Raw genomic sequence first — 72,089 nt, forward strand, 5'->3', positions numbered from 1 at the left:
GAGAAAGACACCATTAACACTGAAACAGAGTATTAACATAGTGCAAGAATATAAAAGAAAATAAACAATAAGAGTGAAATACCTGCGGATTAATATGAATAAAGTTCAAATCTCTCTCACGGGCATTCCAAAGACATTCCTGTATGATATAATATGTGTTAACTAATTAATGACTCAAAAGCATATCATACGGCCCACACGATATAACTTCATATTCTTAATCCACTCACGCATAAAATTCATAACACAACACTGCATACAGTCACAGAAGCACATATAATAGAATATTTAGTCAGTTTATACACTTTGTAAACTTAATTCATCCATAAAATGAAGAGCTCTGACAAACGCTTACCTCTCATCAGCATATACAATGCGAACTGAAGAGAAGCGCGAACTGAAGAGAAGCGCGCACTCACTTGAAAATGGCGCCAGTAGAGCGCCAACAGGAACTTTCATAATAAAAGTCTCTAAACAATGAACAACAGTATCGACATATACTGCTTAAAGAAAAACAGAAATAAATCAATAATACAATAAAAAGGATTTTAGTGAAAAAGAACAATGTGTTACATTCAAACTGTATTCACTATAACTCGTTACACATGCTTTCATGTTCTTTATGCCAAATCCTGACCCTACCATCTGAATGTCACAGCAGATATCGAGACTCATCAAGATCAGGCAACATTCTTCCAATCTTCTATTGTCCAAATTTGGTAAACCTGTGTGAATTGTAGCCTCCATTTCCTGTTCTTAGGTGACAGGAGCGGGACCCGGCGTGGTCTTCTGCTGCTGGAGCCCATCTGGTTCAGGGTTTGACGTGTTGTGTGTTCAGAGATTGTGTACTGCATACCTTGGTTGAAACGGTTATTTGAGTGAACTTTAATTTTACTTTGTAATAAAAAGTCTGTGAGGATAGATCTGTATGTTTTTCAGAGTTTGGATAACAGATCCTCCATTTAAATTGTGCTTTAGAGTGGCTTCCTGAAGTCAAAGTCAAAGTCACCTTTATTTATATAGCGCTTTAAACAAAATACATTGCGTCAAAGCAACTGAACAACATTCATTAGGAAAACAGTGTCAATAATGCAAAAATGATAGTTAAAGGCAGTATGATAGTTAAAGGCAGTAACAAAAAAAAGAACTTCTAATAAAGAAGTTAGTGCATTATTTGTCTAATACATAAACACCACGGAATGCAATAGTAGAGAAATTGTTTAAACAGCAATACCACACATTAAGTAATTTGTTACCAGACAATATATTTTCATTGTTTCAAATAATACATATGAGCGGGGAGAAGGATGATGTTTAAAATCAATCTTCCAGGACAGTTAGAGGACAAGAAAAACCAAAGGTACTCAAAACCAGGGTAACTCATTAGATAAACAGGTTACACTTTATTTCGATAGTCCACTTTAGACATTCTACTGACTATAAGTAACTTTGTAACTACATGTCAACTACATATCAACTAAATCGCAGAAATTTGCAACTACATTTCTACTATCTCTCAGAGTAGACTGTTAGGGTATGTTTAGGGTTAGTGTTAGGGGTAGGTTTAGGCTTAGTATAAGTTGACAAGAAGTTGACAAAGAAAGTGTTAGAAGATATTAAGCAGACAGACTACTAATACTCTACTAACTGCTAGTTGACATGTAGTTGCAAAGTTACTTACTGCTAGTAGAATGTCTAAAGTGGACTATCAAAATAAAGTGTAACCGATAAACAATTCTTAATCTAGTTAATTTTGAAAGTCTGGTTAATGATTTTAAAATCTAAAGTATTGGGACCACCCTCCTTATAATTTCTTATCATAGATGTCCTTTGGACACATTCGGTCTTATTTTTCCAAATAAAGCGGAAAAGCAGATTTTTTTTTTATCAACACAAAGGGAAAAAGCAGTATAAACTATGCATGATACGCCCTCAGCTTTAGTCAGCAGGACTCGATAAATTTCAAGTCTCTCTGCAGCCAGCAACATAAAATCTTAATTTTGTCTAACCTTGGCTAAAAGTTGAGACTGAGATAGTCTAAATCAGATCTGCAGATATCAACCCCTAGATATGTTACATGAGTTTAACTTTAATACCATCAACCAATTTTTTTTTATATGTACATATAAAAATTCACCTTTGTTGGGATTTACAACTACTCCTGAAGATTAATACATTATTATTTTATGTATATTGTGTAGCTATGGACACAGAAAACATCCAAAATAAAACAGAAATCATTGTTTTTTTTTTTAAATGTATATTTAGGTATAAAAACATGAATCAATACATTTATAAAATTAAGACTTTCTGAACAATTTCATGTTTTATATGTAAATGGATTAAAAAAAACATACAATCACAGTGAGCTATTCATCAAACTTATACTATAGTGCATTGATTGGCATATTAAAAAACATGGTTTAAAATAGAATGTTTTAACTATAACAAATTTACAGAAAATCTGTTGTGACTGTCATTAGCTTACAGCAAGAACACACTGCGTCATGTACAGTTTCTTCTGGTGGAGGCAAGTGCATCTCACATCCTAATCACTGGTCCAAATTCACAGGACCAGACAATTATAACCAGACACTCTGTCAAGTGTATCAACTACCAGCTCCACTGCATACACAGTGGCTGTTCCACTCAGGTTTCATCCTTTTAATGTGGCAACTGCCATAACAGACGAGAGAAATCAGAACTTTAGTGTCAGGCAAGTTCAGGCACCACCGACCCCAAAGAGTTCAAGCAGTTCTTTGCTATCTGGGTCAATAAGGTCAGCAGGCTTCTCCCCACAATCATTTTCAGCCTCAGTGTCTGCACCCAAAGAAAGCAAGTACCTGAAAAACAAAAGATAAGAAAAACTACCTTTAAATCTTTCTACCTTTAAAAGTTGCTTGAGAATATAGCTGGTAATGTAATTGTTTCTTTCCTTTTTTATGAGTAGTAGTAATATATTAAATATCCAGTTCTAATTTGTGTTTACCAGAGTCCAATAATACATTACATTAAGAAATTTGCTTACTTAGCTATTTCTGGAAAGCCATCACTACAGGCCATATGGAGGGGAGTCCATCCATCTTCATCCCTCTGGGTGATGTCAGCCCCAAATTTTACCAGAAGCTTCACACACTCCAGGTTTCCAGATAGGACTGCTTCATGAATGGCTGCCATGCCTGGACAATCAGAAAGGAGTTAATGTTAAAGGACAGGCTCAGACAGTTTATTTGTCAGTAGGTTAAAAGTTTGAGCCACTTTGGATTATATAATCAAAAAGCTAACTAGACAAAAATGGCATTGCTGATTATTAGGATAATTAGCCTAACTAATGCATAACTCCTAATTACTTGCATGCAGAGTATATAGTTGAGACTGAGCATAGATTTGCTTTCCATAGCAGACTCGGTTAAGTACACAAGTAGTTGATTTTCCTACCTGAATGGTAGATGGTGTCTAGATTCACTCTTCTGGTTCTAATGAAGCGTCCAATTCTTTCCAGCTCTCCTTGACGGACATAATCTTGAAAGACTATGTCATTGGGAAAGTGAACATTGCGAACAGGTTTGAAAGAAGACTGTGAATGAAAGCATGACACTGGTCTAGTGGCATTTGGATTGCACCCCTCATAGCATATGGTCTGGGTGACTGGACACTGGTAGTATTTCATTCTTTAATGTTCTCGTTCCAAAGATTCTGCTCTAATTCTTAATTTGGCTAAAAAGATTCCGCACAATCAGAGGTTTTCAGAATTTCTTCTTGTCCAATGTGCCGGTCTTGATGACTGCAGCTTCTCAGTCTGTCTGGTTGATGGTTTGTCTCTTAATGTAGAGCACCTTCCTAGATAGTCGTTCAGAAGTTAGTCTGAAGTCAGGGCTCTGTGTGTACCCTATATATACCCCCCACTAGACTATATTAAGAGAAAGTCGCCTCATAGCTCAGATGACTGAATTTGAAGCAGAGTGGGTGTGATCTGGAGTCACACCCCTACAATTCTCAGCCAACTTAGCAATGAGATCTGTAACCTCAGCTTGTTTTCACACATCACATTTGAACCAAGCCTCCCCAGATAAATTCCCCCACCCCAGCTCCTGTTGCCACACAGCAGGGAAGCCAACAGTAATTTCTAGTACACACTGAATAGGGTATAAAAATGGCACGGCCTGGCAAACGTGAAGGCAAGGACATGTTTACAGTCACAATTAGAATTTAAAAATAACACAAACAGCCTGGCTCTTTATCTTTAAGTTGGCTGCCAGCAAAAAGATGCTCTTGCTCTATTTGCAGATGACTGTTTAATCAGATTAATATGTCATGATTCCTGGCAGCAGGCCTTACAGTGATTTCTACTTTAAGTCTACATTACTTTCTATTTTGTGGGCTATTATCAATCAGCCCCTACTAACAGTTTCAGAAGTTTCTCCCTGTTCTGGGTATAACGTAGCATACAAGTTATTTAAAATGGTAAAAACCCAGTGAGACATGGAATACTCCCCTCAAAAAAAAAAAAAAAAATTAATCATCACATACTCAACCTCTTTTTGTCAACATGTTAATGCAGCTCTTAGGACAGCTTTCAATGGCAATTGTCGTCAAGCTCAAGCTATAAAACTATGGTACAAGCAGTTCAAAGAATTTATCAGTTTTAAAGTCACATAATGGCTTTGTGGGATGACAAGGCAGTAATTTCAGTCATTTTTTAATTCTATATTCCTTCTGGCAAAACTGCCAAAAAAATAAAAAATAATTCATTAGGTGCATATCTTTTGTTGTTTATTTTAGCTTGAGAATCATGAGGTCTTTGTTGTACTAATGAATTACTGAACCCTACTGAATTGTCTTAACTGACTGAATCTGTAATTTTAAAATGGAAATTAATTGAATAAAACACACCAAACACATTACCATTTTGTTGTTTATTTGGCCACCAGTTTATATTATCTATTTTAATGCAATGGAATGCTTTGTCTCAAACATGTTGACAAATTTCAAAACCCAAATCCTCTCAACTGAATTCCTGAACCCTCCCTTTCTTTAAACATCACCCCTGAAATTAACCGCTCCTAGAAAAATAAAGACGACAACATTAGGGTTAGCCAAATCACACATGCGCACAACCCTGAACCCTGGCATAAGAAGGGGAAAAGACTGATTAAGTTGGTTACAAGAACACTTTCTCCTCCCCATCACTCTGATGTCATCAACTGGCATTATACCTGCAGGAAGGAATCTTCCACTAAAGTGATGGAAAGCAGGGTATAGGGGAGTTATTGTCCTTACAAGATGATAAATCTTAATTCCAGTAACTGATATGGAATCTGAAGTGCAAAACATCGTTCCAAATCATCCTCCCAGATGACCAGAAAGCTGAGAGGGCCAACTCTGCCCCAGGCAATTCAACAGAAGTGCTGTTTCTGGGCCCTTCAGTATGGAAGATTATAATAAAGAAAATAATTGAAATATGTAATAGCAGCCCATCATTATTTTATTTCCACCCAAATGGAATGACCTACAGTCCTACAGTCCCTCTGCCCTGAAATGTCCACTCATTCATATCAAAGAATTAAAGCAGAATAATTGGCTATCCCCCTCCTTCATCAGGAGAGTATTTCCAGAATTATACTGCAAAATCTTAATACTGATCCTCCAGATCACAAAAGGAGGTAGTGGGTAAGTATGAAGAGCAGTTCAACAGATTACCATTGGAATTAAACCTTAAAAAACCTAATACATTTTAATTCAAAAAACAAACTGTACAGTAAAAATTCAGAGATAAAAGTTTTTGTGGGCAAAGAGGCATTCTCTGGGCTGCAGATGGTTGGGCTGGATTGGTAATGACAGCTGGCTAAAAGACCCTGTAATGCCCAGTGGCTGTTCAGTTAGGATTAGTTCAGAAAAGCTTTAGTGTTCGTAGACAGGGAGGTTTAAATTGGAGGTGGTGGTGAAGGGGTTTGTCTCGCCTTTTCTTCATGACTCTTATAACTCATCGTGTCCCTCATCCACATCTGAATCATCCTCTTCTGCATCATCAAGATCCAGATCCTGTTGAAAAAGCACGTTTTTTTTTTATTTTTTAGAATACATAGACATTTTCGTGCAGTGGCAACAATTGGGATATTTGCCCACCGAAACAAATGTTTTCAAATCACAAATCATGGTTTACCCTACTAGAAGGCCATGTGTACGAGAATGACTTCAATTCATCAAAACAAATCTGTCCTGCAACAAACATGCCAGTAATCCCTGCAGCAAAAAGAGTGCAACCGGCACGAGTTCACAGGAGACGTGCTATTACCAGCAGTGTTCGGTTGCAGAGTCCTTTCCTCATAGCTGGGACGTGCGGACTAGCTAGTGTTGACTGACTTAGTACTGTCAGTGGTGATGGTAAGTGGTGGGGAGGGGGGAAAATGGAAGGTTAACAACAACCTTGTTGGGCATTAGTGGCAATAATAATGATCTAAATTTAAAATTCCTAGAAGCATTCCTCTGGGTGGATTTCTGTGGTCCTGGATTGTGCCTAATCAATGTGATAAACTCCAGAATCTGTGAGCCAAATTGTTTAGAACAAACAAAAATGGGCCACTGGTCTAATATGATCTGGAGATCAGTGAAGCCAGCTTAGCAATGGAGAGGAAAAAAAATAATAATAATTTAATCAACCCATTCTCTTGAAATACTGGTAGATGTCTGTGCTGCCTGGCCAAATTATATCACATGTCTCTATCATGTGACGCGATCAGAACAGTTCAATGAAAGCTAGAAGTAGGGCTGTGCAATTAATCACATTTTTGTTTGTTTCAAATTTGACTTGTTTTTCCGCATGCTCACTCCATTTAAGCACACCTGAAACTCAAAGTGTACTTTGCTTGTCTATGCTTTGCTCACAGTCAGATATACACAAAATCTGAATTTTGGCAAGTATTTACATGAAGACAGTCAGTTATGACAAACAAAAAGCAGGGAAAATAATCAGATATGTATCAGTATTAGATCCATGTATTTAGATACGTAGATATGTATTGTCCGGCAGCCATATCACCCTGGAGCCCAAGACCGGTTTCCCACTGAAGCCAAGCAGGGCTGAGGTGAAGAGGTGCTAGTGAGGCCAGCAGGGGGTGCTCACCCTGTGGTCTGTGTGGGTCCTAGCACCCCAGTGTAGTGATGGGGACACTATACTGTCAACAAGCACCGTCCTTCGGGTGAGATGTTAAACCGAGGTCCTGACTCTCTGTGGTCATTAAAAATCCCAGGATGTCTTGGAGGTGTGACCTCGGCATCCTGGCTAAATTCGCCTCTGACCATCATGGCCTCCTAACAATCCCCATATCTGCTGATTTGCTTTATCACTCTGTCTCCTCCCCACCAGTAAGCTGGTGTGTGGTGGGTGTTCTGGCGCAATATGGCTGCCGTCGCATCATCCAGGTGGATGCTGCACACTGGTGGTGGATGAGGAGATACCCCGTCTATGTAAAGCTCTTTGAGTGCCTAGAAAAGCGCTATATAATGTAATGAATTATTATTATTTAGTCAGTCTTTAATACTGTCTGTGCCATTAATGTTACTCAACTGAATTTTAGTAGCTTTAATAGCATCAATGTATATTTAATTTATACAGTGTAGACTATGCAGTGCTTTAAAAATTTTCAACATTGACAACTGATTTTTTTTTATAATATTTGAAAAGCAGACCTCACAAAAAAAAGTCCACGTCAAGCTTTTAAGGACAGATTCAAGAAAACACCTGCATACTTCATGGTTTAATATTAATTGGTGCAAATGAAACAATGATAATCATGCAGTAAAAAACTTATGTCCTTATTTTAAAAATGTCAAAAAACTTTACATCTTCTGAATCTTCAGAAGCAATGGGTCATCCAGTAGACAATTGATGACACCCAAATGAAGTGTCCAAAAAATAACTAAGAAAATAAGCATAAATAAAAATGGGAAAAGCTGAAAATCTAATTATTGTAAATGTTTGCAAACATCTCCTTGAATTAATTAAAAACTTAAAGGTTGATGGAGAAACTGGGCTACTTTAATGGACTCTTGACAAGTGCCTGTCCGACAAATTTGCAGCAGGGTCTTTTACCCCCGGCAGGGGAGGACCAGAGCCAGGAATGCCCATGAGACAGACAGCAAACAACTGCAGCTCCATAAGCAAACTCTTCAAGCTTACAACCAGTTTTATGCCAACTACTGGGGAAGTATTAGCTTTAGGTATTTAAAAAAAAAAATATTAATTTGTGCGCACATGCATAACACTTCCAAAAGTTTCATTACTGAAGTAACAAACTAAGCAGAAAACAATCTCTGTGACCAAAGCTGCCAGTTATTCAATTGAAATTATGGTATGGTATACTTATGGTATGAACAGTTGTACCAGTTCAATGAAGTTAAACCAAACAATTGAAGAAAAACTGAACTGCAACCAAAATCATACATACATCAGAATCTTCATCCTCCTCCTCATCTGCTGGTGCCCCACCTTCTTTTCCTCCACTCTCCAAAAACTTTGTGAATCCATCTAGCGTTCTATCACCATTGTAGTCAATTACCTAAAGAAAGGGGGGGGGGGGGCGATGAGAAAAAAAAAATGTTAAAGTAATTTAAAAACAACAACAACTGAGTATTATATAGACATCTTAGTAATTCATTTATGGTGATGATCGCAGCTGGGTGACCTTGCAAAACTGGGCTCTGGCCAAGATTTAGGTTTAGAAGTAACTTATGAAAATCCATTACACTCATTTACCAACAACTAAATGGTGGTCTTTTGCAGGCACATCTTTTATTCAGTGCTCCACTTCATCAAAAGATACTCTGGACTGAGGAAGAGGTTTTAATTCTAGAAATAGATCAATGCAGAACCTCTAGAGCTCTCAGGGTCTAGACAAGGGGTGAATTCACTGGGTCGGGAGTGTCTTCTTTCCCATGCATGTGTTTTGAGGCAAGCTATATCGAAGCATTTCTAAATCTGTTGACTAATTATCAGCAAACTGCTTTGCCAGGGCAGCATCCAGGTGAAAAAATAAAAATAATTCAGAAAAAAGGGGGGTAGATTTAAATAGGTTATTTTGCGTAACCCCGGTTAAGTGAGGTATCTCACTATGGGATACACTCCTTCTGCCCATTCCTCAGAAGCCATATTGCATTGCATTAAAAGAGATTACATTACGCCAGCCCCAAATTACCTATCAGTAAGCACCTCCCCTCACATGCAGATGAGCTAATGGCAGTCTAGTATCAGTTACTTGGCGAGTAGAACTCTGACATCTTTAGGTTTCAGTGCCATAAAGAAATATAGGAAGATCCTAAGCTTGCATCGGTTTAATGGTGTATATGCTACAAAAATGGAAAAACTATGTGCCTACGGTACTTGTTACACTAATTCCAGTTATCCTGAGTGGACAGGAAATGTAACTTTACTCCAATTCCAAATCCAACCAAAACAAAGCAAAATGTCCACTTAGCCTTTAACAACAATTAAGTCGCAATTAATTCACAATTAAGACAAAAACACATTTTCTGGTTGTCATACTAACTTTAAAGGGGCTGTAAGTAGGAATTACTCCCATCTAGTGGTGAAATTGTATTTTGCATTCAAACTAATTTTGCTCTCAAGCGCCTCGCTTTTTCAAATGCGCGTTGCATCTACGGTAGGCGATATGTACCAAAAAGCTTTGACAGGATGTCTTCTAATAGCACTTCGTTTTGGCGACGATGTTTTCCTCTCCTGTGGCGCGGCATATGTATGGTCCATAATAAGAATGCAATCCAGACTTTTAAACTTGCCGGTGCAGTTTCAAGCGCCTCTCACTGCTCTGCACCTGCGTTTCTGGCTCTGACCGAAAACGCGTTGTGGAAACGCGTTGGCTTAGTACTTTTTGATTAGTTTAAACATTGGCATAGGTATTTGTACACCATTGAGGGCATATTTATGAATAAAAATATTGATTTTAGATAATAAAATACCTAAAAAGTTACTTATTGTCCCTTTAACACTAATGTTAGCTAGTTTTACCAAGAGATAGCTTGCCCATGTAACTTAAGAGTGAGCCCATGCTAATGTACAAACCTAAATGGCGAACGGTTCTCATGTCATGTACCGTGCAGTTCAAGTCAAAAACACAAAAAGGTATATATACACACACACGAGTGCCCCACCATATTAATCTGGTCAAATGTAAATTTAATCTTACTCTGCAGTATATAAACTGTGTTGATCTGGGATGTTATCATTGTGACGACTGTAACCATTGTCCCGTTTGCATTGTGATCTGAATTTTTACATGTTTGTTTTAAATCTCTTTTATATATCCCTCCATGGCATATTTAAGTCCCACTTGAAGGTCCATCTGTGTCCCAAATTGATCAGAAACACATCGGAAGAAGGTTTTCCACTGACAGCCGTCATAAGACAGTAAGCATCTCCGTATGCTTGTCAGAGTGAGCAACAGTAACCAAAGGGGGGGGGGGGGGAGGTCGGGGGGAAGATAGGTCAAATGGCCTCCCCCACCTCTGAGTATAAAGTGAGAGAAACCGCACACCAAAAAAAAAAAACAAAAAAAAAAAAAAAAAAAAATAAAATAAAATTCAAACCAAGCACACCTCTTCCTTGCTTCGCACAGCAAGGAGGGTGAGCTGGTGAGACACCTCTAGGACTGGCTCGGCCCAAAAAAGGTTGAGAACCACTGACGTAAACCAATTGCCCTGACACACTTTTTATTTTGACAGCTCCCATTCTCCCTCATTCACGGTCATAGTTAACAGTTCGGACTAATAATCAGATAAAACTTTTAAACAAAAGGAATTAATATGTATACAAAAGTATTATAACGATTGCTTTTATATTATTAGAAATAGAAAGGCCAACATTATAATACTTTTGTTTGCCATCAGCATTAAGCAAATAAGCATTTATATAATTTAAACAAATCTTTGAATGGCTAATGAACATTTCACATACCTTGCAAACTTAAGTCAAGTTTATATACACATGCTGGTACATAATATACGTGTTCTGATTAGTCAGATCAACTGTCAATCAAGCTCTTTGCAAACAGTCAATTCCTTAAAATATATTTTAAATATTCACATTACATTATGCTAAAAATAAACCCAAACAGAAGAAAATTTTCTCGAGGCCATACCTTACGGTCATCACCAGCAGGGAAGAACTTGAGCGTGGGGAAGCTATGCACTTTGACACTTTCAATCTCATTGGCTGTGGAGTCCATCTTGGCCACAACAATGTTTGCGTTGTCTTTGAATTTCTCACCCAATTGATCCCAGATGGGGGCCAGCTGTTTACAGTGGCCACACCATGGGGCATCTGTATAAAGGAAAAGCAACGGGAACATAAAAAAAAAAAATTCTTAATAAAATGTGAATTTACACACTTTAAAAGTTTGATTTCAGTCAGATATAAACCACAATCATCCCTTTAAAAAAAAACACTAGTCTGACTAAAAATGTCCTAGTCCAATTTTAGTCCAAGACAAACTAACCTCCAGTGATTTAATTCAAGTCTTATGAGCTTTATGATCACTTGGTATGATAGATCTATTATATTAGATAATTTATAGAGAGTAAATTAAAGTTGGATAAAACTACTAGAATTGCATATGGGTTACAACTACAAATATAAATTTGTGTTCCACAGAAAAAAAAATCATGTTTGAGTAAATGACAGAACTGTGAACGATCACTTTAATTAGACTACATTTGTTCTAGCAGCTGTAGCACTTGCTTTGCAAGTTTTTGGAGGAACAGGGTATGGAATATGATGCAATCTAACCATTGTCAAAACATTTTGGAAATACATAACTCATTTCACATAAACAAATTTTAACAACCATTCTACTGCCCTCGGTGACATGAAATATAACCCCCTTTAACCCTTCAAGGCCTATGTCATTTATTGGAAAGTCAGTCATAGCCATGTTTAACTGACACATATACGTACGTGTACATATACATATGTACATTACACACATATACACACACACAGACATGTGTGTATATATATATATATATATATATATATATACACACACCTAAAGGATTATTAGGAACACCTGTTCAATTTCTCGTTACTGCAATTATCTATTCACATGGCAGTTGCTTCAATGCATTTAGGGGTGTGGTCCTGGTCAAGACAATCTCCTGAAGCTGATAGAAGAGCAACTTTGAAATAACCACTCGTCACAACCGAGGTATGCAGCAAAGCATTTGTGAAGCCACAACATGCACAACCTTGAGGCGGATGGGCTACAACAGCAGGAAACCCCACTGGGTACCACTCATCTCCACTACAAATAGGAAAAAGAGGCTACAATTTGCACGAGCTCCCCAAAATTGGACAGTTGAAGACTGTAAAAAATGTTTCCTGGTCTGAGTCTCGATTTCTGTTGAGACATTCAGGTGGTAGAGTCAGAATTTAGCGTAAACTTAATGAGAACATGGATCCATCATGCCTTCTTACCATTGTGCAGGCTGGTGGTGTAATGGTGTGGGGAATGTTTTCTTGGCACACTTTAGGCCCCTTAGTGCCAATTGGGCATCGTTTAAATGCCACGGCCTACCTGAGCATTGTTTCCAACCATGTCCATCCCTTTGACCACCATGTACCCATCTCTAATGGCTACTTCCAGCAGGATAATGCACCATGTCACAAAGCTCGAATCATTTCAAATTGGTTTCTTGAACATAATGAGTTCACTGTACTAAAATGGCCCCCACAGTCACCAGATCTCAACCCAATAGAGCATCTTTGGGATGTGGTGGAACAAGAGCTTCGTGCCCCAAATGTGCATCCCAGAAATCGCCATCAACTGTAAGATGCTATCCTATCAATATGGGCCAACATTTCTAAAGAATGCTTTCAGCACCTGGTTGAATCAATGCCATGTAGAATTAAGGCAGTTCTGAAGGTGTAAGGGGGTCAAACACAGTATTAGTATGGGGTTCCTAATAATCCTTTAGGTGAATGTGTGTATATGTATGTATGTATGTATGCAAGTCGCATCAGTCCAAAAATACGTCATGACGAGAAAAAAAAAAAAAAACACATAAGTCGCACTGGACTATAAGTCACATTTATTTAGAACCAAGAGAAAACATTAACATCTACAGCACGCTCTGTTTATTAGGGGTAGACTACAGGAGCACTGAGCAGAATAAAGCGCCCTCTCGCGGCTGTAGACGGTAATGTTTTCTCTTGGTTCATTTCTTGGTCAAATTAATTTTGATAAGTCGCACCTGACTATAAGTCGCAAGACCAGCCAAACTATGAAAAAAGTGCGACTTACTGTATTTTCCGGACATGTATGTATATATATATATATATATATATATATATATATATATATATATATATCACATACACACAATTAGCCACTTTCCTCAGACATGCTAGTTTGGGAAGCAGTTTGCTTTAAATATCTCTAGAGCCAAAATGATCACAGCATTTCTTGCTCTATTATAGCATGTTAAAGAGTATACAGGAAAGAGAGCTCTCAAAGTAAGTATCCTGTGTTGGTGCCCATGCCAGGATTAGCAGTATGCATTTGGACAGATACAGGAATCTTGTGTTTACCATGTCAGGCTATTAGGAGGGGCACATAAAAGATCTCGCTTTCAAAATAAAATCAGGCAATATGCCATGCAAAGTGATCTCTCAAACCAAGGCAGACATGGAATGACAAGACTACAGAACTTGCATTTAAGCAAAAACATTTTTATATATACAAAATACGTACAAAACTCTACAAACACATTCTTAGCAGGGTCGAAGGCAACCTCTTCAAAGTTTTTGCCCACCAGGACCTTGACCGGGTTCTTATCCCAGTCATCAGGAATGTCCTGACTCATCAAATGAGGCTGAAAGACATTACAATCATTCAAAACAAGCACACAGACACACAAAACAATCATTCCAAAAAGACAGAACACATCAGACATTTAAAAGCTGCAGTCTGTAACTTTTTTTGGTTAAAATTGATCTAAAAATCAATATTTGAGCAAGTACATAACCAGCCAGGGTTCAAAACAGATAGGTTACAACAACGTTTTCTAATTTGAGTGGTACTGGTAGGTTTTCACTGGAAATTTAAGCATGCTACTGTGCCAGGGCTGTTAAAAAAATTAATAAATTGTTTTCCCAGCTACTAGGTCACCACATGCGTACAGTAAGAATAAGTTACCAATCAAATGAAATAAGTATTAAAAAATTTTTTTACTACCGAGGTGGCACAGAAGAACATAAGTGGCTTGCAGATGTATTTTCAGATGTTTAATGAGGCTCAGGTGGCAATTAAATTCATAAGTTCATGTTGAGGTTAATGTTTTATATAACATTTTATTTATAGAAATAATTAAATAAAAGATCCTTTAAAAATTAAAGTAAAACTGCCAGTAGGTGGCGGCGAATCATTGAGTTTATCACGGAGTCATTCATTCAATTGATTTGTTCGAAAGACGAATTCATTCAGGAATTTAGAAAGCTACTGGCTTTAAGAATGGGTAATTGAACCAGATGCGTTTAAAAATGCAGGTTCATAAACGAAACAACCCTTTGTTTGGAGATGTTTAGCGGCTCAGCTTTGACTTTGTAGCTCGATTTTGCTCCATTTTTTCAACAAAAATGGTTTTAAACTATTTTTACACTGAACAAAGAATCTCTTATTTACACCTGTTTAACACTGTTATAATGAAAGGATTTGTGAGATTTCAGAACTCAGCTCAAACAAAACTCTGGTGTTTGAGCAGTGAGTGGTTTTCGATTAATGTGTTCAAGAAATCAACAGATGTCTGCGATACATTACTTAAAGCAGCAAAAACACGTCAATAAAGCTGGGCATACACCGTGCGATTTCGGCAAGGTACCAAACTCACACTGTACGAGTAGATCGCATGAGATGTAAAGCCAAAGCTCACGATTAAAGTGCGCTCACTGTATGGTCCGATCGTCGAGAGGCGATTTGACTGCTCACACTATTCGTGGGGAATCAACACGTAGGATCCCTCAGAACCTGGATATTTGTGGCCGTTTCAGAAAAAACATGCTTTCCCGGGATAAACGCACTTTGGTGACATGCACAATTATGTGCGCTGATTTTTTTTTATTGCACCATTCTGCTATTTGTTTAAGTACTTTCCAGGCCTTGAATTCATATGTCTGAAATTCAAGTACTTTCAAGAAGCGTGGGAACCCTGATTAGATTCATCTGCACTGGAGCCGTGCCGTTGCACAACCCACGCAAGGAAGAGAATTCCACAAACAGCTGCAGGTTTTCAAACAGAGATGGCAACAAAGAGGCACAACTTACAGACAGCAGCTTTAAACCTACACCCAAACTAACTTCTTAGTGACCTTAAGTTTTCCCTCTGTGAAGGCGGTGCAAAAGGTGATTATGTTCTCTGCTGTGATTTCTGAGGTTTCTGGTTTATATTTGGTCATCTCTTCCTCTAGGGTAATGAGGCGGATTGCTGGGCATGCTTCCTTCTTAAGACCAAAGAATTCCAGAATTCGCTGATTATCATCCACATCACTGTCAATAAAGATGAAGAGAATCTGTGGAGAAAGAGAACAAGGTTAAACTTCCATGTATTTAGCAAAACATACACTGACACGGTTGAGAAAAAAAAAAAAAAACCCACTTTGCCTTTGAAACCCTCAGCTGCCTTCTTAAATTGGTCCATCTTATCCTGGAAGTCTTTGGCTGTTTTGGGAACAAACATTAGGATGTGGGACTTGATGACACCTCCAAATATTTTTGGAGCAGTCTGTAGACAATAAATAAGATCAGAATCAATTGTTCAATCAGTTTTATAATGAAATTATAAATAGGCCAACTGAGTCTGTATGCAACAGGTCAAACACACATCTGTAATGTCAGTATATACACAACAAGAGCCAAGTGTGGATAGAGAGTACCTGCTCTGTAAACTCAATGACCAGGGGAAGTTGGTTGGATCTGATAAAGGTCAGTAGCTTTTCTTTGCTGACCTCTCCATCAAATGCATTGCGACCCTCATCAAACTGAAAAATAAACGAGCAATTCAGTGAGTGAGAGAAAAACTTTTTCTATGTCCATAGAAACAAAATGCACTGTAATTGAGTGTTAACAAGGGAACTATGCACCACTCAAGCATAGAAACGTGACTGCAACAGTTGTTTGCCACAGGGCAGCGGATATTCTAGATTTAATACATATACTGGGCATTAATAGCACACAAAGAGAGCAGCTGCGTTCTGTAACGAAATGTATTGCCCCTACTGCCTTGGAGTAGGTGTCTGGGTGCCAAGACACAATCCCAAAGCCTCTCTCTAGTGACAGAAGCAGGGCCGCTGCTAGCCAAATGGGTGTCCTAAGAAGAATTTTATTGTTGTGCCCACTCCCCAAACTATGGAAGTCGAAAAAAAAAAACAAAAAAAAAAACACCTACAATAGGGGTCAAAATAGAACTTTAATAAAATAAAAATAACTAAATCGTAATTTTATTATTTACAAAATACAATTCTAACTAGACTGTTGCCTATGGCTATGATTTTACTAATACAGTTGGCTGATTGACTTTATAGTCAAGTGGTGATGTCCGATTCATAGGGCTGTAGTACTCGAGTCTGGTCTTGGACTCGAGTCTGGACTAGAGACATTTTTCTACCGTCTCGGACTCGTTGCGTTTGCACTCGGACTTGGCCACTGGACTTGCCAAATGTTCTCGATTGTCTCGACCGAGTCCAGCAAAGCAAAAAAAAAAAAAAAGACACACCATCAAAACAAAACCACATTTGCAAGATGTTGCGACTGAAAACGTGTGGAAAACGCTAGGTGCGTTCTCCTTTTTTCCAAAGCACTCTGTATCCTGCACTATACGCTCGCGCTCCAGTGGCGTCTGCTGTTGCTAGGCAACCATGACCCGCTCTCCATGAAGACACAGAAGTTTCAGCAAAGGATAAATGGATTTCCAGCACTAAAAATCCCTTGCAGAATTGCAGTAGCTCTGCTGATAAATTCATTTAAAAAATGGCAATCCTTGGTCTACACCTAAATGGCCTTAAACTTACCCTTTACAACAATGGAATACTAATTACTGCTGTAGAGTATAGGGCAGGGTTCCTCAAATCTTGCCCTGGAGGGCCAATGCGCTTCAGAGTTTAGCTCCAACCCTGATCAAACTCACCTGCCTGTGATTTTCTAATGATCCTGAAGATACTGATTAGCATGCTCAGGTGTGTTTGACTAGGGTTAGAGCTAAACTCTGCAGGAAAATGGATCTCGTGGGCCAGATTTGAGGATCCCTGGTATAGGGGTTGCAAGACTACTGGTTTCTACTAGTTGATTTTTTTTTATTTAAAAAAATGCTTGAATTACTCGACTACTCGTGGTTCATGCTATTGTAAATGAAAACACATTAAATAGTTTTTTTTTTTTTAATCAATAAACGCTTATTAATGTATAGCCTTATGCAACAATTTACATGTGTAAATTTTAAAAACTTTATAATTATGACATTACATATTTAAAGTTTCATGTAACAGCCAGTATTTGTATCTGTAACAATCACAACATTTTTCGTATCATTCGGATACAACGTCATACAGTTACTTGATAAGACCGTTATGACTTTTTATATATTTTTTTCTTAGTTATCACTGAACAAGTATGTCATGTTAAACTAAAATAATATTTATAATGCAAGCAGCGAGATGTCATGACAAACGTTTAGTGATCATTTGAACACGACTGAATCCATTCAATGCGCACATTTTCATTATGCAGGACACTTTAAGCGAGTCTATAATGTTTGGTGAACTTCACTAAACCGATGAGTGTGTGTGCCGCGCAAACCAGCAAAAGGTAAAGATGCAAACATGTAGGACGAGTAGAAAATTATGTATCTAAGCTGATTATTAGCCTGCTCTCTGATTTGGTTTTTGAGAGACTGAGACGCACAGCGCGGGTGTTTGATTGGTGAGCGCGCTGTGCTTATTCCATTCATTCTTATCATATCGTAGCCAAAGGTTTAAATCATTGCCTTTTAAATATATACAGTCGTGGCCAAAAGTTTTGAGAATTACATAAATATTGGAAATTGGAAAAGTTGCTGCTTAAGTTTTTATAATAGCAATTTGCATATACTCCAGAATGTTATGAAGAGTGATCAGATGAATTGCATAGTCCTTCTTTGTCATGAAAATTAACTTAATCCCCAAAAAAAACCTTTCCACTGCATTTCATTGCTGTCATTAAAGGACCTGCTGAGATCATTTCGGTAATCGTCTTGTTAACTCAGGTGAGAATGTTGACGAGCACAAGGCTGGAGATCATCATGTCAAGTCTGCCATTTTAACCCAATCAGCCTGACATGTTAAAAGGAGGGTGATGCTGGAAATCATTGATCTTCCATTGTTAACCATGGTGACCTGCAAAGAAACCCATGCAGCCATCATTGCGTTGCATAAAAATGGCTTCACAGGCAAGGATATTGTGGCTACTAAGATTGCACCTAAATCAACAATTTATAGGATCATCAAGGACTTCAAGGAAAGAGGTTCAATTCTTGTAAAGAAGGCTTCAGGGCGTTCAAGAAAGTCCAGCAAGCGCCAGGATCGTCTCCTAAAGAGGATTCAGCTGCGGGATCGGAGTGCCACCAGTGCAGAGCTTGCTCAGGAATGGCAGCAGGCAGGTGTGAGCGCATCTGCACGCACAGTGAGGCGAAGACTTTTGGAAGATGGACTGGTGTCAAGAAGGGCAGCAAAGAAGCCACTTCTCTCAAAAAAAAACATCAGGGACAGATTGAGCTTCTGCAGAAAGTATAGTGAATGGACTGCTGAGGACTGGGGCAAAGTCATATTCCTTGATGAAGCCCCTTTCCGATTGTTTGGGGCATCTGGAAAAAGGCTTGTCCGGAGAAGAAAAGGTGAGCACTACCATCAGTCCTGTGTCATGCCAACAGTAAAGCATCCTGACACCATTCATGTGTGGGGTTGCTTCTCATCCAAGGGAGTGGGCTCACTCACAATTCTGCCCAAAAACACAGCCATGAATAAAGAATGGTACCAAAACACCCTCCAACAGCAACTTCTTCCAACAATCCAACAACAGTTTGGTGAAGAACAATGCATTTTCCAGCACGATGGAGCACCGTGCCATAAGGCAAAAGTGATAACTAAGTGGCTCGGGGACCAGAATGTTGAAATTTTGGGTCCATGTCCTGGAAACTCCCCAGATCTTAATCCCATTGAGAACTTGTGGTCAATCCTCAAGAGGCGGGTGGACAAACAAAAACCCACTAATTCTGACAAACTCCAAGAAGTGATTATGAAAGAATTGGTTGCTATCAGTCAGGATTTGGCCCAGAAGTTGATTGAGAGCATGCCCAGTCGAATTGCAGAGGTCCTGAAAAAGAAGGGCCAACGCTGCAAATACTGACTCTTTGCATAAATGTCATGTAATTGTCGATAAAGGCCTTTGAATAGTATGAAGTGCTTGTAATTATATTTCAGTACATCACAGAAACAACAAAGATCTAAAAGCAGTTTAAAGTCAAACTTTTTGAAAACTAATATTTAATTCTCAAAACTTTTGGCCACGACTGTACAAATAATAGAACGTGTATGATGCATTATTATAGGTAAAATTACCCTTGCAAAGCTCTTATTTCTGAGAGATGCACGGAGAGACAACAGAAATGCGGTGTCTGATTTGCTTTGCTGCAGTAGTTTACATTCATTCACTTCATTCTCTATTGTGTGACTTTAGAGGTTCGTTTATAATATTGCGCTGATCCCCTGGCTCTACTGTTATCTAGCAAACACCGGACTGTGTCAGCTTCAGCTGAGTATTCAGGCAGAATTATTTCTTGTCTGTTATTCGTTTTTGAAGCCATTATCCGTGCCATTCTAAATAAGGTATTCGGCTTCAGACACAACCCTAATTACTACATTACATAATATTTTATTTTTGCATGTAACATAGATAAGGTAATAGAAAGTAACCGCTCCACGCAATATTATAATCCTAAAATTCATGTCGTACTTGCAAACACTTTGTATGCATTATGGTTAATGTATGCTGGTGTAGTCGATAGTTTCCAACAGCACTCGACTAGTCTATGCAAGCCCTATACAGTATGACAAAATTTTTTGCTGCATTTATGCGTGCATGCCCAGTAGAGCCAAACGTATCCCTTCTAGCCTTTAGACAGCAACAGCAGCATTATAAAGTAATTAAAATGTAAATAAAACATTTTATCTACATAAAATGTACATAAAAATAATTTTACCTTACATAATGGACTGCCTATGCATAGGGCCCAAGATCTTTTGCAACGCCCCTGTTAGCTCCAACCCTAATTATACACACTTGAACCAGCTAATCAAGCTCTTACACTAGAATCTTCCAGATGTGTTAAGGCCAGTTGGAGCTAAACTTTTCAGGACATTGGCCCTTCAGGATCTAGTTTGGAGACCCCTGTCCTACAGAGTTTTGCACATGCTTTTTGATCATTACAAATAATAATGTAAAATTATTTATTTAGAATAGGAGATATACTGTCTCTCGCATCACATACATTATCAGTTAAGTTTGTCCTTTCTCTCAATTGGACTTGGACTCGACTAGTCCTGGACTTGGACTTGACAAAGCTGGACTTGACTACAGCTCTACCGATTCGCGAACGATTTGTTCAATTTAACCAGTTCTTCTTAGTGAACCGGTTGAACCAGTTCACCAAATTGAACTGAATCGTTTGAAACCGTTCGCATCTCCAATAAGCATTAATCCACAAATTACTTAAACTGTTAACTTTTAATATGACCAACACTCCCTCCAAGTCAGAATAAACAAATATCCCGGAGTAATTCATTTACTTGACTTAACTGCTGTGAAGACCGAACTAAAGATGAACACCGAGAAGAGACAGATGACGAACGAACACGCCCACTGCTGGAGCAGTTCTCGAGTCAAGAACCGGTTGCATCATCGCAATGGATTATGTATAGTAAGTGGATCATGGTTTCTGCACTGATGACACCTAATTTACTTTATATCTTCAAGACTTAAATCCTCATATGCACATTATTGCTGTTACTGTATTTGGGTGCTTTGTTGCAAAACTTAATTGTAAACTTTTCATGATTGAGGTTTTTTTCAACTGACTGAAGTTATGATTACTGACTTTATATATTTGAATGTTTGACAGACGTAACGCTATTACGTTATCGCCAATGACATCATTACGTCGAGCATCAAAGAACCGGTGAACCATGTTTTTCAACAGGTTTATTGAATCGAACTGTCCGAAAGAACCGGTTCGCAGAAAAGAATCAAACTTCCCATCACTATTCTCAAGCATTCAGAAGTGACAAGAACATTTTACAATAATAAAACCAAGGATTAGTTTTTGTAAGGGTTGTGATATCCACACATATTTTTTTATTTTTTATTATAGAGACTTGCATTTCTATCACAAAAAGGTGGCCAAAAAATAAAGATTAAGTGGATATTTGAATTAAATGTTTGGTCAATATTAAACAAGGATTTGATCATCCTTGTGTTACAACAGCAATTATCAGGCCTTTGGCGCCCTTTGTAATAATAGCCCATGTAATGTACATAAATGGTTTATTTTGTATTCAATTATTATTATTTTAACAGTTATTGAATAAAACCATACAATTAACCAATCATTATTGCCTCATTTTTAATATAATGCATTTTATGGCATTTTAAAAGGTTGTTTGCTTAGGTCTCTTTTTATTACCACAAAAAATATTATCGGAATACTACGCAAATTATTTGAAGCGATTTGAAATAAAGCCATGGTTAATTTGTAGTTACCACTGCTACAAAAACCATGTTTTTTTATTTATTTATTTGTTTCCATAGTAAAATTATGGTTCATTTTTCGGAAAGGAACATGGAAACTCTAAGAGAATATTAAGGCAGATGCGGAGGTGATATTATCACAGACATTAAAACACATTAACTTAATCCCAAAAAGTTTCTCAGGATTATAAACATAGGCTACTTAAAAGTGATGCACAGGCCTCATCTTGGGCTTTTTTTCCCCTTTTTCTCATCTCGGCACAGGACTACTGTAGTCTTTTCCTGGTCATAGGGGTCCATCAGTTATGATCATTTGCAGTCAGCGGACAGCAGCAAAGTGAGCAAACATGAGGTGAGAGCATCACTTCTACCACAAAAGACTGCTTTGCAAGTAATCTTCCTGATGCATCCCAATTCCTTAGCATATCCAAAACCTCTTGATGTAACAAACTATGGACTCTTTTCTAGCATTTTAAATATAGTTGCTCCTTCACGCTTAAGGGAGATTAAGGAAAACAGTCTGACACTGTTGTATAATGAGCACATGCCCCCTAAAGAGAGCAGCCTGGAAAATGGAGCACAGCTGGATTAAAACAAAACTAGAGGCATTTCATATTGCTTGGCCGGAAAGTAACCTATCCTACAGAAAAGCATTACAAATTACTAGATCTGATTACTTTTTATCTCTTTTAGAAGAAAACAAACATAAGGCCATCCTTAAAAATATTTTGGTTTGCAGTAACAGTTTTTTTTTTAAAGCGTCGGCAGGTAGGACTATATATATTCTTTTCAAGTTTCAATGTAAAAAAATAAATAAATAAAAATCTATTTTGGTGATGGTGATTACGTAGGTATGCATTTAAACAAATTAGCATATCGTAACTTCACTGACTGGGTTTTCAACCAGTGCCTTCAGGCGCATCATTGCAAACCTCATTTTGAAGCAGGCTATATAGACCACAAACTAATAGAAATCTGTGTCAAAAACATGTTTATTGCATGAATTTCAGGTGAGAAGAATAAAAAAAAAAAGAGGTACTGTTATACCATTTTACTTGCATCCTCCGCTAGTTGTCAATGCAACCTACAAATGAGAGACCGTTTACTTTGCTTTCTTGGGTTGACACTTTGAAAAAAAATCCTGCTTGATTTGAGTGATGAGTTCAAGGAATCTATTGTAAAATCGATTTTGCATGTCTAGATGCATTTTATACACCAAATATAGGTAAATCCATGGACAACAGGCAGGACAAATGTAAAGATTCAATAAATTGGTAAAGACCAATATTTCTGATGATTTATTGGCGTGAAGTTACGTGCACCATGACAAACAGGAATGCAACATTCTCGAAAAACAATAAGCAGAATGGACTGCCATAATGCAAAAAATTTACTGCAGGCTTCAACATGGCTGTGTTTACGATTAGAAATTAAAAAAAAAAAAAAAAAAAAAAAAAACGCATTCGTAGGTGATTCTAGCCTGAATCTCTCTCTATGCATATACTGAATACCAGCAGAATTCACATTTCTGTTGTAAAAAGAAATTTTTTAAAGCAGCACCAGGCAGAAATTCCATTTTGGTCAAACAACGACCCCTAGAGTCGCCGTGGAGCACTTGTATTTAACGTCACTGTCGTAAATACCTCTCACACAGAGCACTCTTCACTCACGGCTAGACGTGTTGTGTTTATTCTTTGTGTTTATTAGTTTTTTTCTATATGCTCCTAAAAAAAGTGAATTATAGCTCCATCATTGCTCAAAGTAAAAAAAAAATCATGCATTATGATGTATGTTTTAATAAAAAAATAATTAAAATTAAATCAAAAGAAATTTCTCTGGCATTTCTTTCTTTTTGCTGTAGCCTATTGAAAACGTACCGAACCGAACTGAACCGTGATACAAGTATATCGTATCAAACCGAACCGTGAATTTTGTGAACTGTTACACTCCTACTAAATACAAATACTTTGTTTATAACAGTGCATATTTAACATACTTTTAAAAGTAACTTTCCCCAACACTGGTTAAATATGTTAAATATGCACTGTTATAAACCGTGTTGGGGAAAGTTACTTTTAAAAGTAATGCATTACAATATTGTGTTACTCCCTTAAAAAGTAACTAATTGCATTACGTTAGTTTTATAGAAAAGTAATGTGATACTTTACTTTTGCGTTAATTTTTTCCCCACCTGGGCTGGGCTTGTTTTTTTTATAACACAAAATTATTTTTTTTGGCAAATCTAACTTTCACACCAACAGTGAAATAATAAGCCTCAGGCTGAAGGAAATGCAAATTCACACATGTACAGTAGAGGAAAGCAAACCTTTATATCTATCTATAGTCATTTTTGCTTATTTAACTGAATCAGGTCAGAAGAAAGTACATTGGTCAATAAAGTGAGATTAAATGCATAACAATCAATTTTTTATTTAACAAATTTAGTTATTGGAGGTTTGGTAACTAGTATACTAATTCTGCATTTAACTGATTTTATTCATTTTGAAGACATATTTACTCTCAAAATCATTTTTTGCATCTAGTAAAAGCCTGCTTTGCAAAAAATATATAAATGAATTATCACTATTATCACGCCTAATTAGAACAGGGCAGGGGGCTATTGTGATACAGACGTGCTTGTAAAATGAAATTAAATCATTGTAAAAGGAGTAATTTATAGCTTGCAATGTGGAATTTTATTTCTTAAAAAAACTTTTCCATGTGAAGTTTACCTTAGTTAAATACGTTAAAATAATAAAAAGACAATCTTTTTCCCCGCCAGTACAAACATTCTCTCGCGCACCCCTGGTGGTCAGTCTGCGCACCACTAGGGGTGCACACACCCCAGTTTGGGAACCACTGCGCTAGAGTAAAACTCTGCCTTCTGTTCAATACTACCTTTCACTGGGAAATACGTCACAGCACTGAAATAAACTTCAGGTTCACCCAGACTTTTAAGTAAGAGATGCAAAAAGTTAAGACCATTTTGCTTTCTCTGGGGAATAAGAGTACGTTTACATCCATCTTCTTAATGTCATCATTCTTAATAAACCAACAATGCATGTTGTCACATAAATGCTTAAGTCGGACAGAGCAAGCTTTTCGCAAGTGCAAACTCAATATTTCTTTAAATGTGTTTTCATCTGGTGCAAATGTACTGTCAAAATCTAGAACCTTGTAGAGGGCATGCTGTAGGTGTGCACTGGATCTGCTTGTTTATATATTTGGATACTGCCAATATACATATACCAGTCATTACTTGAAATTAATTAATAGAATCTTGAAAGAAAAGAAAGAAAATTTTACTTTATCATGATTTTCTTGTGCTTGCACTGCCCTAATCTTTGATCTTTTTCTATCCCGAAACAGGATGCCTGCTGAAAGAGCAATAGAGGACTGAACCAACACACAAACACACACACACACACACACACTTTAGAGTTTTTTTTATTTTTTTAGGCATAATTCTGATTTGATTTTGCTTTGTTTTAAACATTCAATTTGTATTTTTTTTTTTAAATGAAATAAGTTCAATTTGAATTATTTGTCTTAAATTTGGAAATCATGCTTTCTATGGTATATTGCTTAATGATTTTTACGTGGATTTCACATGAAGTTACATGTTTATGTGGGGTGTAGGTTTAACAAAGATATTGGATGGGTTTCAAATCTTATCCCATGGATTTCACATGGGACTTTTAAGTTTTACATTTAATCTCATTGGTTTCACATGTGATTTTAGGGTTCACATGGGACTTTTACGTTTCACATGTGATCTCATGGGTTAAACATGTGATTTTAGGGTTCACATGGGACTTTTACGTTTCACATGTGATCTCATGGGTTTCACATGGGAATTTCAGGTTTCAAATGCAATTACTGGTTTCACATGGGAATTTAGGTTTCACTTGTGATCACATGGGAATTTCAGGTTTCACATGTGATTACAGGTTTCACATGGAAATTTTACGTTTCACATGTGATCAGATGGGAATTTCAGGTTTCACATGTGTTTACAGGTTTCACATGGGAATTTAACTTTTTACATGTGATTGCATGGGTTCCACATGTGATTATAAGTTTAACATGGGAATTTTACGTTTCACATGTGATCTCATGGGTTTCACGTGGGAATTTCAGGTTTCAAATGCAATTACAGGTTTCACATGGGAATTTAATGTTTGACATGTGATTGCATAGGTTCCTCATGTGATCACATGGGTTCCACATGTGATCACATGGGTTTCACATGTGATTATGGGAATTTCAAGTTTCACATGTGATAGGTTTCACATGGGAATTTTACGTTTCACATGTGATCTCATGGGTTTCACATGTGATTATAGGTTTCACATGGGAATTTTACATGTGTTTCACATGTGATCACATGCATTTCACATGTGAATTTTGTTTCACATGTGATCTCATGGGTTTCACATGTGATTATAGATTTCACATGGGAATTTTACATGTTTCACAAGGGTATTTTGTTTCACATGTGAAACACATGGGATTCACATGTGAAACACATGTGCTCACATGTGTAAATGTTCCAAAAGCACACATTTTCATGTGCAAAACGTGTGTTTCACATGTGATCCACATATTTCACATGTGCTTTTAACATATTTTCACATGTTAAATTTCACATGTGCAAAATCACATGTGTATGTGGTCACATGAGTTTTTGCACATGTGAAATTCATGTGTTTTTTCTGTAAGGGTACCAATTCGAAAAACTTGTGGAATGCATAGTCGATATAAAAAAAAAACTGGATGACAATTTCTTCCTGCTAAATTCAGAAAAAAACCGAGGTGTTAATTATAGGACCTAAAAACTCTGCATGAAATAACCTAGAACACGGTCTAAGACTTGATGGCTGCTTTGTCGATTCTTCATCATCACCTAGGTGTGCTATTTGATAGCAATCCTTCCTTAGAAAGACACATTTTTAAAACTGCATTTATCCATCGGAAAAAATATATCTAAATTATGACCCATGTACTCAATGTCAAATACAAAAATGTTAAACCTGGTGTTTATGAACTCAAGGTGAGATTATTGTAATGCTTTTTTGAGTGGTTGTTCTGAACGCTTACTAAAACTCCAGCTGGTTCAAAATGCAGCTACTAGAAGTTCTTAATAGAACCAGGAAGTATGACCATATTACCCCAGTTCTGTCAACACTGCACTGGCTACTAGGGATTTAAAATAGATTAATTCCATAATTGTCATTTAAATTAACGATCAATTAATCATTAACCATAATGCTGCAAAATGCATCTATTGCAGGCAGCAGTACTGACTACGTTTACATGCTGTTAAAATTCGGGTTATGGTCGGGTTAAGGTCACTATTCGGGTTTCTGAAACATTCGGGATAACCCGTTTACATGTGTGAGCAGAGAGAGTTACTCCTGTATGCATGGAATGTGTAATCAGTTGCCAATCCCGATGTAAACGGCGACGCACGGTTAGCGTCTGGACATCCGGACAACAAGACGCAATATGCGTCATTTCCGATTCTTCTTCCTGTATCCAAAGACAACAACAACAGCAGCAGCAGGCGGATAATGAATAGTTTGGGGCAGATAGCGATAGTCTTTGTTTGCGCTTTGGCGCTGGTACTGATCCACCAGCAGCACTTGACACTACTGTGCCTCTATACTGCACGCGGGGTTTTTTTTATGCGCCGTCACTACTCAAAAGACCAAGATTCCTTGCGAATAGAACATGCGCAGAACACACATTTTGATGGGGATATGCCGAAACGCATTTACAAGACCAAATATTCGGGTTAGAAAAGGGGTACCCCAGGTATAATATCCCGGTTTTTAAAAACCGGGATATGAGCATATCCGGGTTTTTGCCGGTGTTTACATGGCCATGGCTGCATGTAAACGTAGTCACTGCCATGAAAGGATGTGCAAAAGCCACACACACACACAACGCTTCCTCACTTGAATTAATGGGGTTTTAGTCTGAATAAAATGCTAGTAGCAGGATTATAAAAGAGATGCGATTATGATCATTTCATAAAATGAAGAGAGCGCACCATACGTTTGAGATCAATTTACTTTGACGTACCTATCCCACACGGAGACTGCTGAACGTGCCTCTTTAAATTGTTTTGTGGTGCTCGTAGTTGTATTTTAAAACACCATTGCAATATTTTCAACTGACATTATGGCATTTAAAATAAAAGGATCCCAAAAGTAACTGTGGCGCGCGTAACTTCTCTGCGCATTAAGTGAACCGTATCCATCGGCGCTGCTGCAGCAAAACACACTGGTGCTCACATTAATTTGATCCTGCTGGATTCTGTTTCTAGAAAATGTCAGATTTAGAATTTTTGCATTCCGGTAGGCCTAGCCTATTTGTTTTTTAAAATCTGACATAAGTGCTTTAGATCGTGACAGTGCGTGCGTGCAGACGAGGATGGGCGAGCACGGCTTTGACTAGATTTATTTGGAGATTACTGCTCATGTCTCATTCAGCACAAATCCAAATGTTTCCATATTCGCAATGTATTTAAATAGTTTACATTATAAATAATAGTTTTACACTTGCACATTCGCACATAGACAGAAAAGATGACCCACTTCATTTGAGCAAAAACATCTTTGGAAGAGCAGAGTGGACCGGTATACTGGTCTATTTAAACTGACCAGCGTAAACTTTTAAATGTTAAGTTGACTATTTTATTTTGATAATGAACAGACTGCGATGCAAGTTTGAATCACTAGAATATATGTGCGCTCCAGCGCGATCGAAACAGCCGAGACAGAATTTTTTTTCGCAGGGTTAGGAAAATGTTAGATCGTGACCATGTCTCTGGATGTCATTCGAGATATAGCCTTCATTAATGTGGCTTTGTTCTGGTTTGCCGGTTTCTTTTCTTAAATCTACTAATTTTCCAGGTTTATTTTATTATCTTTCACTTTTAAATCACATCTCTTACTGTGTGTGGTAAACATATGGGAAGGGAAATGAAATATTTCATGAATTAAGAATTTGTTTATTTATTACTTTGTTCCCTTATTTCAGTTAAATCATGGGTTATTTAGGGAACAAAATTAAAGAAACATTGACAATTGCCACAAATTAATAAGTCGTAGGAACGAATTAAGTTGTAGGAATGAATAGACTACCTGTCCTGTCACTGTGTCCCGCAGCCCTGCAAAGCGCAGTTATCTGATGAAATGACTTAGCTACTACATTTCTATTGCTTTTCATGTTGAAGAACTTGTAAACTTTAAAAGTACATTAAAATAAAAACAACACATCACATTAAAAGCTTAATTAGTACACTGAATTAATAATGATTAATTTATATACGGTCACCATCACTCACAGCGACTCACACGTGTTCTGCGCACGAGCCGCATGCAACCCAACCTTGAATCAGTTAACCGACCATCGACAACCTTAATCGATCAATCTCTTATCGACAATTAACCGATAATCGATTAATCATTTGCATCCCTACTGGCTACCTATTAAACATCGTATAGATTTAAAAATCTTGCTCATTACTTTTAATGCCCTGAATAGTATAGCACCTCAGTATTTGAACAAGCTCTTGTTACATTATAGTTCTCCACGTCCGCTGCGTTCTCAAAACTCTTTTTTTGAGAATTTGAGAAATACCTAGAATAACTAAATCAACTGCGGGCGGCAGATCGTTTTCCTATTTGGTGCCAAAACTCTAGAATAACAGACCTAACATTGTTCGGGAGGCAGACACACTCTTGGAGTTTAAATCTTGATTAAAGACCCATCTCTTTAATCTGGGTTAAACAGAACGCACTAATACGCTTCTAATATCCAAATCAGTTCAAGGATTTTTAGGCTGCATTAATTAGGTAAACCAGAACCGAGAACACTTCCCATAACACCCGATGTAATGGCTACATCTTTAGAAAAACGGGATACACACTAATAATAGTCTGTTTCTCTTATTCCGAGGTCCCCACAGCCAACAGATCCAGTCTGTATCTAGATCAGATGGTGGAAAGGGACCTAGAAAGGACCTCTATAGCCCTGACAGCAGAGACCATTACAACTAGATGAGCCCCAGATACAGATCCCCTGTAAAGTCCATGCCTCAGACGACTGCAGGTACCAGTTGAGTCCTCTGCACAATGTGACTTTGCTACAGCCTGGAATTGAATTGCCGATTTTATCTGGCCAGAGGAGAACTGGTGGTGGAATTGGTGCCCTATGCAAACTGTGTACAGGGAGCGGCGGTACAGGACAGGAGTCAATGAGAAGTTTAGTCTATTGTTGTTTATACATTTAAAAATCACATCCTTCCACCTTGCTCAAAGAATTAATAATTTTAGACCGATTTCTATAAATCAGCAAATTATTTTTTTCACAGCAGAACTCCTATCACTAACCATGATAAACGAGAGCATCATTTCCTAATGCATTCAAACGTCAAGGGAAAGCTCTGAGGTCTGCTTTAATCAGTAAGAACCAGAAAATCAAAATCATTGCATGGCCGAGCAAAGACCCAAAATAGCAACAGCAGTGTTGCCAGAGGAGACTACAATAGGTGCAGCAGGATCATGTTACCGTGGCTGAACTGAGAACTTAAATTATGGACTCTTATGGATTTCATAATCTAAATTGTCTCTCGAGAGCCTGGCGTTTAAGCGGAGAACACACTACACGACTGTCAGGCTGATTATGAATGTAATTTGGTATTGACAACTGATCGTTCCAAGTCTGACCAGGTCTCTTTCAGTTGGGCTCAGTGGCTTTTTGCAGTCAGCAGAAAGAGTTGTATAGCATGTGGTGTCAAGAACCAGTTGTTGCAAGTGGTTTTCTCAAAGATTTTTTAAAAACAGTTTAATATTTGCGACTAACGCCAGCATTAATTGTACATGCAGCTTTGCAGTGGAGATGTGCTCAATGTCAATCCATCATTGTTAATTTTCACATTGTAATGATCACTCATTCATTTATTGATGTACTTATCAGCCATCAGACTATGAGACGACACTGTCATAACATCCTATGGGTGCGTCCCAATTCAGATTATCTTGCAATTATTCTGCTTACTGAACATTTCAAATAAGGAGTTTATATTAGTAGTCCCATATTCATAACGGACCCCAAAGCCTGTTTACAAATGTCTACCATTGTAATATACATCTGCCAATGTCTGTATAGAGGGTGTATAAACAAAAAGAGCGTGCGTGTATCTTTTAACATGTATACATTTATTTTACTCTCTGCACAACTCTTTATACATTGGATTGATTTTACTAAACGAAGTGTGCACCAAATAGACATTCCTCCAGGAAAACTCGGTATTGGAAGAAACTTAAAATTCAATGACTAGGATCAGGTGGGTGGCAAAAACAAAATACTGATCAAGACATCCCTAATAGTTACATTTTAATTTTGCTAAATCTTATGCTACCAGATCTCATCACACCCCTAGTTTGCTATCCATTAATATAAAAAGTTATAAATCAATATTTATCAGTTCTGAAATTTTGTCAGCAGAGTTATAAAGTAGAGAACCTTCTTTACCTTCTTAAAAAGAACAACACCATCTTTGGCCACTTCAAACTTTGAAAAGCCTGCATCATCAGAGATGATGCCAAAGGGAATGTCATCCACAGCCTCTGCGGTTTTAATGAAGGCCTTGGCATTTTCTGATTCAACATCCTGCAAAGAGGCCGAAAAATGTATTTGTAAAAAGCACCAAAAACTAAACTAGCTTTTGAAAACAATGACATTTACCTTAAAGAACCCAATGACTGCAACCTCATTATCAGCAATAAGAGACTCTGCCTGGGTCACATCAGTTAAAGTAGTAGCTGCAGGGCCAGTTCGCTTTTTCAGCCAGTTGACGATGTCATCAGCCTGTCGGCCAGCTGTAAACAGAGCATGAGCATCTCATAGTGAGACAAAGGAACCTGGTGGTATCAAGCAAACACTTGTACATGTACAGAAAAAAAAGCGCCATATCAACTATAGGAGATGTGCCACATTTCGATTTGGCACATTATTAATATATTTTTTTTTTCCCAAAGCACCTTGCACTGCGTTTCATAACATGTGACCTTGGTGTGCTAAACTCCAGTTCTACTCTAAGCTACAGAAATAATGCACTGATAATAAATATACATGCGCTATTAAATGCAGTAAACATAACTAAAGTGTTCATTTCATGCATCCTCAGCAATTTATGTCCATTTATGACCACAGGGCAGGACCGACATGCTGTCAATGTGATTGACATGACACAGTCTCAAAGGTAGTCTTAATTATGCTGTTTTTAAATGAGTGAGGAGCAAGCACCACAGCTAACAGCAAGAACTACTGATGTGACACATCAACAATCACACTGTGGTTCAGCTTTTGATCAACACTGAGTTCTTATGACATGACCTGATACAGATGCCTGATAGAGCCCTTCCATCAAGGACTCCAGATAAGACAAAGATTAAATATTCTTTAATTTAGTTTTCTGTGATCGCTCAAGGAATCTGAAAAGCGTTACTTTTTTTAAGACCTTGAGACATCTGAAAGTCAAGGAACTTGCATTTACTTAGACATGTCTGCTCTGTAGGAGTAAGACAGCCATGGAGAGCAGACTACAGCAACCATACCAAAGGCAACGTGAGAAACTGCATGTTGAAGGAAAAGGGGGAGGGGCCCTTCTACAAATAGGCTGGAACTCCGGGCTTCCACGTACAGAATGACATGCACGTCTTCAGCAGTTAGCACTTACATTAATGGTATGCAGACCACTGACCTGTCTAAACTGAATAATGGTTTACGGTATAAGATGGCATCAATACAGCTCAGTCACACTTCACAGCAGTTCAAACCAAAACAAACCTGTTAGAACTTTGTGCACTTACTGATTTCCTTCTATCTGGTTTTAAGCCAGGCTTATTTATTGATTTTGAAAATTTTGAAACCTTTTTTTTTTTCACACAAAAGTAGAAGTCAAAAGCTGAACACAGTCTAGTAGTCCACAGAAAAAGATGGACCATAAATATTATACAGGAAAATTGTGGCTGATATCTCTAACCAGAATACTCCTTGGGGTTCTCCTTCTCTCCTCTCTTGAAGAACTTGATGGTGGGATATCCACGAACACCAAACTCCTGAGCGAGCTCAGATTCCTCCGTTGCATCCACCTTTGCTAGTTTGATGTCTGAGCCTTCAGCTTTCAGCATACCAGCTGCTTTGGCATATTCGGGGGCCAGGGCTTTGCAGTGCCCACACCATGGTGCATCTGCAGTTAGCAAAAAATGGTTAAATGCAATAAACCTGACATGTACTGTCACTGCATGTTAGCGATTTTACATTCATTACACAAGCCACATTAGCAGTAATTTGAATGTGTGTGTGTGTATATATATATATATATATATATATATATATATATATATATATATATATATATATATATATATATATATATACACACACACACTCTAGTGTTCAAACCCAGTAAAACGGAATAAACTAAATAAGTACGGCAAACTTATTACTCTAATCTTTTTCAACACGTCATATCTCAAAACCTGACATGCTATTAAAGTCAAGACCAAAGCTCAGTGGTTATAAAAATTCACATGCATCAAATATTCACTCACTCTTTTATCAGATAAAACACTAATGAAAGACTGTATAGTTTACGTTTTAATTAGCCTACATTGTTCACATGAAAAGTGTTTTAAAATACCAAATTCAATTTAAAAGTTATTTTTCTGATGTACACGTCAACCTAACGCGGGGTTGCTGCAAAGTCCGGCCCATATTACTCGCAGTCACACCTCCGAGTATGACGAAACACTCGTGGAGGCTAGTGATTGGCTAATTCGAGAGTCTATCACGTCCCTCCATCAGGATATACTCATATAGAGTGCCCAATAAATTTAGCCCGATAATGCGTACATAAACTAACCTAGCAGCTCGGTTACACACAGTTTGTGAAGTCTGTTCAGGTTTAAAACTCATTCATGCTTAACCATAACATAACGCATCCCATTATTAAGTGGCGAAACCGAAAAACAAGTGAAAGCGCATATCAATGAATTCATTATCTTCAACACGACAGGAACTCAGAGCTACTGCTCCAAGTCTGCTATTGCCCTGAATACATACAAATCTACTAACTTGAATCGAATGTATTATTCTTAAATTGATTCGACGTACTGTACTTTAGCGTTTTTAAAATAGTTTTGGGGCGAGTGGCAAAGACCTCTTCAAATCATTAACCTTACATTAGAACCACTTATCTGAACGCTTTCAAATTCACGTTCTTACGTTGTGGTTTAATATTATCATTAAGATTTGGTTAGCTCACGTCTATTAATTGGGTTATGATTGCAAGAGATTAAGCACTGCTGCAGCAAATCAAATCTAAGAATAAAAAAACAATTCACTTCACTAAGAGTTGGTTTCGTTTTGCGTTCTCCTCATGCACAAGCTATCGACATGAACACAGCAACAATTCAAACAAAGTTGGCGACTAACGTTACTTACAAAACTCAACAAGGATATTTGGGTAAGTTTTGAGCGCCTCCTCGAAGTTACTTTTCTTGAGTACGAGCACGTCCTCCTCCTCGGCGATATCAGCCGTGCTCATAGCAGCCAGTGCGCACACAATCAACAACTTCAGCATCTCGGATCACTTCCAAACGTGCCAATTATTAATAATAACGTGATGGAAGCCTGGGAGACTGTTAGCGCGGCGGATCTTCTTTCACCTTTAACTGTCTGAAGTGTTGCTTGAATTTTGTGTCTGCCGCTAATTACGTGGCATTGAGCGCAGGAAACAGAGAGGACAGCGCTGCTGCGCATGCGCATTTATCAGGCCGAACGCAGTTCGTGTTGAATTGTGAGTGGACCGCGCGTCTCCTAGCACCTGGGAGTGTATGGAAGCATATGGGTAGCAATATTCAATTTGGAATGTAATATGCAAAATGACAATGCAATATGTAAAATGGCAATGCATTTCTGCATTTACATTTACATTTTCCAATACATTTGTGTCATGTTTGGTGCAAAATGAAAATGAAAATTAAATTACATAATTTAATTTGCCATTTAATACACTAGTTTTAATATGTAAAATGAATACTAATTTTAACGCTTTATAAGTTGCAAAATTAAAAATGTATTACAGAAATGATTAGATATTTATAACATGTTCAAGCAAAAACTGTGGCAAAATTATCATTCAAATGCTATTTTTCTTAATTGCATTAACACTCACAGTCAAGGCACTTACAATTGCATTTTCATTCAATGTACCGCAATGAATGTAGCAAAATTCAATGTGCACATTGAAAATGCATTCCGAGCCGATCACGTCTCTGCCACCTCGCGCCATGTCAATCACTGCGTGAACAAGGCGGGGCTTGCAGAAGGTCAAGAGACCCAAGACTCAAGAAGAGGATTCATGTGAGAGAACATGGACAAGACAGTTGGTCCGTGTAAGTTTTGATCATTTCGGTTTATGGCTTCAATATTTCATTCGCACTTGTGGGCCGAGCTGAAACGCTGCTTTCATCTGATTGGTCGAATCGCTCCACCTTCAGCTCAGTCTTTTCATTCTTTCAGGCAGAATAAGATTCAGTACGAGTGAAGCACTGTAATGTCTGAAACCACCACTCACTGTTAATAAGCATAATATTTAAATCAGAGCTGGGCACATAATTCGTGCTGCTGCGACCTGCAAATTATTTCTAGGTTGTAGTATTGTGTGAATATTGTCCCACTGATAAATACAGTGCAAATAGTTCTGTCTCTTTGGATAAAAGTGAAGTGGAAATAAATATAGTTAAATTATGAAATAAAATTTAAATAGGATTTTTTTGGGAAGGTAAGTCTGGCCAGTTATACAGCAAGGCGAGTCAGACGAGTCTGAAGATCTGAGGTGAATTTGGTGAAACATTAAAGTTCTAGTCTGTGTCAATTACTCTCATAATCAATAATAATAATAATGTTACCTGTATTTTTCAGACTATAAGTCGCACCTAAGTATAAGTTGCATCAGTCCAAAAATATGTCATGACGAGGAAAAAAACATATATAAGTCGCACTGGACTAAGTCACATTTATTCAGAACCAAGAGAAAACATTACCATCTACAGCCGCGAGAGGGCGCTCTGGGGTAGGCTACAGGAACACTGAGCAGCATAGAGCGCCCTCTCGCGGCTGTAGACTAATGTTTTCTCTTGGTTCATTTCTCTTGGTTCATTTCTCTTGGTTCATGTCAAATTAATTTTGATAAATAAGTCACACCTGACTGTAAGTCGCAGGACCAGCCAAACTATGAAAAGAAGTGCGACTTATATTCCGGAAAATACGATAAATATATGTGGGGTTTCTCAAGCCCAACAAAGAAGACTAAAAAGAGAAACATCATTCAATTTAGTATGTAATAAAACTAATATTACTAATTTATTTCAGAAATGTAACTATATTAATTTTCACAATTATTTATTATTGTCAAAAACACATACCTTGTGCCTTATGACTTAAAATTTGAGAGTGGTAAATGTTACAGACATGGAACTGTTCAGTCTATTATTGATTTTTATTTCCACTTCACTTTTATCCAAAGAGACAGAACTATTTGCACTGTATTTATCAGTGGGACAATACTCATACAATACTACAACCTAGAAATAATTTGCAGGTCGCAGCAGCACGAATTATGTGCCCAGCTCTGATTCAAATATTATGCTTATTAACAGTGAGTGGTGGTTTCAGACATTACAGTGCTTCACTCCTACTGACTCTTATTATGCCTGAAAGAATGAAAAGACCGAGCTGAAGGCGGAGCGATTCGACCAATCAGATGAAAGCAGCGTTTCAGCTCTGCCCACAAGTGCGAATGAAATATTGAAGCCATAAACCGAAATGATCAAAACGTACACGGACCAACTGTCTTGTCCATGTTCTCTCACATGAATCCTCTTCTTGTGTCTTGGGTCTCTTGACCTTCTGCAAGCCCTGCCTTGTTCACGCAGTGATTGATGTGGCGTGAGGGGGCGGAGATGTGATCGGCTCGGAATGCATTTTCAATGTGCACATTGAATTTTGCTACATTCATTGCGGGACTTTGAATGAAAATGCAGTTGTAAGTGTCTTGACTGTGAGTGTTAATGCAATTAAGAAAAATAGCATTTGAATGATAATTTTGCCACAGTTTTAGCTTGAAAATGTTATACATATCATTTCTGTAATACATTTTCATTTTAATTTTGCAACTGACTTGCAAGCGTTAAAATTAGTATTCATCTTACATATTAAAACTAGTGTGTGAAATGGCAAATTAAAATTATGTAATTTAATTTTCATTTTGCACCAAACGTGACACAAATGTATTGGAAAATGTAAATGTAAATACAGAAATGCATTGCCATTTTACATATTGCATTGTCATTTTGCATATAACATTCCAAATTGAATATTGCTACCCATATGCTTCCATAGAAGTGAATCTGTCAGTCTTGAAAATGAATCAAAGGCTGCGTCCGAAATAGCATACTGCATACTGAGTACTACGTTTGAATTTGAACGTACTACTCGACCGTTAGAAAAGTACGTTCTATATAATATGAATGTGGGTAGTATGAATGGAATTCGGACGTATTACATCCGCCATGTTGACATTGTCACGTGACCTACGTCGTCACAACAGCGCGTAAATTTAAAGAGACCAATCTACTAAGCGAACATTTTCGTTATTCTTACCGCTTCCGTCTGCGTTTTTACGTCGTTTGAATCAACAATTCAAAGCAGCGTCGGTCAGCTGCTCGCAGATCACGCCTTCCTTGACAGCTTGTAAATCCTATACTAAATATAAATTTAGTTTTTAATTTTCTACCTCAGAATAACAGCACCTACATCTGTGAACAGAATGACAGCCTGATTTTATGTAAGGATATAAAGTAATTTATTGTAATAAATGAATACAAATAAAAATACACAAAAGAAACAAAATGAACAAATCAATGAATAAACTTGAATGAATGCTTAGACAAATACTCACACACACACACACACACACACACTTATATACACATAAATACACACAAATACATTATAGAAATATACATAAATACATACATTTATTCATTTAGCAGACACTTTTATCCAAAGTGAAATACATACATAATATATACATTATAGACAGTATAGGCACACATATATATATATATATAGATATAGATAAAGATAGATATATCAGCAAAGGCCCTGGAAGTGAGTCCTGCCGTTGTGCCAGATGTTGTTGCATGCTGTGCAGTGCTCCACAACCTCCTTCTTCTGAATGAGGACATTCCTGATCCAGAAGTTGTAGAGAGACTCTGCAAATCAGCTCATGTTCTCATAGTGCTATTGTTTAAGCTTCTGTAAGTTATGAAGGTAATTTTAAGACTGTCAAATCGAGATATATATATATATATATTATATTAGTTATATTAGTTATTTAAGAAATATACATATAATCAGGGTGCGATTTGTGAAAAAAAACAGAGGGGGGGGGTGTTTTGAAACATTTTAATTCATAAAAGTAAACCATGAGGACATGAACTAGATGACGTCATGCACTAATTAGCATATTTTATTTATGACGTAAGTGCATCGTATTGCCTCCCTATGCTTACATACTGCAATTTAATTTAGCCATTTAATTAAATTTTCAATAAAACAGTTTTTATTACTATATTTTAATGTTTCTGTTGTCAGACAACGGAATGAATATTATAATGACTGAAACGCATAAGACATTACCAGCTCTCAAACATTAATCTGCACTAATGAAATCAAATACACATACGATAAAGTCAGTGGTTGTGCTGTGACTGATGTCGGCTATACTTGCTTGTAAAATAGAGTTAGAAGCAACAGAATATCTTTTTTTTTATTTTACTGAAAGTGCTGTTCCTCTCTGCGCTCGCTGAACACAGCAGATGCAGAGAGAGAGGCTCGCACTGGGAAAGAGAGACCTCGCGCTCGTGCGGCAGCACCAGAGAGTCTCAGAGACTAAATAATGGTTGCCCAAAAAGTCGCTAGATTTGTCGCAAGTCGCTTTATTGAAAAAGACGCCAAGTTAGCAACGCCACTGCCCAGCGGACCGGCTTCGACCGTCTCGCAAGTGTTGATTGGCTATTACTAGTGAGGTGTAACCAATCAGATAGCGCCGTGGGCGGGACATTGAGCAAGTCGGCAGAGTGGTGAATACAGAGAGGCTGCACACCAGCCAAAGAAGCGCATTTTAAAATAAAATTGACTTTAATCAAACCACGGATCCGTGATAAGTTTTGTGATCCGTTTCGCCACTAGTGTAGTAGCACTGATCACTTTGAGGCGGGGATAAAAATAATTAAGCAGAGGCAGGGATACATTCACCAGAAAGGGGGAAATCCCACGCACCCTGCATATAATTATATAAACTATAAATCACATAAATATGAATAAATACACATGTAAATATTTAAATTTAAACATTTGTGTGTATTTATATATACACATAAATATACACATTACACACATAACCGGGAAATCGTATTAGTTATTTGAAATTCTAGCAACATATCACATAACATATTATATCAACATATAAAAGAGAGGGTAATGTGCGGCTTGTCTCAAAAAATTTGATTGAGGGTCATAGAAGCCATCTGTTCTGGACACCTGTTTGTACACCCCCCTCCCCTCCCCGTACACCCCAGTATGCTAAATATGAACTTATGAACCCAAGAAGGAATTTCGGAGGGAGGGAGAAGTGTTGGGAAGCTATGTGCTTTTTTTTTTTTAACTCTGAAAAGGGCGAAATCATGAAAATGGTGTAAGGGAAAATTTTATTAATGTTTTAAGTACACAGTGCATTTCAAGAAAAAGGTTATAAACACAAACAGAAATGTAAACAATGTAAAAACGTTGTTACAAATGAAAAAAAGAAAACTAGGTTGCTGGTTATTAATCTAAAACAACTAAACAAGTCAAACTATCAGATATGTTTTCGTTAAGCAACACGTGAAAAAGATGTGAGAGCTTGTAGCATTACAATTTAAAATGGTGTTTTGTTACCAGCTAGAAAAGAAAGAAAACTAGATTACAGAGTTTTAAAGGATGTGTACCTTACCTCATACTAAAAAAGAAGCGAATGTAAAGAAACGATACAAACCAGAAAACTTGGTGTTTTGTCACGATGTTAGAAAAAGTTAAAACAAAAGAAAAAATATGGTAGGCATTTACGCTGATCTCAAAGAAAATACATCAGACAAGATACTAGTCAAATCTATGCAGTACTTTACCACTAACTACAATTTTTTAAATCTAGACTGTTAAACGAAAGAAAATAAAAAGATCCACCAGCAGAATTTGCGAAGCCTTCCATAAAACAACCTCCCAGCACCGCAGACACACTCCGAATGAGGCTCGGGAATTCTCCGGAAAAAAAACACGCCTCCAGCGCTAGAGAGGGCAGGGTTGTAGGTGTGATAGCAGCATCAAATAGATTTAAATGTTAAAATAATTAAACTAAGTAGTTTTTAATAAATAGACATCAGTCCTTAATTAGTGAAAACTTTATCCGTTTAAACATATGGTCAATTTTTACTTTTTAAATGATGTAGGCCTATACGATTTTTATTTAATAAAAAAAAAAAAAAAAATCGTTGAAAAAAGTGTTATTTGTTTTTAATGTATTAAGTTAATTACTTTAATCTACGCCTAGTCTAAATCTAGACTATCTCCGTCGATAGATTTTATTTTTGTCAAGCTTAATTTCTCAAGCTATGTCAATTAACACACACACACAAACACACTTTCCTTCTGTCAAGCTTGTGTCGTGTTATCTAGTAAATAAACCAGACGTCATTTCAAGCATCGAAACGTGACCGTGTCCGGCGTCTGGCGTCTTTGTGATTCCTGGCGCGTGCATATCAGTTAGACATCAACCGGTTGTAAAACATCTAACGGTTTGAAATGCTTGTAACTCGATTGTGAAACTAACTAATTTCAATGGACGTCGGTGTCATTTAACAGCCCAAAAATCCATCCACTCATACATCCAATGTACGTTTTAACAAGACATAGGTTGGTATATATAGGATTTTGTTAGTTTTTATTTTAATTACATTTATTATTTTTATTCACAAGGTGATTTTTTTTAAACACAAATGCAAGCATCAATGCAAAGTCTCAACACACACACACACACTCTCACACACACACACACACACACACTTTCCTTCTCCCGTGCTTATGTTGTGTTATCTAGTAAATGAACCAGACATATACAACCCGAATTCCGGAAAAGATGGGACGTTTTTTAAATTTTAATAAAATGAAAACTAAAAGACTTTCAAATCACATGAGCCAATATTTTATTCACAACAGAACATAGATAACATAGCAAATGTTAAACTGAGAAAGTTTACAATTTTATGCACAAAATGAGCTCATTTCAATTTTGATTTCTGCTACAGGTCTCAAAATAGTTGGGACGGGGCATGTTTACCATGGTGTAGCATCTCCTTTTCTTTTCAAAACAGTTTGAAGACGTCTGGGCATTGAGGCTATGAGTTGCTGGAGTTTTGCTGTTGGAATTTGGTCCCATTCTTGCCTTATATAGATTTCCAGCTGCTGAAGAGTTCGTGGTCGTCTTTGACGTATTTTTCGTTTAATGATGCGCCAAATGTTCTCTATAGGTGAAAGATCTGGACTGCAGGCAGGCCAGGTTAGCACCCGGACTCTTCTACGACGAAGCCATGCTGTTGTTATAGCTGCAGTATGTGGTTTTGCATTGTCCTGCTGAAATAAACAAGGCCTTCCCTGAAATAGACATTGTTTGGAGGGAAGCATATGTTGCTCTAAAACCTTTATATACCTTTCAGCATTCACAGAGCCTTCCAAAACATGCAAGCTGCCCATACCGTATGCACTTATGCACCTCCATACCATCAGAGATGCTGGCTTATGAACTGAACGCTGATAACATGCTGGAAGGTCTCCCTCCTCTTTAGCCCGGAGGACACGGCGTCCGTGATTTCCAACAAGAATGTCAAATTTGGACTCGTCTGACCATAAAACACTATTCCACTTTGAATTAGTCCATTTTAAATGAGCCTTGGCCCACAGGACACGATGGCGCTTCTGGACCATGTTCACATATGGCTTCCTTTTTGCATGATAGAGCTTTAGTTGGTATCTGCTGATGGCACGGCGGATTGTGTTTACCAACAGTGGTTTCTGAAAGTATTCCTGGGCCCATTTAGTAATGTCATTGACACAATCATGCCGATGAGTGATGCAGTGTCGTCTGAGAGCCCGAAGACCACGAGCATCCAATAAAGGTCTCCGGCCTTGTCCCTTACGCACAGAGATTTCTCCAGTTTCTCTGAATCTTTTGATGATGTTATGCACTGTAGATGGTGAGATTTGCAAAGCCTTTGCAATTTGACGTTGAGGAACATTGTTTTTAAAGTTTTCCACAATTTTTTTACGCAGTCTTTCACAGATTGGAGAGCCTCTGCCCATCTTTACTTCTGAGAGACTCTGCTTCTCTAAGACAAAGCTTTTATAGCTAATCATGTTACAGAGCTGATATCAATTAACTTAATTAATCACTAGATGTTCTCCCAGCTGAATCTTTTCAAAACTGCTTGCTTTTTTAGCCATTTGTTGCCCCCGTGCCAACTTTTTTGAGACCTGTAGCAGGCATTAAATTTTAAATGAGCTAATTAAGTGGATAAAAGTGTAAAATTTCTCAGTTTAAACATTTGCTACATTATCTATGTTCTATTGTGAATAAAATATTGGCTCATGTGATTTGAAATTCCTTTAGTTTTCATTTTATTAAAAATTAAAAAACGTCCCAACTTTTCCGGAATTCGGGTTGTATAATTAAAAGTATCTCCCTTTAACAATATAACAGGAAAGAAGTATCATCTCAAGTTGTGCATCGAAACGTGACCGTGTCCGGCATCTGGAGTCTGTGTCATTTAACAGACCAAAAATCCATCCACTCATTCACCCAATGTACATTTTAACAAGACATAAAGGGGTGATATATATAGGATTTTGCTAGTTTTTATTTTAATTACATTTATTATTTTTATTCACAAGGTGATTTTTCAAACACAAACATCAATGCAAAGCCTCAACACACACACACACACTTATGAGGTTTTTAACTTATTAAGACTTTGACTTATTGACTTTTGACTTATTAAGATCTTTGATTTCCAATGCGAGACGGAATAACTTTTAAACGCAAACGATACACAATACTTTGTGGGGAGAAACGCTAAACAGATATCATCGCATTGATTTTGGAATTGTAAAAAATCTATGCATTTCAAACAATCGAAGTTAATGCCGTATCTATCCCGTCAAGATGAAAGGCCGTCTTTACGCAGCAGGATATAAGATAAAGGCCAGACGGTGTCTGGTGTAGATCATGCCGGTAACAGATACATTCAGTCAAGTTGTAAAAATAATATACATAAATCAACGTGTATGAGTATTAAAGATTTATGCTATTAGGGTCTGCTCTACTGAAGTTTATTATATTTTAGAGGTGTTCTCAAGAGACGCCCACAGGGCTACCCAACCTTTAAAAACTAAAAGTTGTGTCATGCTCATTACCTGCAAGTTATCTTCAAGCCGTGCTACGTTACAAAACCAAAAATAAATGAAAACAATGGCAGACAACTACCAGGGTGTTTATTTTTTATTTTTTTATATATAAATGATTTAAATATATTTTAAAGTGAATATTTGTTTAATGTCTCGTGGATGATCTCTAGGTGGTTTTGAGAATCAGGATATCGATGAAGGTTTGGAACAGATCCTTGAAGAGTTATGTGAGTATTTTCCAATTTTATTTTATTAACTCAATCAACTTTTGCTATCATTCTTAAAGTTGATGAGGCCGTGTTGTTTGCCTATGATGAACCCGGAGCTGTTAATAACGGTAAGCCTTTTTCTCAATAAGTTAAAAATGAAGGTTCACATAACATGATTACCATTACATACCATAAAATTTTTTTTTTTTTTTTTTTTGACAGATGAGCTAGCTGTTGTCGACAATCAAGCGGTGATAATTCCACCAGAAAACGTTGCACAAGAGGTTGTGATTAGTACCGAATCACCGCGTGATCTAGGACACGTCACGAATCCCGGCCCAGCCGACGCTCTGGCTTGTGAAGGAGCTTCTCACAATCTACCAAATGTCTCAAGTGTTCGCACTGAAGTTAGTGTTACGTGTAGGCCGCGCCACTCGGAGGGTCAGGGGGTAAAACGTTTGAGGCCACCGGAGCGGGAAATGGGCGATATTCCAACCACCAGTCGTTTAAGGACTTCGGAGAATAACGGTATGTATTAAAACAGTGAAAACTTGTTATTACGCTTTATGTTTTGCATTTTATTCAACAAAATAATAATAAAAGTTTTATCAACATTTACAAAGCAAGGATATGACGAAGGGGGACTAACAGCCTGGACCGATTCGATGGTGAGCGCATGGGATCGCGCGTCTTTTAACGAATCGGCAAGCGAGGAGGAGACGGAAGAGTTACCTCACGAAAATCCTCAAGAGCTGTTCCGTGAACGTGATTTAAATAGAAGGCTTGATTATGATATGCTTCGCCATGTTAATCGACAGTTTGACACACTTTTCGATTTGAGCGGTCAAGCATTGTCCTATCGGGGTGCAGAAGAGATCGTTGGTAATGCACAAAGTGATGTGGCGATTTTAAGGAATATCATAGAGTGTCAACAACAGCTCAACGAATCCTTACGTCACGCGGCTGAATTTTGGAGAAGTTGCCACGAACAGCTATATGGTGAATTTCGACAGTTTCAACAGCGCATGAGCGGGGAACCGGGAGAAATCCATCAGGTACAAGTTGAACAAAATTTAAGTGTTAATGCTCTTACTCTAATCACGGAACGTTTAAATCTAATGCAAAGAATGTTATCAGATTTGTACTGGCGTGATCGCCCTTGATATGTATTATATTGTTGTTTTTTGTTATTATTATTATTAATTTTTTGGCTTCAATTCGTTATTACCACCAAATATTTCTTACATTATTGTTTATTTCTTACATGTAGTATTGTTTTGTTCTTGGTAGTGAATTATCATTAGTTTCTTTCATTTATTAATATTGTTTGTTGTTGTTGTCATTGATTTATACCTTAGCTATTGCATGTTATTGTCTCTCATATTAGGTGTTGTTTTACTTGCGGAGAAAAGGTGTTTTGAATTTATACCTGCTGTATGTTTCTGTTTTTGTCATCTGATTATGTCGCATTGTGAATAGGTGTTGGTGTTTTCAGGAAGTAGCACGCGTGTCTTTAAAATTTAAAAAAGGGGGGAAGTCGTGGCCTGGTGGTTAGAGAATCGGACTCCCAATCGAAGGGTTGTGGGTTCGAGTCCCGGGCCGGCAGGAATTGTGGGTGGGGGGAGTGCATGTACAGTTCTCTCACCACCCTCAATACCACGACTGAGGTGCCCTTGAGCAAGGCACCGAACCCCCAACTGCTCCCCGGGCGCCGCAGCATAAATGGCTGCCCACTGCTCCGGTTGTGTGTGTCCACAGTGTGTGTGTGTGTGTTCACTGCTCTGTGTGTGTGTGCACTTCGGATGGGTTAAATGCAGAGCACAAATTCTGAGTATGGGTCACCATACTTGGCCGAATGTCACTTCACTTCACTTCACTTCAAAAGGTGTGTTTTCGATTTAAAATAAATAAAAAAAAATATTTCAAAATGAGTGGTAAAAGATGTCACGATGATTTACATACCCACACTTCAGAAGATGATCAGAGACCATTAAGACCCAGATATGATTTTCAAAACGATACACAACAGTTACATGAAATTATTAACAATCATTTACAGATGTTACCGCCTAATCCTCTTAACATGATAGATAGATTACACGAGATTATAGACGAACAACACGAATGGCTGGGTGCTGCTATAGACACCGATGATCAGGTCGGTGCAGGACCTTCTAATAACGATCCCTCAGGTTATGATCCCACAGCTCCAGACATGGGTCTTAGTCAAAGTTACATAGATAGACTAGTGAGAGAAGGAGGTAGTATGGGTGATTTTACGATTGTCCCAAGACATCGATTTAATGGTTTAGAAATTCGCAGAACTTTAAATTTTCGTGAAATAGCAACAGATGATTTTGCAGCGTATAATATATTTTTACATGATATTTTGAACGAGATTGTTATGCTTTCCAGATTATTAGCTGGTGAGGGTTTTTTTTTTTAACATCTCTCTGCAAGGTGCAAGTCTCCCCACAGATATTAATGCCGTTCTAACGCCTGATAACAATCACGACGTTAATGTATTTGTAGATCAAATCGAACAAACCGTTCAAAGCAATACGGATGTGAGTTTTGATACCGCTTTAGAGTTACGTGTCTCTGTAGCGCGAAACAAACAAGGTGGTGGCGCACGTAGGAAGTTGGCAGACCTGGCACATAATCAGGTCATACAGAAAAATAGAATGCATTTGTTTGCCCCCAAAAATTTCACAGACAATGTGTTTTAGCATGTGCATAGCTCACTTTCTAAATCCACAGTGTACCGACGCAGAATTGATGACATTGGCCAGAAATATACATACCGATCTGGGTTACGATCCACAAGATAAAATTGCGTTGCATGATGTTTCTAAATTTGAAGCCTTTCTAGACCTGAAAATAGTTATCTTTCACAAATCTGATTCAGGTAAATTGGAAGTGTATAAAAATACGGATGAGCCGCATCACAAGACGTTGCATTTGTACCTGCATGAAGATCATTTTTATGGGATAAAAAATCTGAAAGGTTTCTTAGGTTACTCGTATGTTTGTGAGTACTGCTATCAAGGGTTTACGGATCGTAGTGTACATTATTGCAAATTTACATGTAATGTGTGCGCGAATATGTCTTGCTACACGCATCCCAAGAAACCGTTGCAATGCGATGATTGTTTGAGATACTGTAGATCTGATTTCTGTTATGAAATGCATAAACAAACACAAAGTGATGGATCGAAGTCTCAGTGTGATAGCATAAAATACTGTTATAAATGACAGTACAGAACAAAATGGGCCGGTGATAAGCTATTAACGCACAAATGTGCACCATCCAGATGTGCGCATTGCGCCGAAGTTTTCATGGGTGAAGATCACCACTGTTGCTATATTCAACCAGCCAAGCCTAGAGAACATAGCCAAGCCTATATTTATTTTGACTTTGAGACGATGTATGAAGATGGGCGCCATAAGGCAAATTATGCTTGTGCATCAACGCAAGCTGGGGATGAGTTTTCGGCGGAAGGGTTAGATTGTGTGGATCGCATGATCAAGCATTTCAGATGACCGAAATTTGAGGGTTTCACATTTATCGCACACAATTCTTCGGGTTTCGACTCTTTTATACTGCTCGAGTATTTTACTAGTCAGGGACTAACTCCAAAAATCATACTCCAAGGCTGTAGACTTGTTTACATGTACGACCAAGCCTTTAAACAGAGATACATCGACAGCTATAGCTTCTTGCCCATAAAATTGTCAAAAATGACCTCGGCTTTAAACCTAAACACCAGCGAAAAAGTGTTCTTTGCACATCATTTTAATCGCTTGCAGAATGCAAACTATATCGGCCCGTATCAGTCAAAAGATTATTATGGATACCAGACGATGTCTGATGCTGAACGTGTGAAATTTGATTCGTGGTACGAGGCCGTAGCAGGAGAGGTGTTTGACTTCAAAAAGCACTTAGCTTTGTACTGCAAGAATGACGTTGTTTTGCTACGTGAAGGATCTATGAAATACTGAAAAGAGTTTATAGAATGTACAAACGTAGATCCTTTTGGATGTATAACATTAGCCGGATGTGCTATGAAAGTGTTCAAAACGCTTTTTTTAACCAAAGACACAATTGCCTTAACGCACAAAAATGCCTACATCAATCAGTACAAATCTTACTCAAACCCTTCCATACAATGGTTGGAATACATTAAAGCACACAGAAATGTCGATGTTCATCATGCTTTAAATTATGGCGAAGCCAAATTTGGACCGTATCATGTGGACGGGTATTATGAGGCTGATAATGGCGATAAAATAGCTTTGGAGTTTCTGGGATGTTTCTGGCACGGTCATTGTTGTCGTTTTAATCCTAACGATTTGAATCCGGTGTCAAAAACACCTTTTGGTCAGAAGACAATTTGACAATAAGCTGAAAGTTTTGCGTGATACCTATAATCTAAAAGTGCACAAGATTTGGGAATGTCAGTGGGAGGCTGCTAAACAAAACGATCCCAGTGTCATTGCATTTATGAGTAATTATAATGCACCAGCGAGACTGAATCCTAGAGAAGCACTTTACGGAGGTCGTACGAACGCACTCCATTTGTACCATGAGACCGCTGAGGGCGAGCGCGTGTCATATCTGGATTTCACATCTCTATATCCGTACGTACAGTCGTGTAAAACCTACCCTATTGGACATCCTGAGATCATTTTAAAAGATTTTGAGCCGGTCAAATCTTATTTCGGCCTCATTAAATGCAGTGTACTGCCCCCACGTAAACTACTGCATCCAATATTGCCTGTCAAATCCTCTCAGGGGAAACTACTATTTGCGCTGTGTCGCACCTGTGCTGAGGCACAGTATCAGGGTCAGTGTCAGCACGGTGATGACGAAAGAGTCATTTAAGGAGTTTGGACCTCTGTCGAGCTCTCCAGAGCTATTGATAAAGGTTATTCGGTAGTCAGAATTGAGGAAGTCTGGCATTTTCCGCAGACATCAGACACTTTATTTAGCGGTTATGTTAAGACGTTTCTCAAATTCAAACAAGAGGCTTCAGGTTTTCCATCACACGTAGTGACAGATGCTGAAAAGGAGTCTTACGTCAGAGATTATTTTGAGAAGGAGGGAGTTCAGCTCGACTTTGACAAAATAGCACTTAACTTAGCACGCAGATCTATAAATAAATATTTATTGAATTCGCTTTGGGGTAGGTTTGGACTTGTGGTGTAATCAAGCAACAGCGGAGCTTTTAACAAACCCTGAAGATTTCGCCTGCTATATCTTTGGAAACGGACGTGTCATTAAACACTTCTCATTCGTGTCGGACAATGTGGCTTTAGTTCAATGGTGCTATGCCGATGAAGACCCCACCCACGCGAGTGATGTTAATGTGTTCATCGCCGCATTTACCACGGCTTACGGCCGTTTGGAGTTATATGATCTCATGGATCAGTTAGGGCCCCGTGTTTTTTACGTAGATACAGACAGCGTAATCTTTGTATCGAAAGATGTAGATTGGGTACCTAAAACAGGTGCATATCTTGGTGAGTTGACGAATGAACTTGATGATGACGATTTCATAAGGACTTTTGCTTCAATGGGACCCAAAACATACGTGTTTAAAACCACAAAAAATAAAGTAACTCTTAAAGCTAAAGGGATCACGTTGCATTCTGCTAATGCGAAAATTGTAACTCTAGAAAGCATGATATGTCTGATACAGGGGTATGTAACATCACGTGACACTAGCCACCTGCTCACATGCACAGAGACCATTGTGCGGAATAAAAAGAAGTTCACTCAGCATAATAGAGCAGTTTTGAAAAGATTCAAAGTGGTATATGCAGAGGTGGGTAGAGTACCCAAAAACTGGACTCAAGTAAAAGTAAAAGTACTTCTAGAAATATTTACTCAAGTAAAAGTAAAAGTACTAGTCTTGAATGGTTACTTGAGTAAGAGTAAAAGAGTATCGGATAAAAAATCTACTCAAGTAGTTAGTTACTAGTTACTTTGGGTCATATATACTGAGCCTATATTTATTTAGATATATAGATAAAATGTATGTAATGTATGTGTGTGTGTATACATGTATATATTTCATCAGCCTTTACTCCAATTTATGTAATTTATTATAAAACCCTGTCTGTTTACTTAAGTAACAGATATAGGTGTCATGCCATAACATTTTTAAAACGACTGACTTTATATTAAATGTGAATTTAACATTGAAAGTTAATGTGATATAAATATTGCTACTAATCTTTCATCTTTCAGAAAGAGAGCAAATAACATTTACATCATTAAAGATCATTTTCACTGACAGTCTAGATTTCAATCACTCTCAGAAACTCCCATTAAAATCATTGAAACTGTTAACACTGTGAAATCAATATCTTAATTAAAGATTCGTACACACATCCGCACTTTGTTGTTTCTGACGAGAGAATTCGCCAGAAAGAAGTATTCAGTCAGTGAGCGAGTGAAGGAAGCACCGGCATTTTAGCGATGACTCATCGGAACACCTCTGATTGGCCAATGCTTTAATAAGCTCAAAAGAATCCTGTGTGATTGGTTATAATGCGCAGTGCTGTAAAAACACATCTATCTCTGGCTCAGCACCAGCAAGCGATCACAGATCTGAATTTAGCAGCTGATGATATGACTTGCTGAACGTACTCGCACCGGTGTGATTATATTAAAATTAATAAAATCTTAATCGGCTATTTTTTGTCTTTTGGAAGCTGCATTCAACTTGACTCCCCTCTGTTATAAGCCACACACGTACAACAAACTAATGTCACAGTGGTATCGTGTACTGTAATCGAATGTAGCCCAAGTTATTACCTGTTAAACAGTAGACAGCACATGCATATAATAAGGATCTCCATCGCAAGCAAATAATAGCCTTTGCAGATTTGCTTTCAATTCAGTGCAGTTCCATAGAAACGCTGCTGATGTTCTTAAACGTTACAACTCCGAGTGAACCACTTCAGACGCTCAGCGCGTGCGGCAGGGAACTGAACGACTCATTCAAACTGATTCATGAACCAATTCGCTCGTTTGCCAATTGGTTTGATCAAGCCTTTGAACAGAATTGACTCAAAAGAATGATTCATTCGCGAATGGGCATCGCTCATTGCCCAGAGAAAAGTAGACGGCGCGTTTGGAATAAACTGAAGCATTTATAACATTTATTGCATTAAGATAAAGTAACGAGAGGAGCGTCGCCCACAGTAACGAAGTAAAAGTACAGATTTTCCCCCCAAAATTTACTCAAGTAAGAGTATAAAGTACCCATCTTTAAATATACTCCGAAAAGTATTAGTTACCCCAAAAAATTACTCAAGTAAATGTAACGAAGTAAATGTAACTCGTTACTACCCACCTCTGGGTATATGACAAACGCGTGCTACTTCCTGATTACACTACACTTTCTTATGGCTACTAATGGTATTTCTAGCACACAAAATGTCTATGTTGAAGAGGATTTTGACTTTCGTTTCCAATATCCTTACTCAGCCTTAGTCTCCGGGCCATTCGGAAGCGGAAAGACTGTTTTTGTAAAGAATTTATTGTGTAATGCACACAAGTTGATCAATGTAAAAATTGACAGTATTGTATTTTTATACAGTTGTTGGCAACCTTTGTATGATGAACTGTTGTCATTGTATGATATAAAATTTATTGAAGGTATTCCAAACTCTTTAACCGATGAAACTTTAATAACGCCTAATGTCAATGTATTGATTATCTGTGATGACCTGATGTCTGAGGCATTTTCAAACGATGAATCGCGAGCTTTCACACAATATGTTCATCATATACCATTTTCTATCATATTGATAACCCAGAATCTGTTTTTTCACGGTAAAACCAGTAGGAGTATCGCTCTCAATACTCACTATCTTATTTTGTACAAGAGTCGATGCAAATAATGACTTTAGGACGTCAGATTTACCCAGGGAATACAAAATTCTTTATGGAGTGTTATAAGGATGCTACCAATCGACCTTACGGATTCCTTTTGATTGACTTTAAAGCTAAAACACCAGAGCGTTTTCGTCTCAGATCAGAATTGTTTTAAGATCAACCGGTGTAACGCATTCTCATCCCAAGGCGTCATATACTGACCCTTTTGACATTTCGTCAACATCCTACGCATATGGCACCCTCTAGCGTCAATATGAGACACAGACTATGGGTTAAGGTTAGGGTTAGGGTTAGACCGCTAGGAGGCGCCTTCTGGCCCATTTTTATCTGTGTCTAATATTGACGCTAGAGGGTGCCATGTGCGTAGGATGTTGACGAAATGTCAAAAGGGTCAGTATATGACGCCTTGGGATGAGAACGGTCTGACAGGTGGTGTATGTACAGAAAAGACTACGGTAAATACTGTTGGTGAAAATGAGTGATAGGTTTTGTAAAAACTTACCTCTTTTAAAACTATTATATAAGGCTTCACCGAGACAACGCCGCGTTATTTTACAGTCAGCGTCAGATCAGCTGATTCTATCCCTGTGTGAGATAGCTCTTAAATGTACTTCACGGTAACATACCTCTAAACACCAACCAGTTCCGGAGGTTAAAAAAGAAAAAACAGGAGATCAAATACGCCGCTAGTAAAAAGATTAACATCCAAAGAAAAAAGCGGTTGATTAATCAACGAGGCGGTTTTCTTGTACCTCTGTTAAGTGTGGCAATACCATTTATCACTAGTTTAATAACCTCCAGACAGCATTAGGAATGGAATATGCTGAAAAACTTTACCTAATCCCTCAGAATCAGATGAATAAATTAAGAACTGCAGGTGTTCGTGAGACAATTCAACAAACTGTGGAGAACGATTTAGATACAGCTATAAGAAACGTATTGCAGAGGAGTGATTTAGATTCGCATGGGAAGGCTAAACTTTATTCCAGCATCTTACAGAGGTTTTTAACTATAGTGTAACGGTAGCGGGCCCAAAACTTAAATAAAACGTCTAACTTAACTATACACAGTTCGGGCGCCAGACAAGCTGAATCTTGTCAAAATACATATGCTATTTGTTGCTTTTTACCACGGAATGTCTCTATTAGCCACCGATTACAAACATAAATCAGAGTCTCACACAAAGAAAGTTAACCTTCACAGTTATATATTTTCACCAAACTAACAAGGAAACAAAACAAAAAAATAATTCACAAGTTCATTGTCATGTTATGTAGGTATATTTTCTTAAACAATGAAGGTAAGAAAAAAAAAAATCACAAAACACCAACAAAAGGAGATCAAAAATAAATAATAGGAAAATAATTATTATGCACCCTTAGTTTCACGCAATATTTCCTCAACAGGAGGTACTGGAAACAGAAAGGATGAAAAAGTATATATAAAGTATAAAGAGATCACCTTGGTTTGAATTCAAAATAAAAACATACGTTCTTCAACACAAAAAAAAAACAAATACAGGGAAAAAAAAAATATATATATAAATACTTCTACATGCTAAATCAAATCAAACACCATGAAATGGAAAAAGTCTCTGACTTGGTGCGCTGTGATGAATGGGCGTGCTTGAATGTTCAGGTAGGTTTGCATGACGCGTGTTAGTGTAGTGTGTGTGTTTGCGAGGAGCGCTGAGCTCGGCCGATAATGGCAGGGAGGAAACGGTTTTTCTTTTTTGTGGGTTGGAGTCTTTTAAACTAAGGAAGTTTAAACAGGAGTTCGTTCACCGGAGTAGCTCACTCGCTCTCGTCAGCCACAAAGACTACGTCGCCCTGCAACCAGCAGCCGAGAGTGCATGCCGCACTCAGTGATCGCCCTGGAAACTCGCGTCCGCTTCAGCAACCCAGACTGGCCCAAACAGCAGCGATGCGTTCAGTCTCACCAACTAGGCGGTTGTCTCAGGTAATCGGTTTTCTCTTTCTCTCGTTCCTTCGCTCACTTCTCTCTCCTCTCCTTGTTCCTCCTATAACTCCTCCTTATATACACACACGTTTCCAATTACCGGTTAATTTACTTCCCTCCTCCATCCAGCCACACAGCAAAAAAAAACTCCTCTTTTTCCCCTCGCACTGCCACACTCTCCCCCCCTGGAGAAAACAACCCATGGTTGGAAGATAAAAGGTGAAGAGTGGGGATTAAAAACCCAAGAAATCTTCATCCTCACTAGCGGATTCTTGGAAAATTTCAAGGATTCGTTGCCTCTCTTGAATTTCAAACTCCTCTGATGTGGGGTAGCATGGTTTCAAATTAGTCACATGCACAGTGCGAACATCTTCCCCTGTGGACTCTAATGCCACTTGATAATTCAATGGACCCTGCTGCTTTATTATACGGTAAGGACCCTTCCATTTTGGAGTAAGTTTTGCACTGAAGTAATGTTGTGCACTGGACTGGGGAAAATTCTTTAGCCACACACGGTCCTTTTCTTTAAAAAACACCTCCCGTCTGTTTTTATTGTAGTTCCGAAGTTGTCTTTTTTGCGCTTTTTTGCAACACTCCTTGGCCTTTGATTGAAGTTGGACAAGATTATTGACAACATCATAGGAAGGTAGATCGGGAGAGAGATTCCTGCCATGCAACAGTTTGTCCATTGGACCTTGCAATTTTCTCCCCAAGTGGAGTTCTGCGGGACTCATGCCAATGGACTCCTGGACAGCTGAATTGACTGCAAATCGTAGCTCAGGTAAGTATTGATCCCATTTCTTATGGTTATCATCTACGTAAGAAGCGATCATATACTTTAGGGTCCTGTTTACTCTCTCGGTCATATTAGTTTGTGGGTGGTAGGCAGTAGTGAGTTTTTGTGAGACACTCCACTTACCACACAACTCCTTAAATACAGCAGAAAGGAACTGAGAATCTTTATCAGATAAGATAAAGTCCGGAACACCCCATCGTGTCAGAATCTCTCTCTTGAAAATCATCGCAACGGTTTGTGCACTGGCCTTCCTCATGGGAAACAGCTCCACCCAGCGGGTAAAGTAGTCCACAAAGACAAGAAGGTACTCATTCTGATGGGTACTGCGGGGCATTGGTCCCATAATGTCTACCCCTAACATTTCGTTGGGATGTGAGGTGCTGATTTGTTGTATTTTTCCTGCAGGTTTACGATTTTCGTTTTTTTAGGGTTTGGCATTTCACACACCTTTTGACGTAATTCTTAACGTCCGCCCACATCCCCGGCCAAAAAGCCACGTCATGCAGCCTCTGGTAAGTTTTGTAAATACCCATATGACCACTTAACGGATTTGCATGATAGTGTTGTAGGACTGTCGAAATCAGACTATTGGGCATGTATATCCGATAATGACATTGGCCACTCTTCAACTGTGTTGTGTGGTACAGTTTATCTTCTATTACCTTATATTTATCTTTCAGAAGATCGCCATGTCCTGCCATTGTTTGGAAAATTCTGATGACATCAGGGTCTTTGTGTTGTTCCTCCCATATGGCAGCAGCAGAGATTGGAAGGTCTGATTCCTCAGTTCGACTGGCATATACACTACATCCAGGTTGGGTGTGAATCCGAGACAGAGCATCAGGTGCTACATTTAGCCTACCTTTCCGGTATTCAACTACAAAATCAAACTTCTGCAGTCGAAGAACCCATCTGATAAGTCGGCTGGTGGTTTTTGTAGAGCTCATTACCCACTGCAGGGCTGAGTGATCGGTCACAACAGTGAAGAGTTTGGGCTCTAAATAATGCTGCCACCTTTCTAAAGCCCACACGACAGCAAGACATTCCTTCTCTGTCGCTGAGTAATTAGTTTCTGCTTTGTTTAGGGTCCTACTTGCATATGCAATCACCTGCTCGGAGCCCTGGTCCCTGCGCTGCGACAGCACAGCACCCAGCCCAGTGTCGCTGGCGTCCGTATACACAATAAATGGACGTTCATGGTCAGGATGTCCGAGGATGGGAGGAGAGGTAAGGCATGCTTTTAGCAGTTCAAATGCCTGTTGACATTGGGGTGGCCAATTAAATGAATGACCCCTTTTTTTCAAGGCATTAATGGGCTCCGCAATCCGAGAGAAATTTGGCACAAACCGGTGGTACCACCCGGAGAGTCCAAGGAAGCGCTGAACCTCTTTGATATTACGGGGTACAGGGTATGCACGTATGGCTTCCACCTTACTCGGGTCTGTGGAGATACCATGAACATTCACCACATGCCCAAGAAAAGTCAACTCCTGGAGACAAAACCTGCTCTTCTTTAGGTTTACAGTCAACCCAGCTGTCAGCAATCGATGGAGAATTGTCTGGAGATCGAGGAAGTGCTGGTCCATGCATTGAGAGTACACTATAATATCGTCAATATAGACAAAACAGATGGTACCTCGCAATTCTTTCAAAACAGTCTCCATTAATCTTTGAAAGGTCGCTGGGGCATTCTTTAACCCAAATGGCATGACTCTAAACTGATATAACCCTGATGGAGTGATGAAGGCCGTCATGGGCTTGCTATCTGGGTCCATTGTTACTTGCCAGTAGCCACTGTTAAGGTCGATGGTTGAAAAGATGGACGCACCAGAGAGGGATTCAAGAATCTCAGTGATGTTCGGGAGAGGGTATGCATCACTCTCGGTTATAGCATTAACCTTCCTGTAATCAACACAGAATCTCATTTTACCATCTTTTTTGGGAACTAGAACTACAGGTGAAGCCCAGGCAGAGTGAGATGGCTCCACGATACCTGCCTGTAGCATCTCCTCCAACTGCTTTCTCACAACAGCTTGCTTTGAAGGACTCATGCGATACGGTCGCTGTTTAATGGGCACTGGATGGTTGATATAGAGGTGGTGTTGGAGAACATCCGTCCGTCCAGGACGAAGGGTACACACCTTGGAAATGGATTCCAAGATTTGCCGTAGTTGTTGTTTTCCATCCGGTGGCAAGTGAGCACCATTTACAGCCAGGTCAATGAACTCTTGATCATCCAAGTTGTCAAGTGGGTATGATAGCAATGGGGGTCTGGGTGGAGGAATGGAACTAAGCAGGGAGAGGCTTTGCTTAACGCTCTTTTTTTGTGTCGTTTCTTTTCCAGGTGTGGTAGTTTCACTGCCGGTATACTGGCCTGACCTGGTTGAAAAAGGTAGTCTTCATTAGGGGCAGACTTGAATGAATATTTCCTGTCTGTCACGTTAATCTGCAGTCCACTAGAGAATATAAAGTTCAAACCTAAGATCACTGCATAAGCAAGGGCTTTGGAGGTGAGGACAGCCACACACACTGAGAAAGTCTTATCATGGAGAATAATGGGAAGATTTATGCAGCCTAATGGAACTTCTGCCACACCATTAGCTAAATAAAGAGGTCCAAGGGTCCACGGTTGAAGTTTGATTTGTGGGTTAAGCTCTGACCAAAGGTTTTCATGGAGGAGGGTGTAACTTGCACCTGTATCCAGTATAGCCTTTCCTCTCCAAGTGCCAATACTAATGGGTATTACTAATTGTTGTGGTACCGCAGTTGACTGATTTGGGGTATTGATACCGGTGGTGGTACTCTCTTCCATGGTCATAGATGGCCAGGGTGTAGCTGCTGCAGACACTGCGTTGCTGGAAGGGGTAGTTGGCTGGCGAGGCGGACCCCCAGACTTCAAAGGTTGGAAGGAATGCTTGTTATGGTTGGCACGATACGGATCAGATGGCTGGTTGGAAGAAGCAGACATAAAATGTGGGCAGGTTCCAGGTGAGTGGTAACCTTTACACCTCCAGCACTGTACTTGAGGCTTTTCCACGGGTTGGTTAGGGATTGGCCTTTGTGGCGTTGTAGGTGGTTTTATGGCCTTACGTCCCTCATATTGGATGTGCTGTGCATAATCCTTCTCCAGCTGATGACCCAGCTTCACTAGATCTTCGACCGTGCTTACTCTGCTGCGTAGCTGGCTGGCGAGATAGGGTTTGATATTTTTAAGGATCAATTTTACCATGTCACTTTCGGTCAGGGCAGGCTTCCACCTTTTGCAGAGAGCTCTGTACAAGAATGCAAAATCCCTGATGGATTCCTTCTCTCCTTGGGTCCTATTTCTGACCCGATCTGCCAGCTCATCTTCATAATCCTCCGAGAGGAAAGCTGAGAGGAAAGAGGATTCAAACTCACTCCATGTTGTTAAAGACGATCTGGCAACTTCCCACCAGTCACGGGCAGTTCCATACAGGACAGTTCGGAAAGTGGCCAGCAGGTCTGCATCAACCAAGGGGTGTAATGCTAGAAAATCTTGACAACGGGCCAGATATAGCAGTGGATCTGGGTCGTCGGATTGCCTTCCAAACGTGGGAAACGTTAATTTCAGGTGGTCACTTCTTACCCCTGTAGTAACGGATGGAGGTGAAAGTGCAGGTACAGTCACTGAGGGTGAAGGAGGAAGGGAAAGGAGCGAAGTAGAAACCGGAGGGGATGGCAATCTCTCCTTAAGTAAATCCACCATCTTCTTTTCTTGGGTTTTGCATCGGTCAGTCATCTCGGTCTCAAACTTCCTTAAGTTGCTACAAAGACTAGCAGTTTGACTGTTGCAATGCTGCATTTCTGTTGTCAGCTGATCATGGCTTTTTGAAAGTGCTGTTGCATGCTTTTTAGGTCTTGTTGTACTTCCAGCTGGAGCTGATCCACCATGAAACGTACCTCAGATACAACAGTAGCTTCTACTTTTTGAAGTTCACCTGATATCATGAGTTTTATGGCTTTCGTTAACTGATCAGCCTCAGACTCATCCTGTTTTCCTCTCGTGGCCAATAGGGTGAGAACTTGCTGCTGGTTGTCCCTCACTTTGGTAGAAAGGTTATTAATTTGGTCACTGTGCTGAGAAGAAGCTGCTTTCAACCCCTGGGTAAGTTCACTGACTGCTTTTGTCTGAGTTTGTACAAAATCCAGTAGTGTATCCCAATTACCTTGAACCCTTGAAGTAAGTTGGTGCATTTCTCTTCCAGGAGTTGGGAGTACACCGGGCAAATCCTGCTGAGTCACAGAGAAAGAAGAAAGGTCAGGTGAGGTGCATAGCTGCATAGGGCCTGGCCCCTCTTCCCCGGAATGGGTTTGTACTGGAGTACTAATCTGAACATGCGATTCAGGATAGCTGGTTCTAGAAGGCACTAGGGTGTATGGAACATATGGTGAAGGATGACCATAGGTAACCGGAGGATGTGGGACAGGTGGCCATATAGGGGTTGCAACATCTGTGGGAGCTTCAATATCCACACAAGTGGACATAGGGGATGGTGTAGTGGTCATGTCTGCAAGTACAATGAAGTGTGTACAATGTTATGTGAAATGTAAGGTGTATGTGTCAGGAAACAATCTGAACATGCATAAAACATTACAATATTGTACCAGTGTTCAATAAACCAGTCTAACCAACATACATGAATTTGAAGTTTCTTTCTTTAAGCATTTAAACACCAAGTCACACTTCAATTGTCCTCATTAATTGTTACCTCTCCTTAAATACAGGCTTTTCACCCCACAGTTCAAAGGACACAGGTTACAAAATACACCTTTCCCTAAAAAGGTAACACAATTGTCAATCACAGTTTGTAGAGGGCGTTTCAAAATAAAAACATTCAGGTCCCTGTTCGGGCGCCACTTCTGTAACGGTAGCGGGCCTAAAACTTAAATAAAACGTCTAACTTAACTATACGCAGTTCGGGCGCCAGACAAGCTGAATCTTGTCAAAATACATATGCTATTTGTTGCTTTTTACCACGGAATGTCTCTATTAGCCACCGATTACAAACATAAATCAGAGTCTCACACAAAGAAAGTTAACCTTCACAGTTATATAGTTTCACCAAACTAACAAGGAAAAAAAAAAAAATAATAATAATAATTCACAAGTTCATTGTCATGTTATGTAGGTATATTTTCTTAAACAATGAAGGTAAGAAAATCACAAAACACCAACAAAGGAGATCAAAAATAAATAATAGGAAAAGAATTATTATGCACCCTTAGTGTCACGCAATATTTCCTCAACAGGAGGTACTGGAAACAGAAAGGATGAAAAAGTATATATAAAGTATAAAGAGATCACCTTGGTTTGAATTCAAAATAAAAACATACGTTCTTCAACAAAAAAAAAAAAACAAATACAGGGAAAAAAAAAAATATATATATAAATACTTCTACACGCTAAATCAAATCAAACACCATGAAATGGAAAAAGTCTCTGACTTGGTGCGCTGTGATGAATGGGCGTGCTTAAATGTTCAGATAGGTTTGCATGACGCGTGTTAGTGTAGTGTGTGTGTTTGCGAGGAGCGCTGAGCTCGGCCGATAATGGCAGGGAGGAAACTGTTTTTCTTTTTTGTGGGTTGGAGTCTTTTAAACTAAGGAAGTTTAAACAGGAGTTCGTTCACCTGAGTAGCTCACTCGCTCTCGTCAGCCACAAAGACTACGTCGCCCTGCAACCAGCAGCCGAGAGTGCATCGAAGCAGCGATGCGTTCAGTCTCACCAACTAGGGGGTTGTCTCAGGTAATCGGTTTTCTCTTTCTCTCGTTCCTTCTCTCACTTCTCTCTCCTCTCCTTGTTCCTCCTATAACTCCTCCTTATATACACACACGTTTCCAATTACCGGTTAATTTACTTCCCTCCTCCATCCAGCCACACAGCAAAAAAAAAAAACTCCTCTTTTTCCCCTCGCACTGCCACAATAGTAAAACAAGGTGATTTGGAGAGTAGTACTTTAACTCTTTCACTACCAAAAACGCTATTCACGCCGATGAACCTGCTAATACACCTGCTACTGCACCTGCCACTGCACCTGCCACTGCACCTGTTAGTGCAACTGCTGCTGCACCGTCGCATGATGAAAGCGAGGATCAGATTGTCAATGAAATCTTAAACAATGTGCCGCAAAGAAGTTTAAAAAACATCAAACTCATTCTGAATAAAATGTCTAATGCCAAACAAGTGTCTTCATGGACAACTTCTGGCGAGTTTGTATTTAAAGGGAATGTAATCGTAGGTTTACACATGTTGGATTTGGTTAAAAGTATAACGGCACCTCACACGCTCTGTGATGAATACAGACCACGTGGTTGGGATGAATTTCTGGATGTTTTTGCAACTTTAAATATACCATTTTCCACTATCACGAACCCGCAGGTTAAACGGATGGTTGAAACCCTTAAAAGGAAATCGCCTAACCCGGATTCGTAAAAAGCACACGTCAAAGACTATGCCACGATCTACTACCACTGATGGACAATTGTTTAATTCACCCTCTCTCGATACTAGGCTACTGCCTGGTTATCTTTTTAATTGTTTTTTTTTTGTGTGTGTAAATATGTTTTCGAAATAATTGTGTTGTGTTATGTATTACGTTTTTGATGTTAATAAAAAGATGGAAAAAGAGATCTGTCTATACATTGTCTTTATTTATAGAGTACAACCATATTGTTAATACATTCAAGATTACATAGCATTTTATTTATTATTATACATAAAATAATAGCACAGTTCTAGGCATACTACAGACACCTTTTACAATTTTGTACACACTTAATACAATTAAATGTATCACAGAGAGAAGGTTTCAGTCTCTTTACAAATCGTGCAACCATATTATAATTTTTAATCAGATCATCATGATACATTGTAACAACATTTTCATAATCATAACCCTTTAACATGTGATACAGAAAAAACATAGAATGTTGTCCGCAAGTATCTGATGTGAAGTCTTGAACCTGTTTGTTAGAGTATTGTACACAGATAGAATTGTTTTTTAAAAAGGTTTGTACGATCTTTGGAAAACGGGGGTCTTTCGGAGATCCTCCAAAGGTATCAAAAAAGCAGCTCACGCCATCCTTGGTTATGTAAATTGCTAAGCAATGCAACCCCGGTTTTGTGGAGGGGTCCGAGTTAAAAATAAGCATAGACGGGGTATTCTTTACGGTCACTTTGGGTAGATAATCGCTGGGAAGCACTTCTAAAAAACTTGTATCGTGATCAATTTTATCCATAACAGACGTTAGTTGAACCGTATTCATTTTCCCTCCTCCTCAGTAATAATCCACTAACACCTGTCTTCGATTGGATATTTCAACAACTGAATCAAAAATCGCATATACGATAATGGTTATGGATTGTCTGAGAGGTTGTCTGAATTGTTCTTCTAGTCTAATATTTCCCGATTTAATTAGTGAAACATGATTCGAACAATCTTCATCAGGGGACAAATTAAAGGCATAGAGCGTGTAGCCGTTTAGAAAATCCTGACAAGCTATTACAAGAGGTTGATTTTTAAGATGTCTTCCGGTAGCCGTCACGAGTTGATAAAAGTCCCTAACGGCTGATCCGCTTTCATATTCTGGTTGAAACGGTTTGGACGGAATTTGGACACCGTCTTGATATAAAGCCTAAAACTCCAGGTTAAAATGTTTAAAAGCAAATGGGTTTTTATCATACGCTCCTGAAAAGGCTGAATTTTCGGTCATTGCTAAAATTATTGATTTTGGAAGTGTACCGAGAAAAAGATTTTCTTGATTAGATACGCGAGAACCAGCTGGGATAGAAAAATTCTTCACACACACACGGTCTATGGGGTATTTTGTTGTAGTGCCTAGAAGCGCCTGAGCATGGCCCAACCGGACTCCTGGTGAAACAGTAACTTTTTTGACAAAAAGAGATGCTGACACAATATTGAGTTTATAACCAACAGCGTCATCTTGCATTAGGCAGAACTCAGCTTTAGCTCTTGTCATTCTTATTTTTATATCTACACCAACATTAATTTTTTAATGTTTTTAATGAAAGAAAATGTCACTATGAATGGGGGCTAGGAATTCTATCACATTACTAGCATTGGTAAATGCAGCTCTCTTCATTAACCCCGTATTTTTTCCAGCAGGGTCAGTAGCATCCATGTGACCCGGTGTTTCTTTGTAGAACAAACCGGCTGAAAAGACACTTTCGAGTGTATCTTTTCCAAAATTAATCAGAGCTTCAATCAAACATCTGTAGGGGTAGGTACTGGAACTCTGGGTTATCAGACGATCCCCCAGAGAGACATCCACCTGTGAGCAGGCACGTGCACACATAGACATGAAAGGGGGCTTGAGCACCTGCCCTTTTTATTCCTGGAGAGAAAGTGCCCTTTTTTCTGGGATGATTTTTTTTTTTTTTTGAAAAATAATATATATTTCTGTTTGCACATAGCTTCCCTGTCAAACAAATATATTTATTGAAATATAGTATCTAAATATCAGGTCAGGAGTTCTGAAGCGCTCCCTCTCCCTCTCCCCCGATTGTTAAACCCGATTGTATTGCTTCCGCTAAAGAAAATAGTCCGCTCTGTCTCTACGGTTAGAATCCTGTTAGTCCATAGCAACGCTCTGTTTTTCATGGAAACGGTCTGTTATACTCCGCACAGCGGTCTGTTGGTTATAACAGACCGCATTCTACATTGGAATTCAACCAAGCCATGTAATAAAATAAGTTAATAAAATAAGCATATATCACCACCAGGTGATATGCTTTAGTTATTTTGTTTATCCTATTTACCTGCATTTCCCTGTCAATTAGATGCAAATGTGAGCATTTTAACTAGTTGACGCCTAATTTGCATACAGAACGTCCCCAGTTATTGACTTACATCAAGAGTCTTTCCCCCTGAAATTTAGAAATCTAAATTGGTAAATTTAGAAGAAATCTACAGATGCAAACAGATGGAGGATACGCTCTAAAAAATGTAGTAAATCTGAGTAACTGCATCTGGTACATTAATAAATAAAACTGAGTAGAAATAAGTTAACATTAAATTTTAAAAATAACAATATTTATAAATTAACTATTTAAGTAATTTAACTTTTTTTATTTCCTCGAAACCTTTATAAAATAGTATTCCATACCACCACAAAATACACGACATTGGTTTTTATTGAATTTTTACTCAATTATTTTGGTAAGTTTAATTTTAAAGTGTTATGTATTCTGATAACACCAAAATAATTAAAACGATGTAGTGCCTTGTGCAAAAATAAACAAATTATTAGTAAAACACGCCCCTCTGTTTGATGCAGTTATTTAGGTTATTCTAAATATGAAGAGTTCAGATGAAAAATCTTCTAAGTGCCATCTGAAATTTCCTTCAATAATGATCAGTTTTATCAAGCTTGTATGTTTATGTTCACTTATTTCTGATTACTGGCCATGAAAATTACCTATTAATTGTCATTTAAGTTAAATTACTGAACTTAAGCTTGAAAAAAAAAGCTCATAAGAAAATTTCAGATGGCACTTAGAGGCTTTTGCATCTGAACTCTTCATATATACTTGAAACTAGTAGCATAGAAAATGTTTTCAAAACATGCACATTGTGGAATGGTTTCCTTTGCTGCTCTATAAACCTAGTGCATACTAAGGAGACCATGGTTTCTGTGAACTGATTATTTTGTAGACATCTTTTGAAAATGAAACAATTGTGTGAGTTTGAGGAAGATAAAATTAATTAACTTTTTAAATTATTTTTTTTTATAAGGAAGTCAGAGTTGCGTTAATATATATATATATATATACTTTTTTGTTAAAAAAAAAAAAAAAAACTAATTATGAGAAGTGCCCTTTATTTCACTTGAGCCCCTGCCCCTCAAAATGTCTATGCACGTCCCTGCCTGTGAGAATATACATGCTCCCGGATAGTTTATTAAACCGACAGGCGATCCCTCTGGTATATTAGAACCGTCGGGTCCGGTTATTTTGAGTCTAGTGTATAAAAGAGTGTTATTAAGGTAGTTAGTGGTAAAGTACTGCATAGATTTGACTAGTATCTTGTCTGATGTATTTTCTTTGAGATCAGCGTAAATGCCTACCATATTTTTTCTTTTGTTTTAACTTTTTCTAACATCGTGACAAAACGCCAAGTTTTCTGGTTTGTATTGTTTCTTTACATTCGCTTCTTTTTTAGTATGAGGTAAGGTACACATCCTTTAAAACTCTGTAATCTAGTTTTCTTTCTTTTCTAGCTGGTAACAAAACACCATTTTAAATTGTAATGCTACAAGCTCTCACATCTTTTTCACGTGTTGCTTAACGAAAACATATCTGATAGTTTTTTGACTTGTTTAGTTGTTTTAGATTAATAACCAGCAACCTAGTTTTCTTTTTTTTCATTTGTAACAACGTTTTTACATTGTTTACATTTCTGTTTGTGTTTATAACCTTTTTCTTGAAATGCACTGTGTACTTAAAACCTTAATAAAATCTTCCCTTACACCATTTTCATGATTTCGCCCTTTTCAAAATTGAAAAAAAAGCACATAGCTTCCCAACACTTCTCCCTCCCTCCGAAATTCCTTCTTAGGTTCATAAGTTCATATTTAGGTCACTGGGGTGTACAGGGAGGGGAGGGGGGTGTACAAACAGGTGTCCAGAACAGATGGCCTTTATGACCCTCATCAATCAAAATTTTTGAGACAAGCCGCCCATTACCCTCTCTTATAAATTTAATTTTACAAATGTATTACTTTATCCCTGGGGTAAATTTTAGATTTCCAATTTTTTCCACTCATTTTTGATACCCAAATTTAAAGTCCTCATCTACACATACAGTTACTTAACTGAAGCTGCTTAAGTTAAGTTAAAGAAGTTAATTTTCCTGACATTATTACCAAAACGTCTTAAGAAATTCCCTTTTGGTGTTGCTTTAAGCTCTATTATACTACTTTATGCTAATTTTAATGTGGTTTTGTCTGAAGCTTTGTGCTCTTATACATGTAGAAATGAAAAATAAATAACTAAAGAGAGATAATCATTTTAAATGTGACCTGGTGCATGGGTATTTCTCTAAAGTGTGGCACCCATTCTCAAGACAACATTCTTCAGATGGTAAGATGTTACTTGTTTAAAAAAACAACTGGAAACTACTACAAAGTCAGTGTGCACACAAGTGCTTCAAAAGTTACTTGCTATTAAGCACTTTGCAACTGACAAATAGTAACTGGAAATACCTGGGAATTAATATTATTATTAAAAAAAACTGCACAAATCAGTGATGATCCTAACATAAATACATGTAAAAAGTGTGTGTAGTTAAGATTCATTTTCATTTATATACTTACTGAATTATGCTTTCCAGTGAGTAGGATTTCATCAGTGGATGAGAACAAGAGTGTTCATCAGTCTCTGTAACATCAGAACAGGATTTACACATTACTGATGATTTATGATCAAACTAAGGCACTTATTATCAATAGTTTTGCCATCTAAGTTATCCAACAATTTTCTTCATCAAAATATCAACACTAGTAAAAGAGAAATTAAATCGGTTTAATTAACGTTACTTAAAGTTTTGTAACTTTCTCATTAAATCACTTAACAAGTTTAAAGAAAACAGCGTTAACAAGCTGATGCACAGCATCTGATCGATAACAACGATTAAACCTCTTTTTATACCCAATTTACAAAATCATCTTATCGATTTACAATGTGTAAACCTTAAACAAGTCAGTAGTTTACTTGGATTATGTTAAACAAGTACACTTTAACCACGATGAACAACGTTTATCCATAAGGTACTTACACTTCAAAACAGCCGCGTCGCGTTTGTCCGTTATTTTCGAACATGGCGCCTCCTCTCCCATGGCCTCATGGGATAGTGTAGTGTCCATCGTATGCGTGTTACGGAATTCGGGCGGAAGTAGTAGGCCATCCGGGTACATCTCGCCTACTGTTTTTCGAATACTAAGAATTCGGACATACTACTTACTTCGCATACTGATTTTCGCCTACTATATAGTATGGAAGTATGCAATTTTGGACGCAGCCAAAGTCCTTTCAGGCCAAGCGGGAAGGAAGTCGACCGGAAGTTGAAGTCGGCCGCGTGCCGCCATCTTGTAGCAGAACTTCACTTGCGTTAGCATCCCATTGACTCCCATTCATTTTGGCGTCACTTTGACAGCAAATAACTTTACATCTGAGGCGTATAAAGACTCCATTTGTCCATTATTTATTTCTAAAGATAAACGACAATGTATAAAGGGCTCCATTACCTTCTATGTTACATTATGGCCCCGTAGAAACAGTTTCTGTAAAAATAGGCTAACGATTGCGTCATAACCACTCGACTCTCTGTCGCACAGTAGAGAAATTATCGTACAGACAGGAGGAGAAGCTCGCAGGCACACTTAATATGGCGTACTGGCGTTACATTTTAAAATACTAGACAAAATAATTAATCAGAATACTTACTCCTGCTCACTCACGCCAAAGAACTCCCCGCTCAAGCTCGCCGTCTCTGCAAGATTAATGATGGCAGTTTGCACGCACAGCTACTAGAAGATTTACATCTGTCAGACAGGTTGCTGACATCATCAACTTAGTTTGAGTCTGCGCATCAGAAATGGAAGTGCTAAAAATCGCTAAAAATGGGCTTCACTTGTCTCAATTGAGTTCCAATGGGGTCGCTGTGTCCATTTCTTTTACTGTCTATGTTTCAGGCAAATCGTGCCACTCGGCCGCCATCTTGGCAATGGCTCCTGGCAGCTATTTCAGAATAACAAGACCAGCTCCTATCTAAATGAATGGGCAGAGAGTCAGAACTGCACTTTCACTGGTCACCGGGACATAAAAACAGCATGTATAGAAACCGCAGTGAAGTATGATAAAAAATCGCTGAAAAAATTTGATGACTTTGCCCCAAAATAAGGTTTAAAACGCCTTTTTTCCCCACGGGTTATACCTTTACTACGCATGCGCAAGCGTTCCTCAACTGTGCGCATACGTCAGTGGAACCAGACGATAGGCTTAAATGTTTGCCGACTTGACTGTTTAAAAGCAGATGATTGGCTTTCCAGCGGGAGGGGCGGGACATGTGCACACAACCGCCATCTTTGCCGTTACGGGTTTTCCTTATATAGTTGTATTGAGGATTGAGGAAGTGGCATGTCTCTTATAAACTGTCTCTGAAATGAATTCACAACGGTGAAAATAATACTACTAATAAAAAAAAATCTATAGACTGATTAGATATTCTTGTGTGCTCATATCATACATGTATACACATTATAAAAATACTGGAATAAACATAGATGTCATACAATGTCAATTTTGTAAACGATTTAAATTATGTTTCATCTTTCAATACGTAAAATGTAGGGATGGGTAGATCGACACCTATTGACGACACACTGTTCGAGTTTTTGACTCACTAGTGCTTCGTTCGAAACAGTATTCTGGAGCATATCTTGAATGAGGCTGTCATGTGACCTGTGAAGACGAGGCTTCGTTATCTCAATAACACGTCACACTAGGCTCAAATACAAAGCGCGTCGATTGCGCCATCCATTTAGTGCAATGTTATAGTTATATAATTCAGCATGCCTTAATGTATGTAGTGTTTTACGTGGTGTATCGTTGTTAATTATAGTACTACTATATTTGATTGGTAAAATTGATAGCCTGAATGCACTGTAAGTCGCTTTGGATAAAAGCGTCTGCTAAATGCATAAATTTAATTTAATTTAATTTTACTACTATTAAAAACAATGACATGTGAATGTCTGTTGACTGAATGAAAATCAAAACACTTTGCGGGTTCAGCCACTGTTCCAAAATGTATATATGTATATATATATTATTGCAAAATATATGAAATGTAATAACTGCATTTGTATTTGTGCATTCGTATTTTTATTTTTTTTTTACAATGTGCATGGTGGTGTTCTTTTGTATGGAAGACACAAACATGGTGCAATGAAAAATGACGTAGGTCTAATTTACTGGCGTATTTTTTTTTTCAGAATTATATATAAATAATTACAGAAAATAAAAATATTTAACAAATAATACTCTAAATGATTACAAAGCATCATAAGACATGAAAAACATTAACATTCATATCAATGAAATTAACGAACATTCGATTCACACATTTAAACACACACACACACACACACACAAAACATAACGGAAAGGGGTATACATATAATTAAAATAGAGAAATTTAATTATTTGATAATGTCCATAGTTCTTATTGCTTTGCGGTTTGAAATTCCTTTCAGTGTTTCAAAGTAAATCTTCATGTCAGCCTTAAAATGGCAGATTGTTGGAAGTGAGTGGTTTGGGCAAAAACTATCACCTGTTTCTTGTTTCAGTAATTGGCGCAGAGAGAGTATAAAACGCCAGGAGAGACAGAAGCAGGCGAGAGAGAGAGACGGACTGCTGACCCAAGCCGGAAACGGAAACCGGAAGGAGAAAACCGAAAGTGCGATACGACCGCCTCAGAATAAAAGTCACCGTTTGGGTGTTTGTAAACCTTTAGTTATTTTTGTTATTAATAATCCTGTCAGCAGTCCATCCGACCCCTTTGTCCTCTTCCTTCCCTCCCACGAACTTTGCTACAAATATACTTAAAAAAATAATTTATTCCTGTGATGCAAAGCTGAATTTTCAGCATCATTACTCCAGCCTTTAGTGTCACATGTAACATCCAGTCTATCACATGATCATTTAGAAATCATTCTAATATTCTGATTTATTATGAGTGTTGGAAACAGTTCTGCTGTCTAATATATTTGATGAATAAAAGGTTAAAAAGAACTGCATTTATTCAAAAAAAAAAAAAAAAAAAATAATATATATTCTAATAATATATTTTCTTTACTATCACTTTTTATCAATTTAACACATCCTTGCTGAATAAAAGTATTGATTTTATTTAAAAAAAAGCAAGAAAAAAAAAGTTACTGACCCCAAATTACTGACCAGTAATGTATATTTTTATTACAAAATAATTATATTTTAAAAACATAGCTTCTTTTTTTCTTTTTTACTTTTTATTCATCAAAGTATCCTAAAAAAGTATCACATGTTCTGAAAAAATATTAAGCAGCAGAACTGTTTCCAACTTTGATAATGAATCCTCATATTAGAATGATTTCTAAAGGATCATGTGATAATGATCCTAAAAATTCAGCTTTGCATCACAGAAATAAATGATAATTTAAAGTATAATAAATTTAAAAAATATATTTTAAACTGTAATAATATATCACAATATTACATTTTTGTATTTTGGATCAAATAAATGCAGGCTTGATGAGCAGAAGAAACTTCTTTCAAAAACATTGAAAATAGTAATGTTTCCACACTTTTGGTCTGTACTGTACTGGTCTAGGGGGTTTCAAGGGGGAGTAACGAATGTTGTAACATAAATAAGAGAAAACTCCTTTTCGTCTATCCTAGCTCTTAATACTTCTCATCTTTTAGATCCAGAAGGCTACACAACACCTTTTGATTCACACCTTGTAACAAAAGAAAACTGAAGAAAAGTACGCTTACTAAATGTTTCTTTTATTTTAAAAAAGTATCCAAATATATTATTTAAAGCAAACAGAAGATCAACAAACAAACAAAACAAGTTTAAATTAAAGCTGCAAGCAGCGATAAACGGGCCAGTAGTATTATCATATCCTTTGTCTCAAATCTTGATGATTTATGACCCTGATTTATGGCCTGATTTATGTACGTGCAGTCAGCATAGACTGACAGGTAGTCAAAAGTGTACATGGTCAGTTTGGATTCATTTATGACTATATGGCCTGTCTGTCAAAGCGGTTGCCATGTCACTGGGTCCTGTCACCCTTGATTGACATGACAGAGGTGTGTGTAAATCAAAAGTTCAAACATGTCTCAGATTTGACTTGTGTTGCATTTATTACTGGATATATGATGGTTGTATCTGTAACCAGGGCTGTGGGGGTTTCTGTGAAGTTCCTTCCTGACCTGTTACCCACTTCCAGTCAGGGGGTGTTTGGGTTCTTCCTGAAAAAAAATGGCTGAGTAAAAGTGAGTGTATTGACGCCTTGACAGGATCAATGTTTGTTTGATCTATATGGTATATGTTGATACCTAGACACCAGCAGTGTGGCTATGACTGGTCTACATTCACCTCTGAAAAGGAGGAGGATGTCTGGAGTCTTTCCAGGTGAGAATTTTTTTTTTATTTTAGGAAATGCAACAGGAAAAAAGGAAGTACCGACTTAACATATTAGAAACATCAATGTTGTCTTTTATGTAGGACACTAGGTTTTATGACTTCTATGACAAGTCAATGAGAGAGAGAGTGAGAGAGAGTGAGAGAGACAATTATTTAAATCAGCAACTAACCAAGCCAATGAAGAGATAAATAATTTAATGTTATCTGAAATTAATAAAATCAAACAGGCATTCATTAATGTTAAGAAAATACTAACTATAATATGTGATGTGTAAAAGGAGTTGAAATCTCACGTTCAATTTAAAACCAACTTTAAAACACACACACACACACACACACACACACATTGGGTTTCCATGTTCAATGGGACATCCCGTAGACGTAATGGTTTTTTATACTGTACAAATTGTATTTTGCATCACCCAGAGATGGGACCAAGTCACACATGTGCAAGTCTCAAGTCTTAACCTTCAAGTCTCAAGTAAGTCCCAAGTATTTTTTTCTTGGGCAAGTCAAGTCAAGTCAAGTCACAAGTTATGTCAAGTCAAGTCAAGTCCTGTAGTAAGTCAAGTCAAGTCCAAGTCAAGTCACCTTATTATTGTAATTTTACCTGCAGAATCTGATCTTAATAAAGTTAAAAGACAAGATATAAGTAACAGTAAATTAAATAATTTGGATTTGCATTGTAAATACTCATGTTCAGTAAAATACATCATGGAATCTAACAAAATTGTAACTTCATAAAATTATTTATTTTTCACTTCTGCCAGCAGAAATGTTTTACATTTTCAACATTGAGTCCATAAAACAAATAACAGCTAAACATCCAACAGACTCCTCTCTGAACACCCCCCTCTCTCTCTCTCTCTCTCAAACGACGTGACGTGACATGACATTCAGCCAAGTATGGTGACCCATACTCAGAATTTGTGCTCTGCATTTAACCCATCCGAAATGCACACACAGAGCAGTGAACACACACACACTGTGAGCACACACCCGGAGCAGTGGGCAGCCATTTATGCTGCGGCGCCCGGGGAGCAGTTGGGGGTTCAGTGCCTTGCACAAGAGCACCTAAGTCGTGGTATTGAAGATGGAGAGAGAACTGTACATGCACTCCCCCCACCCACAATTCCTGCCGGCCCGGGACTCGAACTCACAACCTTTCGATTGGGAGGCCGACTCTCTAACTCTCTATTAGGCCACGACTTCCCCTCAAACACAGTTTACATACAACATTAAACTTTCTTACATTTCTCCTCTCTCTCTCAAGTTCAAGTTGCTTTATTGGCATGACATTTGAGTTACAGTATTGCCAAATTTAGCATTTAGATACAGAATAAAATATGATTACAATAAAATACAATACAATAAAAATAGCAGCAGCAGATAATATTTCTAATATTAATAAAAGTAATTATATACAATTAAGAATATCAAATAAAACAGTTGAATATAATAAATTATCCCTTTCGTATGGTGTATAAATATTTAGCAGCTATTGTG

The 72,089-nt window shown here is 38.0% G+C and overlaps 2 protein-coding genes and 1 long non-coding RNA gene across 3 annotated transcripts; 1 reads left to right on the forward strand and 2 right to left on the reverse strand.

Annotated features, from left to right (window-relative positions):
• Positions 1-2,050: 2,050 nt before the first annotated feature.
• Positions 2,051-4,514, reverse strand: LOC132160566 (protein phosphatase 1 regulatory subunit 27-like). The gene is made up of 3 exons (XM_059570218.1): positions 3,439-4,514; positions 3,029-3,179; positions 2,051-2,843 (listed from the first exon to the last, which is right to left on the reverse strand). Exons 1-3 carry the CDS (start codon positions 3,668-3,670, stop codon positions 2,723-2,725), a joined length of 504 nt encoding a protein of 167 aa, XP_059426201.1. The 5' UTR covers positions 3,671-4,514; the 3' UTR covers positions 2,051-2,722.
• Positions 4,515-5,489: 975 nt separating this feature from the next.
• Positions 5,490-34,666, reverse strand: LOC132161313 (protein disulfide-isomerase-like). The gene is made up of 11 exons (XM_059571283.1): positions 34,362-34,666; positions 32,899-33,105; positions 31,599-31,732; positions 31,386-31,523; positions 15,941-16,045; positions 15,664-15,789; positions 15,377-15,577; positions 13,764-13,884; positions 11,154-11,335; positions 8,448-8,558; positions 5,490-6,042 (listed from the first exon to the last, which is right to left on the reverse strand). The coding sequence occupies exons 1-11, from the start codon at positions 34,498-34,500 to the stop codon at positions 5,977-5,979; spliced, it is 1,530 nt and encodes a 509-aa protein (XP_059427266.1). The 5' UTR covers positions 34,501-34,666; the 3' UTR covers positions 5,490-5,976.
• A 12,472-nt stretch (positions 34,667-47,138) lies between these two features.
• LOC132160567 (uncharacterized) lies at positions 47,139-47,876 on the forward strand. Its single transcript, XR_009438043.1, has 2 exons — positions 47,139-47,466; positions 47,718-47,876. It is a non-coding gene; the product is annotated as an uncharacterized LOC132160567 (long non-coding RNA).
• Positions 47,877-72,089: the final 24,213 nt, after the last annotated feature.

Source organism: Carassius carassius, chromosome 17 (genome assembly GCF_963082965.1).
Source record: "Carassius carassius chromosome 17, fCarCar2.1, whole genome shotgun sequence".
NCBI lineage: Eukaryota > Metazoa > Chordata > Actinopteri > Cypriniformes > Cyprinidae > Carassius > Carassius carassius.

Excerpts from the sequence above, each read along its gene's own strand:
- LOC132161313 (XM_059571283.1), bottom strand. The coding sequence starts at position 34,500 with ATGCTGAAGTTGTTGATTGTGTGCGCACTGGCTGCTATGAGCACGGCT. Across the intron at positions 13,885-15,376 it reads TCACAGAGGGAAAACTTAAG|CCTCATTTGATGAGTCAGGA; the intron begins GTCACTAAGAAG and ends AATGTCTTTCAG. Across the intron at positions 6,043-8,447 it reads AGGAGGATGAAGATTCTGAT|GATCTGGATCTTGATGATGC; the intron begins GTATGTATGATT and ends CTTTTTCAACAG.
- LOC132160566 (XM_059570218.1), bottom strand. The coding sequence starts at position 3,670 with ATGAAATACTACCAGTGTCCAGTCACCCAGACCATATGCTATGAGGGG. Across the intron at positions 3,180-3,438 it reads AGACACCATCTACCATTCAG|GCATGGCAGCCATTCATGAA; the intron begins GTAGGAAAATCA and ends CTGATTGTCCAG. Across the intron at positions 2,844-3,028 it reads GGCTTTCCAGAAATAGCTAA|GTACTTGCTTTCTTTGGGTG; the intron begins GTAAGCAAATTT and ends TTTGTTTTTCAG.